Source organism: Somniosus microcephalus, chromosome 7 (assembly GCF_052327205.1).
Source record: "Somniosus microcephalus isolate GS21.2 chromosome 7, FLI_Smic_1.0, whole genome shotgun sequence".
NCBI classification, from domain to species: domain Eukaryota; kingdom Metazoa; phylum Chordata; class Chondrichthyes; order Squaliformes; family Somniosidae; genus Somniosus; species Somniosus microcephalus.
In genome coordinates this window covers 109,119,895-109,191,983 of record NC_140993.1, presented here as the reverse complement: position 1 = coordinate 109,191,983, position 72,089 = coordinate 109,119,895, and the positions used below count along the sequence as shown (strand labels likewise).

Genomic DNA, 72,089 nt, shown 5'->3' with positions numbered 1-72,089 from the left:
AAGGCAAACGAAGTAGCCGATGAGAAAAAGGCATCGGTACTACTAAACTTAATGGGCGCAAGAACGTACGGCCTATTGTGGAACCAGATCACTCCAGCCAAACTGATGGCGAAGAGTTTTAACAAAATTGTTGATATCCTACAGGAACACCTAAATCCTACACCGCTGCTGATAGCAGAAAGATTTAAATTCCACAGGAGAAATCAGCATAAAGATGAGAGCAATGCTGATTACCTTACGGAACTACGCAAGCTATCAAGGCACTGCCAGTTCGGAGCAGGACTGACAGACACTCTACGGGACAAATTTGTCTGTGGACTCCTGAGTGAAGGAACCCAGAAGAGGTTACTCTCAGAGAAAGAGCTGACGCTGGATAAGGCTTTCAGCTTGGCAGTATCGTACAAAGCAGCAGCAAGGGGAGCTGCGGAAATACAACAAAAGCCACAGGAATACGGCACCCATGAAATGACACGGGGATTTGAAAAATGTTATCGCTGCGGCAGAACAACCCATGACCAGAAGGACTGCTGGTCCAAGGACAAAATATGCAGGCAATGCGGAAAGATGGGACACATTGCACGAGTTTGCAGGTCTGGAAAGAAGACTAACGACAACAAAAAGGCTACTAAGGAACAGTACAGGAAAGTACAAAAGATGACGGACAGTAGTTCCAAAGACCAGAAGAGTGATAGTGAATCCGGGAACAAGAGACTAAGCTGTCTCAAACTTCACAACGTAATTGCGAAAGAGGATCACCGAACCATTTGGGTCACCCTCACGATAGCAGGGTCCCAAGTCAAAATGGAATTGGATACAGGATCAGCCCTGACCGTCATGAATCGACGAGACTACGAGCGGCTATTCTCACACATACCCTTGAAAGAGACATCCATTGTCTTGAAGACGTATACGGGGCAGAAAGTATACCCCAAAAATCTTAGCTAACGCTAAAGAGGTATTTCATCAAGAACTGGGAACTCTTAAAGGCGTAACCGCCTCAATAAAAATAGAAGAGAATGCAATCCCCAAGTTTTTCAAAGCAAGACCGGTACCGTATGCAATTCGCCCAGCTGTCGAGGCAGAGCTGGAGAATCTGGAGAATGCAGGCGTGTTAACTAAAGTAGACTGGAGCGAGTGGGCGACACCCATCATTCCTGTCATGAAAAAAGCGTTAAACAATAAGTCTGAGGAGCCAAGGAAGGTTCGCATCTGTGGGGACTTCAAGGTGACGGTGAACCCAGTCCTTCACACAGTACAGTATCCTCTTCCGAGGATAGAAGATATTTTCGCCTCACTATCTGGAGGGAAGCTTTTTACAAATATTGACCTAGCACAAGCATATTTGCAGATGGAGGTTGAAGAATCCTCTAGGAAGTATCTCACGATAAACACTCACAAAGGTCTTTACCAGTATAATCGACTGGTATTCGGAGTAGCATCAGCTCCGGCGATATGGCAAAGAGCGATGGAACAAGTCCTGCAAGGGATTCCGGGGACCCAGTGTTACTTGGACGACATCCTAGTGACAGGTGAAAATGACAGTGAACACCTTGCCAACCTAGAGTAGGTGCTCACTAGGCTAAGAGAACACGGGCTATGAGCCAATCACCCCAAGTGCGAGTTTTTTAAGAAACAGATATCGTATTTTGGCCACGTGATTGACGAAGAGGGGTTACATAAGTCCCCAGACAAAATTGAAGCGGTAGTTAAGGCTCCAGCGCCTGAAAATGTGTCGCAACTGAGCTCATTCCTAGGATTGGTGAATTGCTACCATAAGTTTTTGCCGAATTTGTCCACAATTCTGCACCCACTGAACGCCCTACTACAAACTGGAGTAGCTTGGAAATGGAGCGATGAATGTAAGCGGGCCTTTCAGAAGAGTAAAGACCTAATCACTTCGAGAGAAGTATTGGCTCACTACAATCCATCACTACCGATAAGACTGGCGTGTGATGCGTCTCCCTACGGCATTGGAACGGTACTGTCACATAAACTCCTTGATGGTTCAGAGAGGCCGATAGCTTTTGCGTCACGCTCGTTAACTTCAGCCGAGCGTAACTACACCCAGATTGACAGAGAGGCCCTCAGCCTGGTGTGGGGGGTGAAGAAGTTCAATCATTACCTGCACGGTCAGAAATTTACTCTACTAACTGATCATCAACCTCTTGTCTCCATTTTCAACCCTCAGAAGGGCGTCCCGATAATGACAGCACAACGGCTACAGAGGTGGTCCCTTTTCCTAGGGGCACACCAATATGACATCGAGTACAAAGGAACTAAACAGCATGGGAATGCTGATGGATTGTCGCGCCTACCGTTGCCGACGGTGGAAGAAGCACCTGCAGTGGATCCTGTGGAGATATTCCACTCGACCATAGTCGAATGTCTACCTGTGACGAATGCAAACATAGAAAAGGAAACACGAAATGACCCAACACTCTCCAGGGTCTATGATTTAACGGTGAAGGGATGGCCAGCACATGGCGAACCACTGTTGCCAGCATTCTCGCCGAGAAGAGAACAGCTGTCAGTGTGCAGAGGAACCTTGATGTGTGGATCCAGAGTAGTAATTCCAACCAAATTGAAGGATAGAGTGCTCAATGAGCTTCATGAGGGTCATCTGGGAGTGGTAAAAATGAAGAACTTAGCCAGAGCGTTTGTGTGGTGGCCGGGAATCGATAGAGAAATCGAAGAGATGACCAAGAGCTGTACAGGATGCCAGAAGGTCCAAAACGCCCCGCCACAAGTGTGGTAAACCACTTTTATCGTTACACTATAGTTATCACTGTTGTATTGTTATCACCGTTATCACTGTTGTATCACGATACGAGGTCGCCTCTTGTCGCGCTGTTATACCTGGGCTGACCACCTCCGACTCCGCCCATGGCTCCACCTACCTGCCCAGGTATAAAGGTAGTCGACTGGCTGGTATTCCTCCTTGTTGGACCCGATCACCCACGAGGGTGGGCTCTGTTATTTAGTCAATAAAAACCTTTAGTTACGTTCCTAACTCGTCGCTTTTTATTGGACGAATTGATAGGTATATCAATTTTATTGACTAAATTTTAAAGATGTCTACTACTGGCCAGCCAGAAGCCCTCCCAGAAGCACAGCCACACCAGCCGGCTTGGCTGCAAGCCCTCAAACCACCGTACCTGGATCTAAACCCACAGGCAGCAAACGCAGCCCTCAACTTCAAACACTGGCTGGACTGCTTCGAATCCTACCTGGAAGAATCCGGCGCCCCGCAGAGATCCAAACTAAGACTTCTGAACGCCCAAGTGAGCCCGAGAGTATACGCACTCATCCAGGACACGACTACGTACGAGGCCGCTATCAACCTACTGAAACAGCAGTACCGCAGCCCGGTAAATTACATGTACACCAGGCACCTCCTAAGATCCCGCCCGCAACAGCCAGGAGAGTCTGTAGCTGAATTTTTACGGGCGCTAAGAGCACTCGGCAGGAACTGTGACTTTAAAGCGGTGACGGCTGTTGAAAATACGGAAGATAATATCCGCGATGCCTTTGTGAAAGGCCTACGGTCCGACTACTCACGGCAAAGACTGCTTGAAGCTAAAGACCTCGACCTGGACAAAGCTGAAGCCCTCGCTCTCTCCCTGGAGGTGGCCCATCAGGACCAGGAGGCGTTTTCCAGGTACTGCTCGCGACCCTGGGACTCGGGCCCGACCCCTACCGCAATACCCTTCGCAGCGCCGCCCCCGGGACCTACCTCAGCGTCGGCGTCCCGGACCCGACCGGGCCCGCCACCCCCGGTACCGGCTCCGACATCGGGCACCCGCGATCGGGCCGCCGGCTGCTTCTTTTGCGGCCAGGAGAAGCACCCGAGGTCGCGCTGCCCAGCCAGGAACTCTACCTGCGCAACCTGCAGGAAGAAAGGCCACTTCTCTAAGGCCTGCAGGAGCGGATCTTCAGAGGCCAGCAGTGCCTCATGCGAACTGTGGGGGCGGCCATCTTCTTTGACGGCAACTGAGGCCAGTATCCCCACACGTGAGTCATGGGGGCGGCCATCTTTGATCAAGGCAACCGACCCCAATAGTGCCTCATGTGAGTTATGGGGGCAGCCATCTTCTCCGCCATTTTGTCCTACCTCGTGGGAGACGCCATTTTACCCACCACGCCCGACTGCCACCGGGCCCCCGGACCCGACGACCGCCTCGCCCGCAGACGACAACGACTCGCTTACCTACACGCTAGCCTCCGTCACTCTGGATCAAGCCCGCCCACACCACCTGTCCAAGTCGATGATGGACATCAAAGTAAACGGCCACGCCACGACCTGCCTGTTCGACAGCGGAAGCACGGAGAGCTTCATCCACCCAGACACGGTGAGCCACTACTCCCTCCCTGTCCTGCCAACGCGCAACCGAATCTCGATGGCATCGAGGTCCCACGCCACGGACATTAGCGGCTACTGTGCTGTGACCTTGTCGGTTAAGGGTACAGAGTATAAAAACTTTAAACTCCTCGTCCTCCCCCAGCTCTGCGCTGCCGTCCTACTAGGGCTGGACTTCCAATCCCACCTCCAAAGTGTAACCCTAGCATACGGTGGACCCCTCCCCCCACTCACAGTCGACAACCAGCGAAGGTTAAACCGCCCACCGCGTAACACCTGCAGCCTATCCACCCTCAAGGTGCCGCCACCTTCCCTGTTCGCTAACCTCACCCCCGACTGCAAACCCGTCGCTACCAAGAGCAGGCGGTACAGCGCTGGGGACAGAGCTTTCATTAGCTCTGAGGTGCAGCGTCTCCTGAAGGAGGGCATCATCGAGGGGAGCAACAGCCCCTGGCGTGCCCAGGTCATGGTCGTTAAGACCGGCGATAAAAATCGCCTGGTCATCGACTACAGCCAGACCATAAACAGATACACCCAGCTGGACGCATACCCCCTTCCCCGCATATCTGACATGGTCAATCAGATTGCACAATACCGCGTATTCTCGACCATCGACCTTAAGTCGGCCTACCACCAACTCCCTATCCACCCCGAGGACCGCCAGTACACCGCCTTCGAGGCGAATGGGCGCCTATACCACTTCCTTAGGGTCCCCTTCGGTGTCACCAACGGGGTCTCGGTCTTCCAAAGGGAGATGGACCGGATGGTTGACCAGAACGGACTGCAGGCCACATTCCCCTACCTAGATAACGTCACCATCTGCGGCCGTGACCGGCAGGACCACGACGTGAATCTGGAGAAATTCCTCCGTACAGCCCAACGGCTGAACCTCACCTACAATAAGGAGAAATGTGTGTTTAACACCTCGCGCCTTGCCATCCTTGGCTGTGTAGTAGAGAACGGACTCATCGGCCCCGACCCCGAAAGAATGCGCCCCCTCATGGAGCTACCCCTCCCCCACTGCCCTAAGGCACTTAAGAGAACCCTGGGGCTCTTCGCCTACTATGCCCAATGGGTGCCCAATTATGCGGACAAAGCCAGACCCCTCATGAAGTCCACATCCTTCCCCCTTACGGAGGAAGCGTGCGCAGCCTTCTCCCTCATTAAGGGAGACATTGCCAAGGCCACTATGCACGCAGTGGATGAGTCCATCCCCTTCCAAGTCGAGAGCGATGCATCCGACTTCGCCCTAGCCGCCACCCTTAACCAGGAGGGGAGACCGGTGGCCTTCTTCTCAAGGACCCTACAGGGCCCTGAGATCCGACACTCGTCGGTCGAGAAGGAGGCCCAGGCGATTGTGGAGGCGGTACGACGCTGGAGGCACTACCTGGCAGGCAAACGATTTACCCTCCTTACCGACCAACGTTCGGTCGCTTTTATGTTTAATAACAAGCTGAGGGGCAAAATCAAGAATGACAAGATCTTGAGGTGGAGAATCGAGCTCTCCACCTACGATTATGATATCTTGTACCGGCCAGGTAAGCTGAACGAACCCCCGATGCTCTGTCACGAATTACATGCGCCAGCGCGCAAAGTGATAGACTTCAGACCCTCCACAACGACCTCTGCCACCCCGGGGTCACCAGACTTTACCACTTCATTAAGGCCCGCAACCTGCCCTACTCCATCGAGGAGGTCAGGACCATAACCAGGAACTGCCAGACCTGTGCCGAGTGCAAACCGCACTTCTTTAGGCCAGACAGAGCAAGCCTGATCAAGGCCACCCGCCCCTTCGAGCGCCTGAGCATCGACTTTAAGGGGCCCCTCCCGTCCTCTGACCGTAACGTGTACTTCCTCAACATTGTTGATGAGTACTCCCGTTTCCCCTTTGCCTTCCCCTGCCCAGACATGACCAGTACCACGGTCATTAAATGCCTGAACGACCTCTTCGCCTTGTTCGGGTTCCCAAACTATATACATAGTGACCGGGGCTCCTCTTTCATGAGCGAGGAACTCCGTCAGTTCCTACTAGCGAGAGGTATTGCAGCAAGTAGGACCACCAGCTACAACCCCCGAGGGAACGGCCAGGTGGAAAGAGAGAACGCGACGGTATGGAAGGCCGTCCTCTTAGCCTTAAAGTCTAAGGGCCTCCCAACCTCCCGCTGGCAGGAAGTCCCCCCGACAGCGCTGCACTCCATCCGGTCACTACTTTGCACTGCCGTTAACGCCACCCCCCATGAACGAATGTTTGTTTTCCCCAGGAAGTCGACTACGGGAACCACTCTACCAACCTGGCTGACCTCTCCGGGGCCCGTCTTGCTGCGAAAGCACGTGAGGGCCCATAAAACAGACCCCCTGGTCGAGAGGGTGAACCTCCTGCACGCCAACCCCCAGTACGCCTACGTGGCTTACCCAGACGGGCGGGAGGACACTGTCTCCTTACGAGACCTCGCACCCTCGGGCACTCCGGAGACACCACCTTTACCCCCCCCCACCACCCCCCCAATTCCAGCCCAGGTAGACGGCATGCCGGAACCCCACGAGCCTTCGCCGACCACGCAGACACCAGCACTAACACCGGATAATGCAGCACCGCCGCTGCGACGATCGGAGAGGCTTACGAGGCCTCCGGACAGACTGACATACCAGAACTGGTAGTACACTTCACCCCGCCGGACTCAAATCTAAACAAGGGGTGAATGTGGTAAACCACTTTTATCGTTACACTATAGTTATCACTGTTGTATTGTTATCACCGTTATCACTGTTGTATCACGATACGAGGTCGCCTCTTGTCGCGCTGTTATACCTGGGCTGACCACCTCCGACTCCGCCCATGGCTCCACCTACCTGCCCAGGTATAAAGGTAGTCGACTGGCTGGTATTCCTCCTTGTTGGACCCGATCACCCACGAGGGTGGGCTCTGTTATTTAGTCAATAAAAACCTTTAGTTACGTTCCTAACTCGTCGCTTTTTATTGGACGAATTGATAGGTATATCAACAAGCCCCTCTACATCCATGGGAGTGGCCCTCATCTCCATGGCAAAGGGTGCACATTGATTTTGCTGGTCCATTTATGGACTTGATGTTTTTAATTGCGGTGGATGCACATTCAAAGTGGCCAGAGGTAATAAAAATGTCCTCAACCACCACAGAAAAAACTATCACAGTCTTACGAACCATATTCGCCAGAAATGGGCTGCCTGAACAGATTTGCTCCGACAATGGACCACAGTTTATGTCTGAAGAGTTCCGGAGGTTCTTAAAGAACAATGGTGTTAAGCATTACACATCCGCCCCATAACATCCAGCCACCAATGGATTGGCTGAGAGATTTGTTCAAACATTCAAGAAGGCTATCAAGGCAATGTGTAATGAAGACATACCCCTACAACACAAGGTGGATAACTTCTTGTTTGCCTACCGGAATGCGACACACGCGGTTACCAACCAAACTCCAGCCATGATGTTCTTCAATCGAAGACTAAGATGCCGCTTGGACTTGGTTAAGCCAAACATCAGAAGAGATGTGGAGAACAGGCAGTTTCAGAATATGAATGAAAGGCCAACCAGGAGTTTCAAGATTGGTCAACCAGTTTTGGCCCGGGACTACCGCACAGAGAAATGGCAGCCAGGAACGATCTGCACACGGCAAGGACCTCTAATGTATACCGTGGACGTTGGAGAGAGCATTGTAAGACGCCATGCTAACCAGATTCTAGAGTCACTGGAAAACGTCAATTCCACACCACGATCCGATACACCTGGTGATGAAACTGAAGTACCAATTGCATCTACTTCAGAATCGGTGATATTGGAAGCAGACGAACCAAACAACGACGTTGATCCCGAATCAACTTTGCCAGAAGAACCAGATACCCCAAAGAGGCGTTATCCAGACAGAATCAGGAAGCCTCCTCAAAGACTGAACTTATAATTGCTTAACTTCAGCTAATGTATCTTGCAACTGTAATTGTAAATATGTTATTTACTTATTAATCGAATGTTATGTACTGTTTAGCTAAAAGGGGAGGAATTGTAGTGTATGTACTTTGCAGAAGGAACTATATTCTGCAGCCCCTGTATACTGCAGTACCAGTAGTGACCACCCCTGTATATAAGCCTGTGTAGTAACTTTGCATAGTAGTTCCAGTTTTGTCTCCACTCAGTAAACACCTGTTGTAACCAGCTCCTGCAGTCCGTGTCTCAATTACACACGGACATAATAACTAAGATTCTAAAAATAAAGGTATACTGTACTTACTCTATAACTAGTGTTTGTGCGAAGCAGTTTCACTTTGTACCGATGTTGCAGTATAGTAAATGTAACCTCAATTGCTGTCAGGGCCTGACCTGACATCTGAGTGAAGCAGAGTGGGAATTCCTGGTAGAGAGAGTCCCATTTCACTTCACTTTAGTGTCAGTTTGGGCCTTAACACGCAATTTGCATTCCACAAGTTTAGCACCAGTGTAAATCCAAAACTGTGTCAGATTGATATTAAACTTGTAAGGGCCAATTTTCCTCACAGCAGCACTTACGAATGCTCAGCTTCAAAATGGCGACATTCCTAAGTGCCACCTCTTCCAGTGGGATCTCCAGGCTCTCTTCAGTGAACGGGGCAGTTCTTGAATATACTCCAGTCTCCTTCTTTCAACAGCAGTCAGCCTCCACCTAAACAAGATAGCCCTTTAAGAGCTGCTGCACTTCAGCTTTACCACCTATCCCAGGCGAATCACCAATTACCAGCACATATAAAAGTCATGAGGGGGTTTATTCTAATTATGGAAATAATTTGACACTACTGAATCCAACAGGGTTAGGCTTCCACTCAACCAGAATGTATGCAGTTGTGGCGTACCGATCACAGAAAGGACACAATCCGCTTTCCGGTCCGTAGACTATAAACCAGGCGTCATGCCTTTAAGAAGGATCACACCTTTAAGAAACTCGATCTGCAACATAGTTAAGCCCAGAGCAGGGGAGGAGCATTCGAAGCTGTGCACCGATGAAAGGCAGTCGTACTTTGTGTAGTCTCTGACTCCATTTTGTGTTCAGCATGCAGCCTCAACAATTAAACCTTTTCTGTTGAACCTCTCCGAGTTCAGTATTTTTTGCTAGGAGTACGTAGACTCCTACATTGGTGACCCCGACGCTCAGGACGACTCCTAAGCATAACCATGGCTGACACAAACGCAGTTTCTGTGAAGCTGCCGGAGTTCTAGGAGAAACTGGCCACCGCCTGGTTCCTTCAAGCCGAATCGCAATTCCGACTCCGCGGCATCACCGCCGACGCAACGATGTGCGACTACCTCCTCGCCTCCCCGGGCAGTCCACAATCACGAAAGCCTGGACAACACTACAAAACCCTTCGGAGGAAGGCAAGTACGCACATCTCAAGGCTGCGCTCATTAAAAAATTCACAGCCTCCCAATTCTTGCGCAACTGCCACCTCCTCGACCTCCCGGGCCTCGGTGACTCCACGCCATCAGACTTGCTCTCACACATGCTTGCTCTGACTGACGAGAAACCACCCGGCTCCCTCTTTCGCACGCTCTTTATCCGCCAACTACCTCCCAGCATCCGCCCGGCGATCGTGGCGTCCAGCCTCACGGACCTCGAGGCCCTGGCCGATGAAGCCGATAAGCTCCTGTCCGCCAGCTCCAACCACGCCATCACCCCCGACCTGGCCTCCGCAGCGTCGGCGCGCGCTCCACTCTCTATCGCGCGACCACACAGCTCGGCCACGAGGCCCCCCAGGCCCCCACGTCCCCCAAGCCCTCCGACCCAGGGCTACTGCTACTTCCATACCCGGTTCAGCACACGGGCACGCCACTGCAGCCATCCCTGCACGTTTCCTACCGCCCCCACACTGGCCTACACGATGGCCGTGGGGCAAGCAGGCGCGCTGCTGTACGTTACGGACAACGCCTCCGGACGCCGTTTCCTATGCGACACGGGCGCGCAGCGCAGCATCATCCCCGCGTCCGCCCTCGAGATCCAGCGAGGTGGCCGCGGCCCTGCGCTGGCTGCCGCCAATGGCACCGACATCCGGACGTACGGCATCCGCACCGTCACCATCGACCTTGCAGGCCGCCGCTACCACTGGGAGTTTATCACCGCCAAGGTACTCTCCCCGCTCCTCGGTGCGGATTTCCTGTGCGCCCACGGCCTGTTGGTCGACATGCCTCGGCGCCGCCTCGTGGACATGAACACCATGTCACCTATCCCGGGTGCCATGGCCCCCCCCAACCCGCCGAAATGGCGTGGCAGTGCCGCGCCCGCTCAACGGACGACTACTCAGCACTCCTGGCTGAGTTCCCAGCCCTCACCAACCCGACCTTCTCCGCAAAGGTTGCTAAGCACGGGATAGAACACTTCATCCCCACCACAGGCCCACTGGTGTATGCCCACGCCCGCAGGCTGGACCCGGCCAAGCTGGAGATCGCGCGGGCCGAGTTCACCACAATGGACCAGCTCGGCATCATCCGCCGCTCCAACAGCCCCTGGGCCTCCCCACTCCACATCGTCACCAAACCCGACGGGGGATGGCGCCCCTGCGGGGACTACCGGCGCCTAAACGACGCCACCACGCCGGATCGGTACCCCATACCGCACATTCAAGACTTCTCGGCTGGACTGGCCGGCCGCTCAGTCTTCTCCAAAGTCGACCTGGTGCGCGGTCACCATCAGGTGCCAGTCCACCCCACGGATGTTCCCAAGACGGCCATAATCACCCCTTTTGGGCTATTCGAGTTCCTCCGAATGCCCTTCGACCTCAAAAACACGGCCCAGGCCTTCCAGCGGCTCATGGACTCAGTCCTCCGGGACCTGAAGTTCCTCTTTGTCTACCTGGATGACATCCTGGTAGCTAGTTCCTCCAAGCAGGAACACATCGAGCACCTCCGCACCCTGTTCCAGCGGCTCAGTGAGCACGGGCTCATCATCAGCCCAGCCAAGTGCCAATTCGGCCTCAGCAGGATCAAATTCCTTGGCCACCACATCACGCAGGATGGAGCCATTCCCCTGCCCGCCAAGGTGCAAGCCGTCCAGCAGTTCCCCCGGCCTACCACCATCAAAGGCCTCCAGGAGTTCTTGGGGATGATCAACTTTTACAACCGCTTCATTCCCGGAGCGGCCTCCCTCATCCGGCCCCTATATGAAGCCCTCCGGGGTAAGAAAGACAGAATGGCGATCGAGTGGCCGGCGGACATGTTGACCGCTTTCGACTCGACCAAAAAGGCGCTCGCCGATGCCACTATGCTCGCTCACCCACAGCCCAACGCCAGGGTGGCCCTCACCACGGACGCCTCCGACCACGCGGTCGGCGCCATGTACGAACAGTGGGTCGACGGGGCCTGGCAACCGCTGGCCTTTTTCAGCCGCCAACTGCGCCCCCCGGAGGCCAAATACAGCGCCTTTGACCGCGAGCTCCTCGCACTGTACCTGGCAGTCCGCCATTTTAGATTTCTTCTGGAGGGCCGCCCCTTCACCGCGTTTGTCGACCACAAACCCCTGACATTCGCGATGGCGAAATCTGCGGACCTGTGGTCAGCCAGGCAACAACGCCAGCTCGCCGCGGTGTCCGAATTCACCACGGACATCCGGCACGTCTCCGGTCGAGACAACGTGGTGGCCAACTGACTATCCCGCCCCGCCGTCCACGGCGCCCACCTGGCAGTGGACTATGCTCAACTGGCAGCGGAGCAACGCACCGACCCCGATCTTCTCTCCACGCCCACAACCCTCCCAGGGCTGCGACTGACCGACGTCGCCTGCGGCCCGTCCGCCGTCACAGTCAAATGCGACACCTCCTTGGCGCAACCCCGCCCCGTAGTCTCGGCGTCCTGGCGAAAACGGGTGTTCGACATCGTCCACGGCCTCTCACACCCTGGTACCCGCGCGTCCATTGGACTGGTGGCCAACCGATTTGTCTGGCGCGGCCTGCGCAAAGATGTGCGCGTCTGGTCCAGATCCTGCATAGCTTGCCAGCGTGCCAAAATCCACCAGCACGTCAAAGCCCCACTCGAGGAGTTCACCATGCCAGAAAGAAGGTTTGACCACATCCACATCGACCTCGTCGGCCCCCTGCCGCCATCACAAGGTCACACGCACCTGCTGACAATCGTGGACCGTACCACCCGCTGGCCCGAGGCCATTCCACTGATGTCCACCACCACCGCCGACATCGCGAGGGCATTCATCGGTACCTGGGTCGCTCGGTTCGGCGTCCCCTCCGACATGACGTAGGATAGAGGCCCGCAGTTCACCTCTGATCTGTGGGCCGCCATCGCCCAAAACCTCGGGGTGGCCATTCACCACACCACAGCTTACCACCCCCAAGCCAACGGACTGTGCGAGCGATTCCACAGGTCCATGAAGGCATCCCTCCGTGCCAGTCTCGAGGGCGAGGCTTGGATCGACCACCTCCCGTGGGTGCTACTCGGCCTACGCTCCGCGGTCAAGGAAGACCCGCAAGCCTCGGCGGCGGAACTCGTGTATGGCCAGCCGCTGCGCGTACCCGGAGAGTTCCTGCCCACCGCCACGACCCCCTGGTCGGCTGACCAGCAACGCCGCGCTTTCGCCAACCGAGCACAACAGTTCGCTCTGGTACCCACCAGCCGGCACGACGAACCAGCAACCCGCGTACCACCTAGCCTGCACATGGCCAAATTTGTTTTCGTGCGCCATGACGCCCACCGAGGACCTCTACGGCCCCCATACGATGGACCCTACAAGGTACTCCAGACGGGGAACAAGTTCTTCCTCCTCGAAGTGGGCGGCAGAACTGACAAGGTGTCGGTCGACCGGCTCAAGCTGATGCACCTAGAGCTTGATGAACCCGTTCAAGTGGGCCAACCCCCACCGCAGGGCAGACCGCCTAAGAGCTCGACGCGTCCGACCGCCCCGCTCCCGACACCAACCGCCAAGAGCCGTTCCGGCCGTGCCATCAAGCCACCACGCCGGTTCGTACACTCCCTACTAGCGGATTCTGGGGGGAGCTGTGTGGCATACCGATCAAAGAAAGGACACAATCCGCTTTCCGGTCCGTAGACTATAAATCAGGCGTCATGCCTTTAAGAAGGATCACACCTTTAAGAAACTCGATCTGCAACATAGTTAAGCCCAGAGCGGGGGAGGAGCATTCGAAGCTGGGCACTGATGAAAGGCAGTTGTACTTTGTGTAGTCTCTGACTCCATTTTGTGTTCAGCATGCAGCCTCAACAATTAAACCTTTCCTGTTGAACCTCTCCGAGTTCAGTATTTTTTGCTAGGAGTACGTAGACTCCTACACAGTAAGGAATGGTGAGAGTGCAGCCACTTACCTCTCAACCTCGCATCATTCAGGGTGCACCTCATAGAAGTAGCAATAGATTTTGAGGCGCTAAGGGAATCAAGAGATATGGGGATGGGACGGGAAAGTAGATTTGATGTAGAAGTGGAGCCATGATCTTATTGAATGGTGGAGCAGGCTCATATGGCCGACTCCTACTCCTATTTCTTATGCTTTAAGTAATAGATTAGGAGTTGGAGCCAGTAAGGTAGCTGGCATAAAGGTAAGGAGTGACAAAATTACATGGAGACCTAGGACTCTTCCATTTATATGTAATGATGTGGGCGATTCCATAGAGCGGCAGGTTTTAAGGAGGAGAATGTTGGTGCCACTTTTTTGGGGGAGGGGTTGCAACAGTAGGCCATGACGCCCCATTTTACTAGCTTTAGTGCCCCAACACTGCCTGAAAATAGGTGGTATAAAGAAGGAAAGTCCAGCCCAATGTGTCACTTCTCTGTGAGCCTGAACCTGATTCACAGATTCAGATTGTAATACCCAATGTGAGGAAAGGGTTAATCAGACTGACTTGAAGTCTGTTTATGTAATAGTGCTATTGTTTTTCTTTATATTGTAGTAATGTTAACTTTTAGCCTTTGTTTGTTAAGCAGGGAAGTGAAGTATGATTCAATTTTAAAGTAGTGACCACTGAACATTTGAACTGAGACTGATACTACAGCTTTGGCAAGTTTCAGTGTGAAGTAATCACCTACTTAATGAGGACATGCAATTAAAGGTATGCAATTACTGGTTCCTAAATTTCAGAGAGCTGTAATCACTAATAATGGGTGCAAGGACAAAAGTTAGTTTGCCAAAGAAGAACATCTAGGTAAATATGATCTTTTTAATTTCTGTAGAATGGGGGAAATAGCTGGTATTGGATGGTACAGAATCAAAGACATGCTTATAATTAAAGGTTTCACTTGGTGGAATAGCAATTATATGTAACGAGAGCAAACATATTGATAAGATAACAAGATAAGGGAGTTATACTGATCTCGTTTTCCCAACAGGAAAAAAGAGCTCATGAGTAAAGAAACCGACCTATTAACTTAAGTTTATTGATAAGGCCAATTAGATTCTCCTTATATGGAATTATGTTTTAACTTTTGGTATAATCATGTAATGCAGAAAGGTGCAAATTGTCATGTAGTTGGGATGAGGTAAATGTGTAAAAAGTTGCAGTTTGTAATGAGTATTTGGATTTGTAGGGGTTTGAATGGCCTAAAATATTCCCATCTCTCCAAGACAACTCGTGCTGGAGTGTGGTTCCACAGCTGCCCTCTGGTATTCGCTCAAGGTGATATTGTCCATGTATGAACCTATACTAAATCAGGTGAACTAACAGTGAAAAAGTGTCAAAATTGGGCAGTGAGGCCTACTGCCACTTCACTGACCTGGATTTCACTCCCCCACATCTGCTGTGACCACTGCTGGCCGCCCCTTTCCCATCCACCACATGCAAATGTCAGTGGGGGAAAGGCAGCTGCACAGGTTCCTGGATAATTTACTTCCTGGTGCCACTGTTCCGTGGGAACAGCAGGTAAACCATGGCAATAGGCTTGAAATAGCAGTGGAAATTGCCCCACATTTATGGAAATGGAGGGAGAGGACCTCAGGGAGACCTCCTCCCCGTGCGGCAGTGAAGTCCACTCACGGTACTACAGATACTGCAATACCTGATGATTTGGAGCAATCGGAAATAAAACTATTTCTCTTCCTACCACACAGTGGCACCAGAGAGCCTTTGGAAACTTTTGACATCTTCAGGTACCTGCAACACACAAAAAAAAGTATTTCTTTCATTGGAAGCTATGAACTAAGCAAATGGATTCTCTTCTCACCACACACCTTCACCGTCAAGGTCCCCCAAGGTACAGGTTTGTTTGGTTAACAAAATGTATGGAGTACATTTACCTGTATTGTGTGTGTATATATGTAAGGCATTTTCTGCTAAAAATTAGTGCATGTGACTAAAATGGTGTCATCGTAGCCACACCTATGACTAGTCAGTGATTTCTCTTGAACAACACTGCTAAAACATATTTCATGTCCGCAGAACATCCCAAACTACTTCACAGCCGGTGAATATTTTGAAGTGTAGTCACTGTTTTGTAATCAAACACATCAGCCAATTTGCACACAGTGAGGTTTCATTTTTCACATGGTGCCATGGGATCTTTTACATTCACCTGAACAGGCAGACAGGGCTTACATCGAAAGGCTGTGCCTACAACAGTGCAGCACTCCCTCAGGACTGCTTGAACCCATGGGCCTTCTGACAGAGATGAGAGTGCTACCACCGAGTCAAGGCTTACACTGTATTGGAGTCTATCAGTCTCTCTGTTCATCCACACGCTTCAGTATCTTTTTATTGCGTTTATACTCCAACTCCCTGTTTTCCTCACATAATGCATTACCACACATTCTCCATATTATGTTGTAGCTGCCACATGTCTACCCATTCTGCTAACCTGTCCATGTCCTCCTGAGGTTTTTTACACTTCTCCTCAGTTTGCTAAACCCTGTACTTTTGTGTTGTCAGCAAATGTCGATGCTGTGCTCCCTAAATCCAAGTCCAAAAAAGTTACATATACCCAGAAGAAAAGTGGTCCCAACACTGACCCCTTGATTGCACCACTTCTAACGCTTCTCGAATCTCAGTAATGTCTGGTCATGTTTTTGCATTTTTATGCGAGAGATTTTCTCCGGTTGAGCATCACTGGTCACTCCTGTAAGTGAATTCTGTGCACCTTACAATCTGAAGTTCACCTTTTTTTGACAGATCTAGGTAAACGATAGCATGAGCCAGGGATTGGAACAGTCAACCCTTTACTCTATACATCGGTTACTGGAATGTATCATGTACAGTCATGAGATATTCTTCTCTTTGAACCGCAGGTGGGGTACACACTCTCATTAAGCCAAGATGCAGGTTTTGAACCAACAAATGGTTTTATTTACATATAAGATAGATGAGTGAATAGTAAACAGCATAACTCAGTGAAATAGACATTTCTCTGCCTTCCATCCATAAATGCATTAAAAAATAAGTCTGCCACACTTACTATAAACTTAATTTAACCAGGCAAGACTGCCACTGATTATAAAAACAAATAGACCTGCAGCTCTTAGGTGATACTAAGATGGGAGGGAAAGTAGGGAGTGAGGAGGACATAAAAAACCTGCAAGGGGACATCGACAGGCTAAGTAAGTGGGCAGAGATTTGGCAGATGGAATACAATACTGGAAAGTGTGAGGTTATGCACTTTGGCAGGAAAAATCGTAGAGCAAGTTATTATCTTAATGGCAAGAAACTGGAAAGTACTGAAGTACAAAGGGATCTGGGGGTCCTGGTGCACGAAACTCAAAAGGTTAGTATGCAGGTGCAGCAAGTGATTAAGAAGGCCAATGGAATGTTGGCTTTCATTGCTAGGGGGATAGAATATAAAAATAGGGAGGTATTGCTTCAGTTGTACAAGGTATTGGTGAGACCGCACCTGGAATACTGCGTACAGTTTTGGTGTCCATACTTAAGAAAGGACATACTTGCTCTCGAGTCAGTACAAAGAAGGTTCACTCGGTTAATCCCGGGGATGAGGGGATGGACATATGAGGAGAGGTTGAGTAGATTGGGACTCTACTCATTGGAGTTCAGAAGAATGAAAGGCGATCTTATTGAAACATATAAGATTGTGAAGGGGTTGGATCGGGTGGATGCGGGGAGGATGTTCCTGATGATGGGTGAAACTAGAACTAGGGGGCATAGTCTTAGAATAAGGGGCTGCTCTTTCAAAACTGAGATGAGGAGGAACTACTTCACTCAGAGGGTGGTAGGTCCATGGAATATGCTGCCCCAAAAAGCTGTAGAAGCTACATCATTACATAAATTTAAAACAGAAATAGACAGTTTCCTAGAAGTAAAGGGAATTAAAGGTTACGGGGAGCGGGCAGGAATTTGGACATGAGTCTAGGTTCGGATCGGTCATGGCCCTGTGGGTAGTGGAGCGGGCCCAGGGGCCTTGTAGCCTGATCCTGCTCCTATTTCGTGTGTCTAATTCTGTTAGATTCAGGAGATGGTTCTGTGATAGTGGATTGGCGGTTAGGATCAGATCAGCCATGATCTTATTGAATGGCGGAGCAGGCTCGAGGGGCCGATTGGCCTATTCCTGCTCCTATTTCTTATGTTCTTATGTTAAATTCACAGTCTGTGGACTCCCAATATAATTCTGGTAAGAGGCAGTCTCTGATCGCAACCTGTCCATCACTGACAACCCCAGCCAATTAATGGCCCTGTCCCATGCTCAAAAGATCTGAGAAACAGTTGTCAAATAATGTCACAGCCCTAGGCTGGGGCCTATCCTTTTATTGGTGATGAGATGACTTGTGGAAACCCCTGCAGAATCCTGAAACAAAGCCAGCAAAAAGCTACAGCTGTCATAATTTGATTCGAACAAATTGTCAGTCATCAATAAATAATGAAGGCAACCTCTGACAATGACAAGATTGTTTATCATTCAATGTATTCGCCCCAGGTTGATTACACAATTATTACTTCAGACAAACATGGTTTGGGCTATAGAAAATTTTCATCTCGTTGAGTACTGAACAACTAGTCAGCTCTGAATTGATGGTTTCCTGCTGACAAGCTGCTTTTGTGTGATCTTGGGTGTTGACCTCTTACATGCTGTTTCAAGCCGTATAAAATATAAGTTAAGAAATTCAATTCAGACAAAAAGGTAGATTTTAGTCACACACCCATTAACACTAATCCTTTGTTTCCTATTTGTTAGTGAATTTTCTATCCATGTTGCTACATTTCCTCTTATACCACAGGCCTGATTTTTTGCAACAAGCCTCCTGTGAGACACTTTATTGAACAGCTTCTGAAAATGAATGTGTGTGATATCTACAGCATGTCCTTTATATTTCCAATCAGTCATTTCTTCAAATAAAACTCTACTAAATTTGTCAAACACAACTTGTCTTTAACAAATCCATGGTGGCTATGATTAATCCATACATCTCCAAATGCTCACTATTGTGATTTTGAATTATGTAATCTAAGAGTTTGCCCACAACTAACATTAGACTAACTAGAATATAGTTACCCAATTTATCATTCTCTCCCTTCCTGACCAGAGATGTTACATTGGCTAGTCTACAGTCCTACACCACAATATTTAAGGAGGATTGAAAAATTGTGGTCATAGACTCTGCTCTCTCCTCTCTGACTTCCTTCAACAGTCTGGAGTGAATGCCATCAGGACCCAATGACATCCATCTTAAGTTCTCTAACAATTGTTCCACATCCTCTTCTATTACATCTACATTCTCACTTCCATCATCATTAGGAAAAACTGATGCAAAATATTTGTTTAATATCTCTCCCATATCTTCATCCTCCACAGTAAGATTTCCCTCTTCATCTCTCATTGGTCCTACACTCTATTTAACTATTTTAATTTTAATATGCTTATAAAAACCCTTTCCATTTTTTTAATATGATCTGGTGGCCTGCTTTAAAGTTGCATTTAGCCCTTCTAATCTTCCTGTTCAACTCTGGCTACACTTTCTGTATTCCTCATGACTTTCTGTAGTGTTGTTAGCCCTAGTTTTATTATATACTTACCTTTTTAGTTTCGGTTAAGTTTTGATCTCTCTATTTATCCATGGGACTCTACCCCTAGATGTATCCCCTTTTTATCTCAGATGAACATATTTTGTAGTGCCCTTCCTGGCAACTCTCTCAGACTGAACTAAAGCATTCACAATTTTGATGTCCTATACAACCCAGAGATGAGTCTTGGATTGTACATCCTTTCCATCACAAAGGCTGCTTATTTCCACCTCCACAACATTGCTCACCTCTGCTCTACCTGCATCCCTCCATCACTTAAACTCATACATACCACTGTTGCCTCCAGACTCAACTATTGTAATGCACCCCTTGCTGGCCCTCCAACCTCCACCGTCTGTAAATTTCAACCTGTTCCACACTAAATGCTGGTCACCCATCACTCCCATCCTCACTGATCTAAACTGGCTCCACATCCTCTAGAGCATTCAATTAAATTTTTTTATCTTCATCTATAAATTCCTCCATAGCCTTGCCCCATCCTATCTCTGCTATCCCTTTCAGCCCTATATCCCCTTCAGAATGCTCCATTGTTTTGACTTTGACTTTCTGTGTCTCTCGTCCTCCCTTCATCCCACCCTTGATGATAGAACCTTCAACCACTTCAGTCCTATTCTTTGGAACTACCTCCCTAAACTTATTCACCTCTCTTTCCACCATAACAAACCTCCTCAAAACCCATTTATCTGACCTAAGTTTTGATCCTAATCTCTTGTGTCCGGTTTTGGTGTTTGTTTTCAAAACACTTATAAAAATAGAAGTTGTTCTATGAAAGCTAAGAAATGTATTGTGATTTATTCTTGTTTCTGTATAATTTCACTTACAATAAAAATGAGTTTGGAATTTAGCCTGAACTGTATGATAGGTAAGCATGATGTTTTATCGGGGAGAGCTTAGATTTTTAAGGGAAAAGCGGGTGGCGAGATCGTCTGCCGCCTCCTCGCCCTGATCTTAATTTACCTCAATCAGCCCTTGCCACGTGATTCTAGTGGCAAGGCAAGGCCTGGGCTCCCGGTCCATTTGCCTCCCATATACTACTCTTTCCTCTACTTCTTTGGATCACTGGAATAGTGGTGAGAAGGCCCTGAAGTCTCCGGATGGAAGGAAAGGGTATAGTTGCAGTTTCTCCCTTAATTTCAGCCTAATCCCTTATTTGCTGAAAGCCATGGTCTCAGCTGAAGCCTTCAATAGAAGATTTACTGTAGTCAGGCTCTTGTACCATTTTAAGTGGCCTCCTGCCTCTTCTGCTGCTGGAGTGACAGTCACCACCTGGATTTTCCTCAGCAGGAACATAGGAACAGGAGTCGGCCAATCAGCCCCTGTGTCCATTCTGCCATTCAATTAGATCATGGCTGATCTGTACCTCAACTCCATTTACCCACCTTTGATCCATAATCCTTGATATCCTCACCAAATAAAAATCTGTTGATCTGAGTCTTCAATTGACCCAGCATCCACAATGGGCCAGTAATTCCTGTCCCAACGCGTGAGTACGGTCGGGGTACTCACGCGTCTGGCCGAAGGAATTGCCGGTTTTCAGCATGCACAGCGCATGCGGGGAAAACTGGCATTTCCTGTCCTCTGAACGAAGGGGTTCAGAGGCAGAACGTGCGCGACTGCACAGGCAGTGCGTGCGCAGTAAAATTCCTTTTTTTTTTTCAAAGTTGCGCGCGTGTAAAGGCCTCCGGTCTTTACGCGTGGAAAAACAAGACGTAAGTATTTAGTTTTTCAGGTAAGTGGGCTTTTAGTACAGTGTAGAAATTTTTTTTCCACAGGTTTGTTATTTTTAAAGAATTTACAGGATGGTAAGTTTAGTTTTAGACAATATTTAAAAAAAAAAAAAAAATTTTCAAAAAATTGATTAATTGTTTAAAACATTTAAAAAAACTTATTTATAGTTATTATAATCAGTGGGATGTTTTTTAAAATTTTATTTAAAGTTAAAGTAGTGTTTTGGCAGCCCATACTTTTCATGAGTTTGACAGCTCTTACTGTTCCCCTCCCCTGATTGGCTGCACAGTGCTCACCTGATCCCAGCCGGCACATCGCACTAACTACGCCGCTGGATCAGGTAAGCACATCGCGCCGACATCTGAACCGGGCCTGTGACAGGAAATGCAAGCAGGCCCGGGCTTCAGATGTCAGCGCGCAGGGTGAGTGCAGATCGGGGGCTTGCACGCGCGGCAAGCCCCCGATCTAATTTCAGGGCCAATATTTTAGGGGAGGGAATTCCAGATTTCTACTACCCTTTGTGTCAAAAAGTGCTTCCTGATTTCACTCCAGAATGACCTTGTTCTAATTTTAAGATTGTGCCCCCTTGTTCTAGATTCCACCACCAGGGAAATAATTTATCTGTATTTACCCTATCAAATTCTTTTATCATTTTAAACACCTCAATTAAATCAGCCCTCAGCCTTCTAAACTCAAGGGAATACAAACCAAGTTTATGCAACATGTCTTCATAATTTAACCCTTTAAGCCCTGGTATCATTCTAGTGAATGATACCAGGCTTCCACTTGCTGGTGGGAATCATAATGCGGACAGAGTGGCAGGTGGAAGTCCTAATCCAATCCAATAGGAGCTGATGGATAATAGACCAGCAGGGAAAGGGTTAATCAGGGCAGCAGCAGAGATCCTGTGGATAACTTGATTGAGCTAGTTTAGCATTGTGATGCTTTGTTTTATATGTGTAAATTTTGGTTTTAATTTCTCAAACATGATAATATGACCCTTAAGCTACTATATCTTAAAGTAATTAATCAGTACCTAATTACTGTTCTGCAGTTGTGTGTAAGGAAATGGTTTAAATAAATTAAGAAAATATAGTTCATTTAAAATCAAGATTAAAAGATTATTTAATCTTTTTTTAAACATCAAAAGAACTTAAACAGATGGTTTTTAAGTGAATGAATGAATAAGGAGGTGGAATTTGTGGCTGGGGATGATAAGAATGTTGAGGTTGGAAAAACAAGTAGGGATTTTACCTTATCAAAATCCTTAATAATTTTGAACACCTCTTTATTTTCTGCAGTGTCTGGACTCCATGGAAGTGTCAAGAGTCAAGAAATGTTATATTATTTTTACAAATTAATTGAAAAGTGTGCGTGTGGCGGGGGCGGTGGTGGGATGGAATGAGTCACATTGAGTTTTTGAATGCACTGGCCATCTGGCAATCCAGCACTGCCTGCCCATTCTCTAATTGAATGCAATTTGTCATTTTTATTTGGTCTCAGTATTGTTTTGCTATGAAATATTGCACGACAGGATAAAACAGACAGACATGAAAGTTGACAGGTTCCAATGAATGAGAGTTAACCTGAATAATGGTGACTAGATCCATATGGTTGAACAACAATTGGCTGCAGGTAGAATACACAGTGCTGTAGGGCACTTACTGATACAAATTGCAAAGTTACCAGGGTGTTCATTCTGCAAAAGTGAACCACTTCCTTCAATATGACACCCTTACTTCATATAATTAAGTTTATGGAAAGCCTAGAAGACAAAGGGAAGTTGCTGATGGGTGTTATGAACAGTGACAAGAAAAGGTATAAAGAGAGAGGCTCTTCATCTAGACTGGGAGCTGCAGTGAATCCTCCACAAAAGAAAGAATTTGGCTGGCTATGCTCCCAAGACAGAGATAATCACTGTGTCCTGATAGTGAGGGTTGCCTCATAGCAGAATACAATGTAATGTCATCTTACTACTTTGGGCAATGTTACATGCTTTGTTAGTGTACATGAAGTCCATCATAAATGATGGTTAAATTGATATTTACAATAAATAAATATATATAAACAGCAGCAACAACAACTACTTGAATTTATATAGCGCCTTTAATGTAGTAAAATGTCCCAGGGTGCTTCACGGGAGCATTATCAAACAATATTTGACACGAGCCACATAAGGAGATACTGTATTAGGGCAGATGACCAAAAGCTTGGTCAAAGAGATAGGTTTTAAGGAGCGTCTTAAAGGAGGAGAGAGAGGTGGAGAGGCAGAAAAGTTTAGGGAGGGAATTCCAGAGCTTTGGGCCTAGGCATGGCCACCAATGGTGGAGCAATTAAAATTGGGAATGCACAAGAGGTCAGAATTGGAGGAGCGCAGAAATCTCGGAGGGTTGTAAGGCTGGAGGAGGTTACATTAGATAGGGAGAGACGAGGCCGTGGAGGGATTTGAAAACAAGGATGAGCTTGTTAAAATTGAGGCTATGCTGGACCTGGAGCCAATGTAGGTAAGCAAGCACAGGGGTTATGGGTGAACGGGACTTGGTGTGAGTTAGGATATAGGCAACGGAGTTTTGGATGAGCTCAAGTTTATGGAGGGTGGAAGATGGGAGGCCATCCAGGAGAACATTTAGCGGCAACCAAGGTTTCAGCAGTAGATGAGCTGAGCCGGGGTGGGGTGGTAGAGGAGCGATGTTACGGAGGGGGAAGTAGGCAGTCTTGGAGATGGAGCGGATATGTGGTCGGAAGCTAATCTCGGGGTCAAATGCGACACCAAGGTTGCGAACGGACTGGTTCAGCCTCAGACAGTGGTCAGGGAGAGGGATGGAGTTGGTGGCTAGGGAACAGAGTTTGTGGTAGGGTCCGAAGACAATGGCTTTGGTCTTCCCAATATTTAGTTTGAGGAAACTTCTGCTCATCGAGTACTGGATGTCGGACAAGCAGAGTGACAAATCAGAGACAGTGGAGGGTCAAGAGAGGTGGTGGTGAGGTAGAGCTGCGTGTCATCAGCGTACATGTGGAACCTGACATTGTGTTTTTGGATGATGTCACCAAGGGGCAGCATGTAGATGAGAAATAGGAGTGGGCCAAGGATAAATCCTTGGGGGACCCCAGAGGTAACAGTGCGGGAGCAGGAAGAGTAGCCATTGCAGGTGATTCTCTGGCTACGACTGGATAAATAAGAATGGAACCAGGTAAGGGAAGTCACACCCAGTTGGACAACGGAGGAGGCGTATTGGAGGAGGATGGTGTGGCCTGATTCGACAGGCCTGAACCCAGATTATATTTAAAGACACGGTGCAGGATTATCTAACAGAGCGAATAAGGAAATCCAGTTCCACATATATACAATGATGATACCCTGTACTATTTCTTCTGCAATCTCAGAGCTCATTGTTCACCCTGCAGTCTACTATTCCAGATATTTTCTGCATACAGTCAAATTTCATTTCATAAGAAGCATGGGCTTGCCTATGAAATCTGACTTTTGTGGAGGTCAAAATAAGGTCTTTTTGAAGTAGCCCAAAATCTCTTAGTAGATGAAACTGTAACACACTGAATTCTATAGAGTTGTGACAATAGCTTTTGCTGTCAACACTAACCCTTAAACCTCAATGCATCCACAGTTGAATTCTCCTTTCCATACCAGCAATTGGAAGATACCATCAGGACTCAGGAGAGAGGAATCCCTCCACGTATTGGCAGAATAATATTTTTGGTGCATTGAAAAACATTTTTGGCTTCCGTTAATGCAGAATGTATCTGCAGTGGAAGTAAGACCAAATGCAACTGGGATTTATCTCTACACGAAGCTAATTTTAAGTTCAAAAATAAAAAATGAATTTCTTAGAGAATCACAGAATTTTACAACTCCAACTTTCTGGTAAGTCATTCTATGTCCTATCAACCCTCAGTGTAAAAATATTTCTCCTAATCTCCCCTTTTGTTCTTTTGGTGAAGATATGAAATTTTTGTCCAATTCACTGACCAATGGAAATAGTTGTTTCCTACTTACCTTATCCAAATTCCTCATAATTTTGAACAAGTCTTTATTTAATTCAGCGTCTGGACTCCATGAAACTGTAATGTGTCAAGAAATGTTATATTAAGTTTACAAATTAGGGGTGGAGGGAGGGTGGAAGGAATGAGTCCCATGGAGTTTTTGAGTTCACTGGCCGTCTGGTAATCCAGCAGTGACTGCAGCGATGTCCTGGGGCTGTGATGATTGGCCTCCAACAACCACAACCATCTTCCTTTGTGTTCGGTATGACTCCATCCAGTGAAGAGTTTTCCCCCTGGTTCCCATTGACTTCAATTTTACTAGGGCTCCTTGATGCCACACTTGGTCAAATGCTGCCTTGATGTCAACAACAGTCACTCTCACCTCACCTCTGGAATTCAGCTCTTTTGTCTATATTTGGACCAAGGCTGTACTGAAGTCTGGAGCCGAGTAGTCCTGGCAGAAACCAAACTGAGCAACAGTGAGCAGGTTATTGGTGAGTAAGTGCCACTTGATAGCACTGTCGACGGCACCTTCCATCACTTTGCTGATGATTGAGAGTCGGCTGATGGGGCGGTAATTGGCCGGATTGGATTTTTCCTGCTTTTTGTGGACAGGACAAACCTGGGCAGTTTTCCACATTGTCAGGTAGATGCCAGTGTTGTAGCTGTACTGGAACAGCTTGGCTGGAGGTGCAGCTAGTTCTGGAACACAAGTCTTCAGCACGACAGCCGGGATGTAGTCGGGGCCCATAGCCTTTGCTGTATCCAGTATGCTCAGCCATTTCTTGATATCACGTGGAATGAATCAAATTGGCTGAAGACTGGCTTCTGTGATGGTGGGAACCTCAGGAGGAGGCTGAGATGGATCATCCACTTGGCACTTCTGACTGAAGATGGTTGCAAACAGTTCAGCCTTACCTTTTGCACTTGTGTGCTGGGCTCCGCCATCATTGAGGATCAGGATGTTCATGGAGCCTCCTCCTCCCATTAGTTGTTTAACTGTCCACCACCATTCACGACTGATGTGGCTGGACTGCAGAGCTTTGATCTGAACTGTTGGTTGTGGGATTGCTTAGCTCTGTCTATAGCATGATGCTTCCACTATTTAGCATGCATGTAGTCCTGTGTTGCAGCTTCACCAGATTGGCATCTCATTTTTAGGTACACCTGGTGATGTAAGAAAACTACTAGGCACTTGGTCTGAGTATTAACCAAGGCTTTAATCAACTGTTTTTCAACATGGAGATCTAGTTGTGTCCTTCGCTAGTTCCTGTTAAAGAATGTCCTGAGCAAGCTGGGCCCATGCCCGAGTATTTATACTCTCCCTGGACAGCGCCACCAGCAGGCCGCCCAGTATCATTTCATAAGTCATTTCCACATGAATGACAAGATTCATGTCACCTGGTGCTGCTCCTGGCATGCACTTCTACACTCCTCATTAAACCAGGGTTGGTCCCCTGGCTTGATGATGATGGTAGAGTGAGGGATATGCCAGGTCATGAGGTTACAGATTCTGGTGGAATACAATTCTGCTGCTGCTGATGGCCCACAGCGCCTCATGGATGCTCAGTTTTGAGCTGCTAGACTTGTTCTGTATCTATCCCATTTAGCACAGTGGTAGTGCCACACAACATGATGGAGGGTGTCCTCAGTGTGAAGACGGGACTTCACCTCCACAAGGTCTGTGCCATGGTCACTGCTAACGAGGTCAAATAGGTTTTCCCCTCGTATTGGTTCTCTCACCACCTGCCGCAGGCCCAGTCTGGCAGCTATATCCTTCAGGACTCGGCCAACTTGGTCAGTAGTGCTACCGAGCCACTCTTGGTGATGAACATTGATGACCCCACACAGAGTACATTTTGTGCCCTTGCTACCCCCAGTGCTTCTTCCAACTGGTGTCCAACACGGAGGAGTATGGATTCATTAGCTGAGGGAAGGCAGTAGGTGGTAATCAGCAGGAGGTTTCCTTGCCCATGCTTGACCTGAAGCCATGAGATTTTATGGGATCCGGAGTCATTGTTGTGAACTCCCAGGGCCACTCCCTCCCAACTGTATACCGCCGTGCCACCAGCTCTGGTGGGTCTGTCCTGCCGATGAGACAGGACATACCCAGGGATGGTGATGGCGGAGTCTGTGATGTTGGTTGAAAGGTATGATTCTGTTAAGCTGTTGCTTGACTAATCTTTGGAACAGCTCTCCCAATTTTGGTACAAGGCCACAGATGTTAGTGAGGAGGACTTTGCAGGGTCGACAGGGCTGGGTCTTTTTTGTGTACAAAGCTGGTGCCTAGGTCAATGCCAAGTGCTCCGTCCAGTCTTAATCTTATTATTGTTTCTCGTAGCGGCTTTGTACAAATGAGTTGCTTGCTAGACCATTTCAGAGGGCAGTTAAGAGTCAACCACATTGTTGTGGGTATGGAGTCATGTACAGGCCAGACCAGGTAAGGATTACAGATTTCCTTCCCTAAAGGACATTAGTGAACCAGATGGGTTTTTACGACAATCCGGCAGTTTCAGGGTCACCATTACTGATACTAGCTTTTTATTCCAGATTTATTTAATTAACTGAATTTAAATTTCCCAGCGGCCATGGTGGGATTTGAACTCACTATTTCATTTCAGTATTACGTACGACAAGGTTGCCAGAGTCAATTAGGGCTGCATTTCCCTCGTCCCTCCGAAGGTGGGTCATGACAGGGGGAAGAAAATCCAAGTCAGGGTGAGGATGCAGTGGCTGGCGTTGCCACTCAATTTCCCTTGATTTTCTTTTGATTTTCCTCCAATACATCACCTGATTTCAGGTGGTAAAGTAGAGGGAAAAAGTCCTTACTTATTCCAACAGTAGAAGTCCCCGAGATTCACTAGTTGCTGAGGAAAAGGCATTCGGCTAGATAGCAATGAAATCCTAGCAGAGGTGCTCTAGGAGATTTGGAAGTTAAATCTTCCATTTTACTTTTTACATGGAACTTCAGAAGATGCAGGTAATACATTCATTGGACCACATAGTTTACAAACAGCACCAGAGTGAATGAAATCTCCACACACCATCCATCTGGCATAGGGACAAACAGATTAGAGGTTTAAATGTGTGGCTCAAAGAGTGGTGTGGGAGGAAGGTGTTTCAGTTCATGGGGCACTGGCACCAGTACTGGGCAAAGAGGGAGCTGTTCCGTTAGGACGGGCTCCACTTAAACCGGCTGGGACCAGTATCCTGGCGAACTGAATAACGAGGGCAGTAGACAGGGCTTTAAAATAATAAAGGTGGGGTGGGAGGATTCAGGAAAGAGTAAATTTAAAAGCAGTGAGAGAAATGTCAAGGCTCTAGAACAGAGTAGAGTTTTGGGTAAAAATAAGCAGAGTGGGTCAGGAAGGGACAGAGAGAGTAACAAAGGTAATAGGGCATTAGTGACTAATGTGACATCAGGGAAAAATAGAAATAAGTCAAAGCTAAAGGCACTATATCTGAATGCGCTATTAATGTTGCGAATGCTTCGCGCAGATAGAAATGAACAGGTTTGATCTAATAGCCATAACGGAGACGTGGTTGCAAAGTGGCCAAGATTGGGAACTAAATATTCCAGAAGAGATAGACAAAATGGAAAAGGAGGAGGGGAAGCCCTGATAATAAAGGATGGGATAAAGACAGTAGAGAGAAAGGATCTTAGCTCTGAAAATCAAGAAGTAGAATCAGTTTGGATGGAACTAAGAAACAGCAAGGGGCAGAAAACATTGGTGGGATTTGTTTATAGGCCCTCAAACAGTAGTTGTAATGTAGGGCAGAGTATAAATCAGGAAATTAGAGGCGCATGTAACAAGGGTAATACAGTAATCATGGGGGACTTTAATCTACATATAGACTGGACAAACCACATTTGCAGTAATAGTGTGGAGGACGAATTCATGGAATGTATGCAAGATAGTTTTCTAGATCAGTATGTTGAGGAACCAACTAGGGAACAGGCTATTTTAGATCTAGTATTATGCAATGAGAAAGGGTTAATTAATAACCTTGTAGTAAAGGGCCTTTAGGGAAGAGTAACCATAATATGATAGAATTTTATATTGAGTTTGAAAGTGATTTTGTTAAATTCGAAACTAGGGTCTTAAATCTAAACAAAGCAAACTACATAGGTATGAGGGGTAAGAGCTATGGTAGATTGGGAAACTACATTAAAAGGTATGATGGTAGATAAGCAATGGCTAGCATTTAAAGAATTAATACATAATTTACAACAAATATACATTCCTTTAAGGCACAAAAACCCCACAGGAAAAGTGGTCCAACCGTGGCTAACAAGAGCAGTTGAAGATAGTATTAGATCAAAGGAAGTGTTGCCAAAAAGAATAGTAAGCCTGAGGACTGGGAGGATATTAGAATTCAGCAAAGCAGGACCAAGAAATTGATAAAGAAAGGGAAAATAGAATATGAGAGTAAACTAGCAAGAGACATAAAAACAGACTGTAAAAGCTTCTATAGGTATGCAAAAAGGAAAAGATTAGCAAGAGTAAATGTGGGTCCCTTACAAGCCGAAACAGGAGAAATTATAATGGGGAATAAGGAAATGGCTGAGAAATTAAACTAAACAAATACTGTTTGACTTCATGGAAGAAGACGCAGAAAACTTCCCGGAAATAGTGGAGAACCAAGGGTCTAGCGAGAATGAGGAATTGAAAGAAATTAGTATTAGTAAAAAAATAGCACTGGAGAAATTAATGGGACTGAAAGCTGATAAATCCCCTGGACCTGATGGCCTACATCCTAAGGTTTTGAAAGAGGTGGCTATAGAGATAGTGGATGCATTGGTTGTCATTCTCCAAAATTCCATAGATTCTGGAATGTTCCCGTGGATTGGAAGGTAGTGAATGTAATCCCACTATTTAAGAAAGGAGGGAGAGAGAAAACAGGGAACTACAGACCAGTTAGCCTGACATCAGTAGTAGGGAAAATGCTAGAATCTATTGGCCCAGAAATTCCAGAACGGGGCTTGCAGCGCGTGCAAGCCCCATATTTACACTTACCCCGCGCTACTGCCGATCAGCTCCAGGGACGCCTGGAATTGGTGTTTCCAGAAGAAGAATCCCGGGCAGCGTATGACGTCACGCCGCCCAGGAGTGCAGCCAGCGCGAAGTCAGGAGCGTGCAGTGCAAGTGAGACACGCCCCTTGAGGTCTCAGTTTCACTGGACACGCCCCCAATGTTTCTGTCAAGCTGCTAACCATTTTTACATGCAAAGCAGCAGTTTAAATAGGTTTTTGGAAGTTTTTTGAAGATTTTGGTAACTTTCATAAACTTTTTAAAATGTTTACATTATTTTGAGTAATCTGAAGTAGTTTTAAAGAGAATTAAAGCAATTTAAAGACTTTTAAAAGCCCTAAAAGAATTTTTTTAATTCCATTTATTTATTTAGCAATGTCGTCGTCATACGTGTCTTCACACTGTTCCCTTTGGGGAACTGTATGAAGTGGTGGAAGGATTTATGGCCATGATTAATGCTCATTCCGTGACCGTAACCATCTTTGAACCAGCCATTAGGGCGGTTAGTCCTATGGCGGGAGGGTTTTACGGGCTCCCACAAGCTATACAAGGAGGGGGGGCCACCCACACCCACAGACGCAAATATCCCACTGGATGTCAACCCAGAATTTAGAGCCGGAGCTCCGACTCCACTTGCCGGGACTGTCTGGAGCGGGGTTCGAAACCCTACCCTGATCTGGCCCAGCGGCGGGGATCCTACTGCTATGACAAAGGCCCAATCCAATTAGCAACGTGAAATGGCAGCATAGGGCTCCAGTCACGGGGAGGGAAAAGGCGCAGGAAACGTATGGGTGTCACCTTTTGTGCGGAGTGGGCCTTTTGCGTAGCAGTAAGCATCCCCGCCACTGGGCCAGAAGGAGTAGGGTTTTGAACCCTACTCCAGACAGTCCCGGCAAGTGGAGTCGGAGCTCCAACTTTAAATTCTGGGTGGACATCCAGCGGGATGCTTGTGTCCGTGGGTGTTGGTGGCCCCCCCCCCCTCAGATGGGTTGTGGGAGCCCGTAAAACCCGCCCGCCATAGGACTAACCACCCTAATGGCTGGTTCAAAGATGGTTACGGTCACGGAATGAACGTTAATCACGGCCATAAATCCTTCCACCACTTCATACAGTTCCCCAAAGGGAACAGTGTGAGGATATGTACGATGATGACCTCTTGCGCAATGCACCTCCTTGGACCCTCAGTCGCAGATGCGAGGGGGCAAGTTGTGCAATTGTTAAATTTTTTATTTTATTGACATGTAAAATGTTGGCCCAGTAATTCCCTTCCAAATGCGCTAGTACGGTCGGGGTACTTACGCATCTGGCCGGATGAAATGCCGGTTTTCAGCATGCACAGTGCATGTGGGGAAAACCGGCATTTCCTGTCCTCTGAACGAAGGGGTTCAGAGGCAGAACGCGTGCAACTGCACAGGCAGCGCGTGCGCAGTATAATTCGCCGCTTTCATTAATGCTTTCAGTGAGGTCCAGTCATTACAACTTACACATGAAAAAAGCATGGGTACAGTTGCTCCAGAGGCTGCGGAGGAAGATATTTCTTATCGTGGAGCTTCTGAAAGTATGTATGTCTGTATATATTCCTTTGCGTGTTATGTATATATTCCTTTACTTATGTGTATGAATGTATTATTTAATTATGACTTTCAGAGAAAGTAACTTATTGGAAAATCATAATTAAAAATATACATTCATACACATTAGTAAAGGAATATAAAACATACATACATATACGTAAAGGAATATATGTGGACATACATACATAACTCATTCTCACATTCCATTCACACAGCCACAATTGCTCCTTCTACCTACCGTTCTGAAAACCCGTTTATAAAAAAAAAAAAATTAAAGTTTAAAACTTAGTTAAAATTTCTTAAAATAACTTCCCTCCCTTTCCCAAACCTAAATATTGCATTTCATAAGCTCCTCCATAAAATATATCTCCTTCCCCAGCCAATGAACAACTTTACACTTGCTTTTTTTAAGTGCAAGTTCTAGGGACTTACCCTCACTGAATCCATCAGTGAAATCTACAAAGTTCACTGCGCAAGCGCTGCCTGTGCAGTCGCACGCGCTGTGAATAGACCTCGGGTCTGGAAATGCCGGCGTTCCCCGCATGCGCTGTTCCTGCTGAACGCCGGCATTTCCAACGGCCAGATGCGTGAGTAACCCGACCGTACTCACGCTTCTGGCCTGGAATTTCTGGCCCATTATTAAGGATGTGGTAACAGGGCACTTAGAAAATCATAATAGGATTGGGCAGAGTCAACACGGATTTATGAAATGGAAATTGTGTTTGACAAATCTGTTAGAGTTTTTTGAGGTTGTTACTAGCAGAATAGATAAGGGGCATCCAGTGGTTATGTGTATTTGGATTTTCCGAAGGCATTTGATAAGGTGCCACACAAGAGGGTATTAAAAAAAATTAGGGCTCATGAGATTGGGGGTAATATAATAGCATGGATTGAGGACTGGGTAATGGACAGAAAACAGAGAGTAGGAATAAACGGGTCATTTTCGGGTTGGCAGGCTGTAATTAGAGGGGTACCGCAAAGATCAGTGCTTGGGCCTCAGCTATTCACAATCTACATCAATGATTTGGATGAGGGGACCAAATGTAATATATCCAAGTTTGCTGATGATACAAAGCTGGGTGGGAATGTAAGTTGTGAGGAGGATGCAAAGAGGCTTCAAGAGGATATAGACAAGCTAAGTGAGTGGGCAAGAACATGGCAAATGGAATGTAATGTGGAGAAATGGGAAGTTATCCACTTTGGTAGGAAAAATAGAAAAGCAGAGTATTTTTTTAAATGGTGAGAGATTGGGAAATGTTGGTGTTCAGAGGGACCTGGGTGTCCTTGTACATGAATCACTGAAAGTTAACATGCAGGTACAGCAAGCAATTAGGAAAGCAAATGGTATGTTGGCCTTCATTACAAGAGGATTTGAGTATAAGAGTAAAGAAGTCTTACTGCAATTATAGAGGGTCCTGGTGAGACCACACCTGGACTATTGTGTACTGTTCTGATCTCCTTACCTAAGGAAGGATATACTTGCAATGAAGGTTCACCAGACTGATTCCTGGGATGGGGGGATTGTCCTATGAGGAGAGATTGAGTAGACTAGGCCTATATTCTCTAGAGTTTAGAAGAATGAGAGGTGATCTCATTGAAACATACAAAATTCTTACAGGGCTTGACAGGGTATATGCAGAGAGGATATTTCCCCTGGCTGGGAAGTCTAGAACCAAGGGTCACAATCTCAGAATAAGGGGTCGGCCATTTAAGACTGAGATGAGGAGAAACCTCCACTCAGAGGGTGGTGAATCTTTGGAATTCTCTACCCCAGAGGGCTGTGGAGGCTCAGTCGTTGAGATCGATAGATTTTTGAATATTAAGGGAATCAAGGGATATGGGGATAGTGCAGGAAAGTGGAGATGAGGTAGAAGATCAGCCATGATCTTACTGAATAGTGGAGCAGGCTCAAAGGGCCAAATGGCCTACTCTTGCTCCTATTTCTTAGGTTCTTATGTATCTTTGGACCTCCACTTTTTCTAGCTTTTCACCATTTAGAAAGTACTCTTCTATGCTTTTTAGGTCCAAAGTGGATGACTTTACTTTTTCCTACATTGAAATTCATTTGCCACAATTTTGCCTATTCAGTTAATCTATTAATATCTCTTTGTAATTTTATGCTTCCATCTGCACATTGTGCTTCCATTTACACGGCTGACAATGCTGCCTACCTTTGTGTCGTCATCAAACTTGGATATGTGGCTTTCTATCCCATCGCCTAAATCGTTAATAAATATCGGGCCGTAATTTGCGGTCTCTACGGGTGTGTACAAGGTGTGTACGTGCCCATAGGGGCCCCACAAGTTCCAGGTTTAGGCATGCGCTGAAACCTGGAAGTTGCGATCTGTCAAGAATTTTCTCCAACGAATGTCCGTGAAATTCTTACGCCTGGTAAAAGCAGGTAAAAAAACAGAAAAATAAAATGTTATCTATAATTTATACATTTAAAATCTTGTTAAATAAGGTAAGCTTATTTTTAGCCCCTTTAAAACTTCTACATTTATTTTTCAAAAAATTACATTTTTGTTTTAAATATTTAATTGAATGCCAAAAATTTATTTGGTGTCTAGGTGTACTTTTTGGGGTATTCCCATTCATACTTACAGGCATTCCGTGCATACGGAATCCCGATAAGTATGAATGGGGATTCCCCTCTGTCATTCGTTGGTCTGGCCCACGTGATCCATGGGGCACTCGTGAATGGCATGCGCTCCTGCGATACGTGAGCCTCTACCCGCGGGTACCCGGGGAGCCCCAGTTACACGTGCATTTTATTTGCAACTATCTTCAGCCAGGAGTGCCGAGTGGATAATCCATATTGGCCTGCTCCTGAGGTCCCCACCATCACAGAAGCCAGTCTTCAGCCAATTCAATTCACTCCACATGATATCAAGTAACGGCTGAGTGCACTGGATAGAGCAAAGGCTATGGGCCCCGACAACATCCCGGCTGTCATGCGGAAGACTTGTGCTCCAGAACTGGCCACACCTCTAGCCAAGCTGTTCCAGTACAGCTACAGCACGGGCATCTATCCGACAATGTGGAAAACTGCCCAGGTATGTCCTGTCCACAAAAGGCAGGACAAATCCAACCCGGCCAATTACCGCCCCATCAATCTACTCTCAATCATCAGCAAAGTGATGGAAGGTGTCATCGAAAGTGCTATCAAGCGGCACTTGCTCACCAATAACCTGCTCACAGATGCCCAGTTTGGGTTCCGCCAAGACCACTCTGCTCCCGACCTCATTACAACCTTGGTCCAAACATAGACAAAGGAGCTGAATTCCAGAGGTAAGGTGAGAGTGACTGCCCTTGACATCAAGGCAGCATTTGACCGAGTGTGGCATCAAGGAGCCCTAGTAAATCTGAAGTCAATGGGAATCGGAGGGGGGGGGAACGCTCCACTGCCTGGAGTCATACCTAGCACAAAGGAAGATGGTTGTGGTGGTTGAAGGTCAATCATCACAGCCCCAGGACATTGCTGCAGGAGTTCCTCAGGGCAGTGTCCAAGACCCAACCATCTTCAGCTGCTTCATCAATGACCTTCCTTCCAACATAAGGTCAGAAATGGGGATATTTGCTGATGACTGCAGTGTTCAGCGCCATTCACAACTCCTCAGATAATGAAGCAGTCCATGCCCGCATGCAACAAGACCTGGACGACGTTCAGGCTTGGGCTGATAAGTGACAGGTAACATTCGTGCCACAGAAGTGCCAGGCAATGACTATCTCCAACAAGCGAGAGTCTAACCACCTCCCCTTGACATTCAACGGTATTACCATCGTCAAAACCCCCACCAACAACATCCTGGGGGGGGTCACCATTGGCCACAAACTTAACTGGACCAGCCACATAAATACTAGGGCCTAGAAATTCGGTTGAGGCGCCAAAGTGGTGCCAAGTTCTCCTGGGCGCTGATTTTTGCGCAGCGTTCGGAGTAATACCGATCGCCAGAAATTCAGTTTCAGCACCCCTCGAGGGAGACAGGGCGAGGCTCGAGGCGCTCCGCATCCCTCTTAGGGCGTTGAAACTGAATATCGCAGCGCAACGTGCCGCAGCGCCACACGCTGCGGCACAGCGCGCTGCGGTACTGCAGGCCTTCCTCCCATTGTTAAGGGGGAGGGGCCTGCAACAGCACGATCCCCGATCGTGACTGCCGGCAAAAGAGCCCGGCACCGAGGAGAAGTGCCGGGCTCTCGGGAAACAGCCGGCAATGCCGCGGGGGGGGGGGGATCAGGAGGCCGGGGATGGAGGTGCTGGCAGGCGGCCGCCGAAAAAAGCGGCCGCCCTGCACCTCCACCTTAACTTGCGCCACTGCCGGCACAGCAAGGCCCCGTGAACCGGGCGCGGGTAGCGAACGGCGCTACAGCGGCGTTCGCGACCAAATATCGTGATCGGGGCGCTAATGGGGCGCTGCGCACACCGATGACGTCATCGGTGGCGGCGCAGCGCAACAGGCTAACGCCACCATTAGCGCCCCCGCTGAATATCGCGGGAGGCGCAGCCAGTGGCGCTGCAGCCACTGACTGCCCTCTTTAGGCGCTAACAGGTGGCGCTACATACCCAATTTCTCCCCCTAGGTATTCTGCGGTGACTCTCTCACCTCCTGACTCCCCAAAACCTTTCCACCATCTACAAGGCACAAGTAAGGAGCGTGATGGAATACTCTCCACTTGCCTGGATGAGTGCAGCTCCAACAACACTCACAAAGCTCAACACCACCCAGGACAAAGCAGCCTGCTTGATTGGCACCCTATCCACCACCTTAAACATTCACTCACTTCACCACCGGCGCACCATAGCTACAGTGTGTACCATCTACAAAATGCACTGCAGCAACTCACCAAGGCTTCTTTGGCAGCACCTCCCAAACCCGCGACTTCTTCCACCTAGAAGGACAAGGGCAGCAGGCGCATGGGAACACCACCACTTCCAAGTTCCCCTCCAAGTCACACACCATCCTGACTTAGAAGTATACCGCCGATCCTTCATCGTCGCATGGTCAAAATCCTGGAATTCCCTCCCTAACAGCACTGTGGGAGTACCTTCACCACACGGGCTGCAGCGGTTCAAGAAGGCGGCTCACCACCACCTTCTCAAGGACAATTAGGGGTGGGCAATAATTGCTGGCCTTGCCACTGACGCCCACATCCCATAAAAACGAATTAAAAAAAAAAAAGCCGAGTGTAAATAAGAGTGTACATATGTTCAGCATTCGCCTTGCCCACATGCATAACTATGTACTTTTCTAAGTTAAACATCATTTGCCTGCCATGAGCCCAACGTATTCAGATCTACTTCGTTACACAAGGTACTTTGATACCTAAAATTTTGTAATACTTTTCTCTACATCATAGATCCTGTGCTGAGTTTGACTCATGAACAAGTTTTGATCTTGAATATTTGTTTAAAGTTTCTTTTATTATTCAGGCTATTTCAGTCGAGTCATTTAATCGCACCATAGCTCTCAGGGATATTCTGTTGGGCTACATTTTCGCCCACAAAACAGGAACAACATTGAAATGGACAATGTTATATTTTTTATTTATGTGTATGGTCTCTGAAAGTGAAAGATTATAGCCTTGTCATTTTTTGGTAATGGACAGTAACATTTCTTTTTGTTTTCCTGTGATTTACCATATCCAAAGGATTGGTTACTGCAGCAGAATGCAAAGCTGGCTGGTAAAAACAGAAGACTCCAGGGAAAATGAACTGTCGTGGCAACCATCCATCAGGCTGAATCAGAATCACATTTCATTTACAATGTGGCACATGGCCAAGCTGCAGTCAAAGACTGATCAGCATTCTTTATCATCAGAAAACCTGAAGAATGCACTGTGTCTAAATTAGATAAATTGACTTCCTAGACAGTGTACCATTAAGATAATGCACATACCACTTAATTACATGATTATACAATGTTATGGAATAGAAAAATAGTTTTCTGCATTTTCAATACAATTGGGGAGCAGTAGGTTTTAATCCAACATGTTCACTGAGGAGCCATTTTTACAGTAAAGCAAAGCGTACTTCACAAATCTCTCGTCAATGTCATTCTTAATATGATATTATTACTAGGTGATTTCTGCAGGCAAAATTCATAATAGTTGCTGAAATTTCACACATCCCACATCAAATTTGAACTAGCTTTAATAGATCAGAACATAGGGCCCGATGCAAAATTTTTCAGTGTGTGCAGCAAATTAGGGCAGGAGTAATTTCCACCGTAAAAGGAAATCTCCAAATTTCCAAAAATGATTTGGCCCTTCCCACTATCTGCCTGCTGAATCCCCAGCCACCTAATTTAAAATATTTTTAAATCTGAGCCAGTGGCACTGCATTTCTGAACTTCCTGGTTTTACACTCGCAATACACTTGGGGGGCGGGTCCATTTATTAACTTACAGCTGGAGCATATAATTGATGGTCAGGCACCCGTTATAGAAACCCTGTGATTTTCTGTTCTATTTACTTCAATGGAAAGGAGAATGGGCCAGTTTCTATAACAGGCATCCAATCCGCAACACTGGTTTATGCTCCAGCGGTAAGTTGAAAATTATGTCCAGAAGTAAGTTTGAATACGAAATATAAGATGGATCTGTTGTCACAGTCAGTGGAAGTGAAAGGCTTTAGAGCCTGAGAGTACTGAATGTTTCAGAAGTGATTACTGCAACTGGAAAGAACATTTTAGAATGATTTTTTTTGGCCTTCTTAGGCTTGTTTCTTACTGTCTGTGAAAATGTGAGATCACCAGGAGCTTTTGATCTCCCCACCCACAGTGAGGGCTTCTCCGGTGCAGGTATGTCATTCCCTATGAGCATTTCTTTGGATGCTATTATCATGGCGGCAGAGGAGAGAATGGAGGAATGGAGAGTGAGGCTGCATTCAAGGAGAATTCAAAGGATAATAATAGGCAATGCAGGAGCTATGAGGACATTTGTGAAATTATGTGTATTCCCAAAAAGACAATAGGAGACCTGTGACAGCTACTGCCTGCAGCCACGATCATCTGTCCACATTTCTCTGTCTGATGAACATACTCAGCCTTTATGACACTGGGTCATTTCAGGCAGCCATGTGGGTTCTGGTAATATTGGCCAGAGTTTAGTACTCATGTATTCATCAGGTGATTTATGCATTTTTCAGGAGAGCTGGGGAATTCATCACCTTTAACATCACAGCAGGGCATGAGGTGGGGCCATCCATTTTTACAGGGTTTATGACTTTTCCAAAGTCCAGGGTGCAATAAATGACACCAAAGTTGCTTTGTGAGTGATACGCTTATCAATTACTTCATAAAAGGTGATGAGTCGAAGAAGAGATGATGAGTCGAAAGAAGAGATGAATAAGGCTTTTATTAGCTAAGAAGAGACCATGCTTCTTCGTGAGTGACTGAACAAGTCTGAACGAAACCCACACAGTGGTGGGTGGAGTCAGCTGAGGCATGCCTCCATACACAGCGCCACCCAGAGGTGGCAATATACAATACAGTGGTTTACCACATTCACCCCTTGTTTAATGTGAAGTCCGGCGGGGTGAAGGGTACTACAAGTTAAGTCTATCAGGAGGCCTTGTCTGACGTCCTGATCGTCGTGGTGGCGGCGGTGGTGTTGCAGCATCCGACGTCGGGTCTGGTGTCTGGGTGGTTGGCGAAGATTCCTGGGGCTTTGGCATGCCGTCTGCAGGGGTTGGGTTGGGAGGGGTGGTGGGGGATAACAGTGGTAAGGGGGATAACGGTGGTAAGGGGGATAACGGTGGTAATTCAGGGGTACCCGAGGGTGCGAGATCTCGTATGGAGACCGTGTCCTCCCGCCCGTCTGGGTATGTCACCCAGGCATACTGGGGGTTGGCGTGTAGGAGGTGCACCCGCTCAACCAGGGGGTCCGTTTTATGCGTCCGCACGTGCCTCCGCAGTAGGACGGGCCCAGGAGAAGTCAACCATGCCGGTAGCGAGGTTCCCGATGTAGACTTCCGGGGGAAAACGAACATTTTCTCATGAGGGGTCGCATTAGTGGCAGTACAAAGCAGTGACCGAATGGAGTGAAGCGCTGCAGGGAGGACCTCCTGCCAGCGGGAGGTCGGAAGGCCCTTAGATTTTAGTGCTAAGAGGACTGCCTTCCAAACCGTCGCGTTCTCCCTTTCCACCTGGCCGTTCCCCCGGGGGTTGTAACTGGTGGTCCTGCTCGTGGCGATACCTCTTGTTAGCAGGTACTGCCGAAGTTCGTCGCTCATGAACGATGAGCCCCTGTCGCTATGTATATAGCTGGGGAACCCGAACAGAGCGAAGATGTCATTCAGACACTTGATGACCGTGGTACTGGTCATGTCTGGGCAAGGGATGGCAAAGGGGAAACGGGAGTACTCATCAACTATGTTGAGGAAGTACACATTGCGGTCAGCGGAGGGGAGGGGCCCTTTAAAATCGACGCTCAGGCGTTCGAAGGGGCGGGTGGCCTTGATCAGGCTTGCTCTGTCCGGCCTATAGAAGTGCGGTTTGCACTCGGCGCAGATTTGGCAGCTCTTGGTCATGGTCCTGACCTCCTCGATGGAGTAGGGCAGGTTACGGGATTTGATAAAATGGAAAAACCTGGTGACCCCCGGGTGGCAGAGGTCATTGTGGAGGGACTGCAGCCTATCACTCTGCGCGTTGGCACATGTACCACGTGATAGGGCATCTGGGGGCTCATTGAGTTTCCCTGGCCGATACAAGATATCATAATTGTAGGTGAAGAGTTCGATTCTCCACCTCAAGATCTTGTCGTTCTTGACTTTACCCCTCTGCTTATTATTAAACATAAAAGCTACTGAACGCTGGTCAGTGAGCAGGGTAAATCGTTTCCCGGCCAGGTAATGCCTCCAGTGACGCACCGCTTCTACAATAGCCTGGGCCTCCTTTTCGACGGAGGAGTGTCTCGTCTCGGGGCCCTGGAGGGTCCTTGAGAAAAAGGCCACGGGTCTGCCCGCCTGGTTAAGGGTCGCGGCTAGGGCGAAGTCGGAGGCATCGCTCTCCACTTGGAAGGGGATGGACTCATCCACCGCGTGCATTGCGGCCTTCGCGATATCGTTCTTGATAAGAGTGAAGGCTGCACACGCCTCTGGTGTCAGGGGGAAGGAGGTGGCTTTGATGAGGGGCCTGGCTTTGTCTGCATAGAGGGGCACCCACTGGGCGTAGTAGGAGAAAAACCCCAGGCATCTCTTCAGTGCTTTTTGGCAGTGGGGAAGGGGTAGCTCCATTAGGGGGCGCATTCTGTCGGGGTCGGGCCCGATGACTCCGTTCTCCACCACGCAGCCGAGGATGGCCAGGCGCTTGGTGTGAAACATACATTTTTCCTTATTGTACGTTAGGTTCAGCCGTTGGGCCGTACGGAGGAAATTTGCTAGATTAACGTCGTGGTCCTGCTGGTCGTGGCCGCAGATGGTGACGTTATCCAAATAGGGGAAGGTTGCCCGCAGCGCGTTCTGGTCAACCATTCGGTCCATCTCCCTTTGGAAGACCGAAACCCCGTTGGTGACGCCGAAGGGGACCCTAAGGAAGTGGTAGAGGCGGCCGTTTGCCTCGAAGGCAGTATACTGGCGGTCCTCATGGCGGATGGGCAGCTGGTGGTACGCTGACTTAAGGTCGATGGTGGAGAATACTTTGTATTGCGCAATCTGATTGACCATATCAGATATGCGAGGGAGGGGGTACGCGTCCAGCTGGGTGTACCGGTTTATGGTTTGGCTGTAGTCGATTACCATGCGGCGTTTTGCAGTGGTTTTAACGACTACAACCTGGGCTCGCCAGGGGCTAGTGCTACCTTCGATAATGCCCTCCTTCAAGAGCCGCTCCACCTCAGAGCTGATAAAAGCTCTGTCCCCGGCACTGTACCGCCTGCTTTTGGTAGCGATGGGTTTACAGTCGCGGGTGAGGTTAGCGAACAGGGGAGGGGGGGGGACTTTTAATGTGGAAAGGCTGCAGGTGGTTTGCAGCGGGCGATTTAAAAGTTGTTGGTTGCAGACTGTGAGTGGGGGGAGGGGTCCACCGTATGCTAGTGTGACACTCTTAAGGTGGCACTGAAAATCCAACCCTAGCAGGACGGCAGCGCAAAGACGGGGCAGGACTAGCAGTTTAAATTTTTGATATTCAGTGCCCCCTACTGACAGGGTCACCACACAGTAGCCGCTGATGTCCATTGACTGGGACTTGGACGCCATAGAAATGCGATGGTGCGTTGGCAGAATCGTGAGGGAGTGGCTACGTACCGTGTCGGGGTGGACGAAACTCTCTGTGCTCCCGCTGTCGATCAGGCAACTGGTGGCGCGGCCGTTTACCGCGATATCCATCATGGAGCTGGATAGATGGTGAGGGTGGCCTTGATCCAGCGTCACGGAGGCCAGTATGTGGCTTAGTGAGTCACTATAGTCATCCGCCGAGACGGTGGTCGGTTCCGGTGACGAAATGGCGGTTGAGTGCGTTGGATACGATGGCGGCGGATGCCATGCGGCCGGGGGTACACAAAATGGCGGATAAGATGGCTGCTCCCACGGCCCGCACGCTGCGCTGCTGGCTGGCTTCCCCTTGCAGGCGTTAGCGTAATGGCCTTTCTTCCCGCAGCCCGAGCAGGTAGCTGTCTTAGCTGGGCAGTGCGCTCTGGGATGTTTTAACTGGCCACAGAAATAGCATTTTTGGGCCTGGTTACTGGGCATCGAAGCAGTTCTTACCGGAGGCTGCTGTCTCGGTTGGGTCGCTGCAGCGGTTGGTGCCGGGGGCGGCGGTCCCGTGTCCCACGGTTTTGATTGCCATGTCTCGGCGCCGTTACGGGGGTATGCCTCGAGGTTTCGGTGGGCCTCCTCTAACGAGAGCGCAAGGGCAATGGCCGTCTTCAGGTCGGGTTCCTTGCTTTCTAGCAGTCTCTGCCGGGTGTGGTCTGACTGGAGGCCCCTGACGAAGGCATCACAGGCGAGTCCCTGCGCGTGCTCCACAGCCGTTACCGCTTTACAATCGCAGTCTCTGCAGAGTGCCAGTAGCGCCCGTGCAAATGCCCCTACCGATTCTCCCGGTTGCTGCCTGCGGGATCCCAAGAGGTGTCGGGCGTAAATTGTGTTCACTGGGCGCGTATATTGCCCTTTTAGTAGCTCGAGGGCCGCCACGTACGTATTAGAGTCCCGGATTAGCATATATACTTGATGGCTCACCTGGGCGGTTAAAATTTTCAGTTTGTGATCCTCCTCTGTAACCTGTGAGATTGCGAGGAAGGATTCAAAGCAGCTCAGCCAGTGTTCAAACTTGGCTGATGCACCCACATCTTGAGGGTCGAGGTCCAGGCGTGGTGGTCTGAGGGCTCTCAGCAATGTCTGCTGTATCCGTTGCTGTTGTTGCTCCTCAGGTGTCGCCATTTAACTTTTAGCTAATAAAATTGATACGCTTATCAATTACTTCATAAAAGGTGATGAGTCGAAGAAGAGATGATGAGTCGAAAGAAGAGATGAATAAGGCTTTTATTAGCTAAGAAGAGACCATGCTTCTTCGTGAGTGACTGAACAAGTCTGAACGAAACCCACACAGTGGTGGGTGGAGTCAGCTGAGGCATGCCTCCATACACAGCGCCACCCAGAGGTGGCAATATACAATACAGTGGTTTACCACAGTGAGTTCCTATAGTCAAACCCCTCAACTTCCTCAGCAGAAAGGGTTTCCACTCCCTGAAACATGCAAAGGATCCTGCAAGTCACTGGGGAGTGGAAGTAAATGGAAAAGAGCATCATGATGATCATCATTCAAAGACCTCCTCAGTGACTGCTGCACGGGGCATCAGAGCACAACTGATAATTGAAGTCTGCTGTTCTATTTAACATAGTCTACCTATGATACCAGTGCCTTTATTTCTTCTCCCACTTTCAAATAAAGAACCAATTCCTCAATCCAGTATCAATCCTAGAACATTGCAATACATCTTTGTCCCTACATGACTAAAGAAATGATAATCACCTGATTTAATAAGTAAGCACAAAACAAGTATCACTCTAACACCATGAATAGCAAAACACTACATAAATACATATTCTATTTTAATACAAAGTCCAAAGTAAACACCTGTGAACCTATTATTTCCTAACACCGTGTACTTTGGGCTGGTTAATATGCCTTTCTTTCCTTTATTGCAGTGCTTCTCCTAAGTTCAACCTGAAGGCCAGTATTACAAGATGTGGTATGCTGCTTTTGTAACTGAGTTGGGTGTCCTATCATGGCATCTTGCTCCTAGGAGGGAGCTACTGCTGGCTGTATCTCTGGAGTTTGTGCCTGGACAGCCTGGTGTTACCTCCTATGCATCTATTATTGGTGTGGTACTCTGAGGGGGAAGGTTAGCTACCTGGCTTGCACTAATGTCCTGAGTCAAGTAGGTTGCCTCGACCCACCATCATTCCACTGGGGCCTGGATCTCTGTCCTCAATAATCAGTGGGGTGGCTGCTCTGGTGACAGATATCAGATCCTGAAAGCCTGAGAGATAGTGGCCTGCATTCTGGCCCCCAGGGTCTGGAAGCTTATATGCATAGCGTTGTCTAATCTTTCCCCTACTGCCACCAAAACAGCAAGAGCAGAGTGCCTCTCCAACACCTCCATGGCCAACTCCTCATAGGGGTGAGCTCCTTAATGTCATCGATGCCCCTACCAGTGCCCATTCTGTAGTGGGCATTGTGTACAAGTTTCTCCTGCAACAAGATTGAGTAACTTAGGTGATGGTTAGTTATTGAGGACTGTCTCCCAGGTAACATCAGACAGCTGATGTAAGAGATCACCATGTTAAAGTAGAGGAAGGGGTTTCAAGGTTCTGCTTGCAAGCACGTGCTGTTAGGGGAAATGGCAACACAGCCTGTAAAATCCTCTTTTAACTAGTGTAAAGCTATTAGTTGTAAAGCTCTTAATTTTAAAGAGTGTGCTGAGGTCCAGTGTGTCCAAGTAAGAAAATGGAGAATGGCTGATGTGTTCACTTGCTTGGCCTGGTCAGGTCACTGAACCTCTTGTGGCATTGGACTGCAGTTTGCCCTCCAGTAAATTCTATTTCAGCTTCAGAATTTAAAAAAAATATACTGGCCTGGAAAATCAGTGAACTGTGATTCCAGCGGTTGGCAGGGCCAGTGGGAGAGCACCTCAATTGCATACGGCCAGAGGGCTCCAGCATCACTACGGGAACATCTCTGGTACCTGCCATTCCCATGCAGACAAAACTCTGATGATGCTGATCTTTGGGGCAGGATATGTCCAAGTATCTCCACTCCCCCAAAGACACCTTTAAGGCTCCTTGTATAAGAGGCACAATTCAATTTTTTCTTAAAAAAAGACCGTTTCTTTGCTTCCCTAACCTAGACTTCTCCAGTGGGATCCAATCAACCTTTTCTGGAGTCCAACATGCATCAACTTTCTCAGTGCACCAACCTCCAGTGTAAAACTGGCTCTTACTGGGCTGGATTTTCATCCACAATTATGTTGCTTTGGTGGTGTTAATGGGATGGGCAGGAACAGAAAATTGCCGGGAGAACCATTCACCAACTCCCTGCCGATCACTGCGACTTCTGGGATTCTTTGCTGGAAGTGGCAGCGGACAGTGAATAAACCCACCCAAATATAGGTAGGCATAGTTAAAGGAGGTGCCAATGGCAAAGTGACTTTGTACATCATATCTGTCATTACCACCACTAGCAACATGCATGGCAGTAACATCAGCATTATACTGACATTTAGCCTGTTAAAGGCCGGTAGAAGGCCTTTCAAAATTTAAATCCCCATGCAGGCATTGAGTCAATTGCGGGACGAGCAATTCACTTCATGACCTATGGAATTTAATTATATTTTTAAATGGGCTCCTCTAGCAAAACTGGCTCATGTGTAGTCATCCCTACTTCACTGCTGCAGGCACTTTGGTTAAGGAAATCACAGTGGTAATTTCAAAGAAAAAAGGCTTAAAATATATATTAATGATCTAGACGAGGGAACTAGATGTAATATCTCCAAGTTTGCAGACGACACAAAGCTGGGTGTGCGTGTGTGCTGTCAGGAGGATGCAGAGAAACTCCAGTATGATTTGGACAGGTTGGGTGATTGGGCAGATGCATGGCAGATACAGTATAATATGGATAAATGCGAGGTTATCCACTTTGGTGGCAAAAACAGGAAGGCAGATTATTATCTGAATGACAATAGAGTGGGAAAAGGGGAAGTGCAACAAGGCCTGGGTGTCCTTGTGCACCAGTCGCTGAAGGTAAGCATGCAGGTGCAGCAGGCGGTTAAGAAGGTAAATGTTGGCCTTCATAGCGAGAGGATTCGAGTACAGGAGCAAGGATGTCTTGCTGCAGTTGTACAGGGCCTTGGTGACACCACACCTTGAGTATTGTGTGCAGTTTTGGTCGCCTTATCTGAGGAAGGATGTTCTTGCCATGGAGGGAGTGCAGCGAAGATTCACCAGACTGATACTTGGGATGGCAGGAATGACGTATGAAGAGAGATTGGGTTGATTGGGCTTGTATTGCTAGAGTTTAGAAGAATGAGAGGGGATCTCATTGAAACTTATAAAATTCTAACAGGACTAGACAGACTAGATGCAGGAAGGATGTTCCCGATGGCGGGGAGTCCAGAACCAGGGGTCACAGTCTAAGGATAAGGGTAAGCCATTTAGGACTGAGATGAGGAGGAATTTCTTCACCCAGAGAGTGGTGAACCTGTAGAATTTTCTACCACAGAAGGCAGTTGAGGCCAATTCATTAAATATATTCAAGAAGGCGTTAGATATATTTCTTAAGGCTAAAGGGATCCAGGGATATGGGGAGAAAGCAGGGACAGGGTACTAAATTTGGATGATCAGCCATGATCTCATTAAATGGCGGAACAGGCTCGATGGGCCGAATGGCCTATTCCTGCTCCTATCTTCTATGTTTCTATGTTTCTAAAATGTTTTTGAATCTCCAGACAGTGGTGTAGATGGGCCTGGTGCCAGCCCTACATATGTAAATGGCTCTGACCTCAGCAAATAGGCCAGAATAAGGGGTGCAGGCAAGGAGCAGGCCCATGCAAAATGGCACAATGACAGATTTTAAAATTAGTTGGCAATAGCAAAGAAAAACAAAAATAAAAAAGCTTCAGACTTGTGCTCCAGAAGTAACCAAGCCTCTAGCCAAGCTGTTCCAGTACAGCTACAACACTGGCATCCTTCTGACAATGTGGAAAACTGCCCAGGTATGTCCTGTCCACAAAAAGCAGGACAAATCCAATCCGGCCAATTACCGCCCCATCAGTCTACTCTCAATCATCAGCACAGCGATGCAAGGTGTCATCGACAGTGCTATCAAGCGACACTCACCAATAACCTGCTCACTGATGCCCAGTTTGGGTTCCACCAAGACCACTTGGCTCCCGGCCTCATTACAGCCTTGGTCCAAACATGGATAAAGGAGCTGAATTCCAGAAGTGAGGTGAGAGTGACTGTCCTTGACATCAAGGCAACATTTGAGCGAGTGTGGCATCAAAGAGCCCTAGTAAAACTGAAGTCAATGGGAATCAGGGGAAAAATATTCCACTGGCTGGAGTCATACCTAGCACAAAGGAAGATGGTTGCGGTGGTTGAAGGTCAATCATCACAGCCCCAGGACATCGCTGCAGGAGTTCCTCAGGGCAGTGTCCTAGGCCCAACCATCTTCAGCTGCTTCATCAATGACCTTCCCTCCAACATAAGGTCAGACATGGGGATGTTGGCTGATGACTGCACAGTGTTCAGTGCCATTCACAACTCCTCAGATAATGAAGCAGTCCACGCCCGCATGCAACAAGACCTGGATGACGTTCAGGCTTGGGCTGATAAGTGGCAGGTAATATTCGTGCCACAGAAATGCCAGGCAATGACTATCTCCAACAAGCGAGAGTCTAACCACTGCCCCTTAACATTCAACAGCATTACCAACGCTGAATCCCCCACCATCAACATCCTAGGGGTCACCATTGACCAGAAACTTAACTGGACCAGCCACATAAATACTGTGGGAACAAGAGCAGTTCAGAGGCTAGGTATTCTGCAGCGAGTGTCTCACCTCCAGACTCCCCAAAGCCTTTCCACCATCTACAAGGCACAAGTAAGGAGTGTGATGGAATACTCTCCACTTGCCTGGATGAGTGCAGCTCCAACAGCACTCAAGAAGCTCGACACTATCCAGGAGTAAGCAGTCCATTTGACTGGCACCCCATCCACCACCTTAAACATTCGCTCCCTCCATCACCAGTGTACCGTGGCTGCAGTGTGTACCATCTACAAGATCCACTGCAGCAACTCGCCAAGGCTTCTTCGGCAGCGCCTCCCAAACCCATGACCTCTTCCACCTAGAAGGACAAGGGAAGCAGGCGCATGGGAACACCACCACCTCCAAGTTCCCCTTCAAGTCACACACCATCCTGACTTAGAAGTATATCGCCGATCCTTCATCGTCGCTGGGTCAAAATCCTGGAACTCCCTACCTAACAGCACTGTGGGAGTACCTTCAACACACGGACTGCAGTGGTTGAAGGCGGCGGCTCACCACCACCTTCTCAAGGGCAACTAGGGATGAGCAATAAGTGCTGGCCTTGCCAGCGACACCCAGATCCCATAAGCGAATAAAAAAAAAGAAAATGAGTTAGAAATAAGCTTTAAACTAGGGTGTCCAACACTCCCGGATTGCCCGGGAGTCTCCAGGAATGAAAGATTAATCTCTCGGGTACTGCTGCTAGTAACCCAGAAGAAAAATAAAGTTCGCACTTTCCGGCTAACGTCAGTGATTTGCGCCTGTGTACTTTCTTTGCCTGCTTGCCGGCTATTTTCCGGTCATCAAATACCATCGTACCGACCTCCATGAGGTTCGAGGATCTGCATACAAGCGCAATTTACAGATGTCTGTCTTCTGTTGACAGAATCCTAGCCATTCTTTGCCTCCCATTTCAAGAAATGGCCTGAAATTTACTTGTAGCTGGTCGCACCTCGCCACTGTTACTTCCTCAGAAGTGCAGTTCTGCCACCACTCCGGTGGGAGAGTGGGACCAGCTACGAGGAAATTCTTGACCACACAAGGCAATTCTAAAAGTATCATTTTAGCATTCAATGTGTATTCAGTGTGTATACAAATTTATAGGACAGTTAAAAATTCTAGTGTCCAAAATCAATTTTGTGTAATTCTACCCTGTTGCTGTTTTAGGGAAAGCTAAGATGTCTCAAAGAATACAGTTACTACACAACATGTTTTTGTACAGAATAGCTGTGGCTGGCTAAGGATGAACCAGTCAACACAAGCTCTTTAAATCGTCCAATAAATAGGTGACCAATCAACACCCTATAAACCACGAGACTCTTCTGTTGATGAAGTGCAGCTCTCTTTCCCCTTTCAACTTGTTTGGTTGTAGTGCGGCTCTTCATGCTAACCCCTCCATCATTGGCTAGTGGTGGCTTGAACAGCTCCAGCAGTCACAGGTGCTGCTCACTGACTGGCATCAAGAGCAGGAAGCGTAGAGACAGGAATGGTAATCAAACTAATGAGTCCAACATAATTTAAGTACATTGATTGTTTACTTGAGCTAAATTTCCAAATTACCACTTAAATTACTGTCATAGAGTTTTAATTTGACAGGCCATCTGTTTTTTTTTATTATTAATGGTGCTCTCATTTTGGGGGAGTGGTGGTGTTTGGAGTTGTTCTATTACTACCCTATTTGGCTGCAGCAAAACAGGATACTATGAAGTAAAACCTCAATATATTTAAATTTTGGTCTTCTCTACGTAGATTCTAGGTTTGGTGATTTGCTAATAAGTTGCTAACATTTATTACTGGTACAGAATAAGACTTTTATTCCAGAACCCTTTGCAACATCATTGATTTTCGGGCTTCTGTTCTTACTTCAGTGTTTATTGTTTTCCGCTCCCAAACTGTAAGTCATAAGAGTTTGGTCTCTTACGCTCCTTACTCCCCATCCCAAATGTCACGTGATCAAATGCCCCATGATGAAACATTGCTGCTGGACTTATCTGGAGGAAGGTGGGTTGGGGGCGGGCAGGCTCCGATGCAGTCAGGAAACCTGGGAGGCCGGGTTTCCTGCAGGCCCTGTCGACTTTAATGGCAGGGCCTGATTTGCATCCGAGGCCTCAGTTTCCCGCCCGCAGCCAGCCAGATTGAGAGGCTGGCTGGCTGCAGGTGGGTAGGCCTGCGGCCATATGGAGGAGAGAGGGTTCACGTGAGGGCCGGGCTGTTAAATGGATTTGAGGAGGGGGTGAAGAGAAGACCGGGGATCGTGGCCGGGCAGTGGATCAGGGTGGGGGAGAGAGGATCAGGGATTGGGCCCAGGCAGTGTATCGGGGTGGGGGAGAGAGGACCGGGGATCGGGGTCGGGCCGTGGATCGGGGTGGGGGAGAGAGGACCGATGATCGTGGCCGGGCAGTGGATCGTGGTGGGGGAGAGAGGACCGGGGATCGGGGCCGGGCCGTGGATCGGGATGGGGAGAGAGGAGCGGGGATCGGGGCCGGGCAATGAATCGGGGTGGAGAAGGGATCTGGGATCGGGGCCAGGCAGTGGATCGGAGTGGGAAGAGAGGACCGGTGATCGTGGCCAGGCAGTGGATTGTGGTTGGGGAGAGAGGACCGGGGATTGGGGCCGGGCTGTGGATCGGAGTGGGGAGAGAGGACCGGGGATCGGGATCGGGGCCGGGCAATGAATCGGGGTGGAGAGGGGATCTGGGATCGGGGCCAGGCAGTGGATCGGAGTGGGGAGAGAGGACTGGGGATCGGGGCCAGGCAGTGGATCGGAGTGGGGAGAGAGGACCGGGGATCAGGGCCAGGCAGTGGATCGGTGTGAGGGAGAGAGGAGCAGGGGTCGGGGTCAGGCAGTGGATCGGGATGGGGAGAGAGGACCGGGGATCGGGGCCAGGCAATGGATCGGGATGGGAAGAGCAGACTGGGGATCGGAGCTGGGCAGTGGATCTGAGAGGGGGTGGGGGCAGGGGGGGAAGGGAGGACTGCAGATCGGGGCCGGGGAAAGGATTGGGGGGAAGGGAGGAGCAAGGACCGGGGTTCGGGGGCCGGGGCAACGATCGGGCGTGGGGGGTGTGGTGGGGGGAGCCATGACCGGGGATCAGGAGCCGGGAGAGGGCTCGGAGGTGATCAGAGGCCTCATGAGGGGGTCTCCGAACGTGGCGGGTGGGCTAAGCAGGGAGGTTAAAACCACTTTACCTCCTGGATCCAGCAGTCCCCGCCTTGCTTTAACTGCCAGTTTTCATGAAATGTGTTAAACCTGTCCACATGCAGTTAAAAACAAAATGGAGGTTAAAAAAGAGGCTTCCAGCCTCATTATAATATTAAAATTGACGTTCTGCCCCCTGGGAGATGGTTGGTCGCCCGCCCCCGTCACCTCCGTTAAAACCGGAGGTGGATGGGTTGGAAGCGGGTTCAGGTCGGGAAACCCGTTTCTAACAATTTAACTACCCCAACACTCCAAACCCACCCTTTTTTTTAGGTTAAAATTCCCCCCTGCATGATAAAATGTCATGTGACCAAACATCACATGAGCAAACCTCCAGGAAGCCATCCAACCAGAGTTGGCAACCCAACTTTAAACTGATGCTAACAAACTTGTGCTCATTACATTCTCTTCGGCCTGTGCTCCAGCACCTAGCAAACCTGGATACCTGTTTTATACAGATGAGAAAAGGGAGCAGTGCAAACGAAACAAAGATGGAGCATATAATGCCATTTGGATACCCAGAAAGTTGGAATAATGGTGGAAGATTTCCTCTGTGTGCTATATGTAACAATATGATGAACCTATTCTTCAGAAATGGGTTTTATTACACATAGTACACTGAGGAAATCTTTCCCCACAAGAGTACTTGGCTGGAAAACTCCCCTTTTCTTCAAATCGCTCTGCACAAGTTTTTGTGAGCACAGTAGATTTCCTCATGAACCACCATCCCAGCTGAACCAAGCATCATACATCAAACATATTAACATCTAATTTCTCAACACTTCCTCTGAGCTCAAGTTCTGAATTTTAATATTTTATATTTCCCAAGGTATTATATTTAAAATGCAGGAAATTTTTGCTCTTTTAAGTTGAAAAGTTTTCAGAAAGTATTTTTCTAGCTATAAACAGCTGCCAATCAAAATGATGGATAGTAGCGATATTTCTTCTGTTGAATTCATAAAAAACAAGTAGATAGTGGGGAACAGCAGAAAACCAGCCAATCATGCCACCTGTAATAATGATGGTTTCACACTGCCTGTTAAAGAGTATAAATGTGGAAAGTGTGGATTCTGCTCTGCAGTGTGATCCATGGCAATAGTGCAGTGGGTGACTTTGCACATGGCCGACTAAGCTGCCACTGACTCCAGCAAGGTTTCTGTTATCATCCTTATTTTAATTTTCACAGCAAGCTCCAACCAGGATTCCCACCTTTGGGAGGAGACGGGAGAATGGGGTGAGTTGTTACTGGGAGACAGGAAATGGCCACTGCAACAGGGGCTGGCAGCTGTGAAGATTTTTTTCCCTCAGGCAACAATGAATTGGCAAAATCTACTGCTGTAGAGTTACCAATCCATTGTACCTAAGTCCATTATATTGTTCTGCCTTAAATTCATATTGCAATTCTGCCTCCCGTAGCAACATTGGGTGCCTTATAAACATAGCCATAAGTAACATCCAATGTTACAAAGGCAATAATGACAGAAAATGTGATGTATGATGCCATTCCATTGTTATGAGATCGTGGTAAACTATGCCTCCTTGTCCTCTTGACCTGTCTGCAGCCTTTGACACGGTTGACCACTCCATCCTCCTGCAACACCTCGCCTTCGTCACCCAGCTGGATGGGACTGCCCTCACCTGGTTCCATTCTTACCTATCCAGTTGTAGACAGAGAATCACCTACAAAGACTTCTCTTCCCACTCCCACACTGTTACCTCTGGAGACCCCCAAGGATCTATCCTTGGCCCCCTTCTATTTCTCATCTACACGCTGCCCTTCGGTGACATCATCAGAAAACACAATGTCAGGTTCCATATGTACACTGACGACACCCAGCTCTACCTCACCACCACTTCTCTCGATCCCTCCACTGTCTCTGATTTGTCACTCTGCTTGTCCGATATCCAGTGCTGGATAAGCAGAAATTTCCTCCAACTAATTATTGGGAAGACTGAAGCCATTGCCTTCAGTCCCTGCCACAAACTGTTCCCTAGCCACCAACTCCATCCTTCTCCCTGGCAACTGTCTGAAGCTGAATCAGACCATTCGCAACCATGGTGTCATATTTGACCCAGAGATGAGCTTCTGACCACATATCCATTCCATGACCAATCTGCCTACAACCACCTTCATAACATTGCCCGACTCCGCCCCTGCTTCTGCTCATTTGCCACTGAAACCCTCATCCATGCTTTTGTTATCGCTAGACTTGACTATTCTAATGCTCCCCTGGCCGGCCTCCCATCTTCCACCCTTCATAAACTTAAGTTCACCCAAAACTCTGCTGCCCGTATCCTAAGTCGTACCAAGCCCTGTTCATGTTGTGTCCGTGTATAATAAGACACAGACTGCAGGAGAAACGGTACAACAGGTGTTTACTCAACGTGGCTCACACGGGAACTGATCTGTACAGATTACTACTCAGTGCTATATACAGGTGTGGTCACTGCCGGTACTGCAGTATACATGAGCTGTAAAAGATAGTTCCCCCCTTAAAGGTATATACATTACAATTCCTCCCCTTTTAGATTAACAGTACCATAACACTCATTTAACAATTAAATATCAAACTAATTACAATTAACACTTTTAACATGCAACATTAGCTGAAAATAGTCTATTTATATATTCAGTCTTTGGGGAGGCTTCCTGATCCTTTCTGGATAGTGCCTTTCCCGAGTGTCTTGCACTTGGTGCGGAGGCGATTCTGGCCCCCTGTCGTCGGTTGGTTCATCAGCTTCCGATGCTACTGTTTCTGGGGTAGATGCGACCTGTACGTCAGGTTCATCACCAGGTACGTATGGGTGAGGCATGGGGTTGACTTGTTCCTGTGACTCTAGGATCTGGTCAGCATGGCGTCTCACGATGCTCTCCCCAACGTCCACTGTGTACATTAGTGGGCCCTGCCGTGTGCATATCGTTCCTGGCTGCCATTTTTCTGTTCGGTAGTCGCGGGCCAAGACTGGTTGCCCTGCATTGAAGCTCCTTGTTGGCTTCTCATGGATGTGCTGGAATTGCTTACTCTCAACATCTCTTCGTACGTTTGGTCTGAGCAAATCCAGGCGAGACCTTAACCTTCGGTTAAAGAACATCATGGCTGGGGCCTGGTTGGTGACTGCATGTGTCGCATTCCAGTAGGCGAACAGGAAATTGTCCACCTTGTGCTGCAGCGGAATGTTGTCATTGTACATAGCTTTTATTGCCTTCTTAAAGGTTTGTATGAACCTCTCAGCCAATCCATTTGTGGCTGGATGATACGGGGCGGATGTGTAATGCCTTACCCCATTCTTTTTCAAGAACCTCCGGAACTCTTCGGACACAAACTGTGGTCCGTTGTCGGAGCAAATCTGTTCTGGCAAGCTATTCCTGGCAAAAATGGTCCGTAGGACTGCAATAGTTTTCTCCGTGGTGGTGGAGGACATTTTGATGACCTCAGGCAATTTCGAGTGCACATCCACGGCTATTAAAAACATTGAGTCCATGAATGGACCAGCAAAATCAATGTGCACCCGTTGCCATGGAGATGAGGGCCACTCCCATGGGTGTAGAGGTGCCTGTGGTGGTGCATTTTGGACTTTCTGGCATCCTGAGCAGCTCTTGGTCAGGTCCTCGATTTGTTTATCGATTCCCGGCCACCACACATAAGCCCTGGCCAGGTTTTTCATTTTTACCCCTCCCAGATGACCCTCATGAAGCACATTGAGCACTCTATCCCTTAACTTGGGTGGAATTACCACTCGGGATCCACACATCAAGGTCCCCCGGCACACTGACAGCTGTTCTCTCCTTGTCGAGAATGCTGGCAACAGTGAGTCGCCATGTGCTGGCCATCCCTTCACCGTCAAATCATATACCCGAGACAGTGTCGGGTCATTTCAGGTTTCCTTTTCGATACAAGCGTTAGTTACCGGTAGGTATTCAACTATAGTCGAATGGAATATTTCGACAGGATCCACTGCTGGTGCTTCCTCCGCAGTAGGCAGTGGCAGGCGTGATAGCCCATCAGCATTTCCATGCTGTTTCGTGCCCTTATATTCAATCTCATAGTGGTGCGCCCCTAGAAAAAGTGACCGTCTTTGTAGTTGTTGCGCAGTCATCACCGGAACACCCTTCTTCGGATTAAAAATGGAGACAAGAGGCTGGTGATCAGTCAGCAAGGTGAATTTCTGCCCGTGCAGATAGTGATTGAACTTTTTCACTCCCCACACTAGGCTGAGGGCCTCCCTGTCAATCTGGGCATAGTTACGCTCGGCTGAGGTTAGTGATCGTGACGCAAAGGCTATTGGCCTCTCTGAGCCGTCCGAGAATTTGTGCGACAGCACCGCTCCAATGCCGTAGGGTGACGCATCACATGCCAACCGAATTGGTAATGCCGGGTTGTAATGGGCCAATACCTCTTTTGATGTGATTAGTGTTTTGCTCTTCTGGAAAGCTCGTCTACATTCGTCACTCCACTTCCATGGCACCCCAGTTTGCAGTAGGGTGTTCAGTGGGTGTAGTATTGGAGACAAATTTGGCAAGAACTTATGGTAGTAGTTTACCAGCCCGAGGAACAACCTCAGTTGTGACACATTTTCCGGTGCTGGAGCCTTGACTACTGCCTCAATCTTCTCTGGGGACTTATGTAACCCCTCTTTATCGATAACGTGGCCACAATACGAGATCTGTTTTCTAAAAAACTCGCATTTGGGGCGGTTAGCTCGGAGCCCATATTCCTGCAATCTAGTGAGCATCTGCTCCAGTTTGGCAAGGTGATCACTGTCATTTTCGCCCGTGACCAGGATGTCGTCCAAATAACACTGGGTCCCTGGGATCCCTTGCAGGACTTGTTCCATTGCCCTCTGCCAAATAGCCGGAGCTGATGCTACCCCGAATACCAGCCGGTTGTATTGGTAGAGACCTTTATGGGTGTTGATTGTGAGGTATTTTTTTGATGCTTCTTCTACCTCCATTTGCAGATACGCCTGGGCCAGATCAATCTTAGTGAAGCGTTTCCCTCCAGATAGCGAGGCGAAAATATCTTCAATCCGCGGAAGTGGATATTGTACGGTGTGAAGGACCGGGTTCACTGTTACCTTAAAGTCCCCACAGATGCGAACCTTCCTTGGTTCTCCAGGCGTGCTGCTCAACGACTTTTTCATCACAGGGACGATGGGTGTAGCCCACTCGCTCCAGTCTACCTTGGACAGTACACCTGAACGTTCCAGACTCTCCAGCTCTGCTTCGACGGCTGGGCGGATCGCATAAGGTACCGGTCTGGCCTTAAAAAATTTTGGGCTTGCGTTTTCTTCAATTTTAATCATCGCTGTCATGCCTTTTAGTGTTCCGAGTCCTTGCTGGAACACTTCTTTCGCGTCAGTTAGGATCTTTGACAGTCGCCCAGGTGTGACGTCGTCATCCTTTTTGTCAGCCACAGTCAGTGCCTGTATGGAATGCCAATCCAGTTGTATTTTCCGGATCCATTCACATCCCAGTAATAGTGGTCCTCCATCTTGCAATACATACATGTCCAGTTTTGGTGTTTCCTTACCGTTATATATAACGGTCACCCTTATTTTTCCTTTGGGGTAGACTTTTTGCCCCATGTATGTCTTCAAAATAATTTTTGTGTCTCTCAAGTGTATGTGTGAGAATAGCCACTCGTAGTCCCGTTTTCATCACTGTTAGGGCTGATCCTGTGTCCTATTCCATCTTTACCTGGACTCCTGCTATCTTGAGAGTGACCCAAATGGTTCGGTGATCCTCCGTTGTGATCACATTATGTAGTTTCAGACAACTCAGTTCCCTGCTTTCGGAGTCGTTATCACTCATTTGTTCGTCTGAACTATTCTCCGTCATCTTATGTACCTTCTTGTACTTTTCTTTGGTAGGTTTCTTATTGCTGGTTTTCTTTCCCGACCTGCAGACTCGTGCTATGTGTCCTACTTTTCCACACTGTCTGCACACTTCGTCTTTGAACCAGCAATCATTCTGGTCGTGTGTTGTTCTGCCGCAGCGATAGCACGTCTCTGTTCTATATGACGTTTCGTTTGTGCCATATTCTTGCGGTCTCTGTTGTATCTCTGCAGCGCCCCGTGCTGCTGCTTCATATGATACCGCAATGCTGAAAGCCTTTTCCAGCGTAAGGTCCTTTTCAGATAAAAGCCGTTTCTGGGTTCCTTCACTTTGAAGCCCACACACAAACTTGTCCCTTAAGCTGTTCGCAATATATATTAATGATCTGGATGAGGGAATTGGATGTAATATCTCCAAATTTGCAGATGACACAAAGCTGGGTGGGAGGGTATGCTGTGAGGAGGATGTCATGAAACTCCAGTACGATTTGGACAGGTTAGATGATTGGGCAGAAACATGGCAAATGCACTATAATGTGGATAAATGTGAGGTTATCCACTTTGGTGGCAAAAACAGGAAGGCAGATTATTATTTGAATGGCAATAGATTGGGAGAAGGTGAAGTGCAAAGAGACCTGGGTGTTCTTGTGCACCAGTCGCTGAAGGTAAGCATGCTGGTGCAGCAGGCGGTTAAGAAGGCAAATGGTATGTTGGCCTTCGTAGCAAGAGGGTTCGAGTACAGCAACAAGGATGTCTTGCTACAGTTATACAGGGCCTTGGTGAGACCACACCTTGAGTATTGTGTGCAGTTTTGGTCGCTTTATCTGAGGAAGGACGTTCTTGCCATGGAAGGAGTGCAGCGAAGATTCACCAGGCTGATACCTGGGATGGCAGGAATGACGTATGAGGAGAGATTGCGTCGATTGGGCTTATACTCACTGGAGTTTAGAAGATTGAGAGGGGATCTCATCGAAACCTATAAAATTCTGTCAGGCCTGGACAGACTAGATGCTGGAAGGATGTTCCCGATGGTCGGGGAGTCCAGAACCAGGGGTCATAGTCTAAGGATAAGGGGTAGGACATTTAGGACTGAAATGAGGAGGAATTTCTTCACCCAAAGAGTGGTGAACCTGTGGAATTCTCTGCCACAGAGGGTGGTGGAGGCCAGTTCATTAAATATATTCAAGAAAGAGTTGGATATATTTCTTAAGGCTAAAGGGATCAAGGGATATGGGGAGAAGGCAGGGACAGGGTACTGAATTTGATTGATCAGCCATGATCTCATTGAATGGCAGAGCAGGCTCGAAGGGCCGAATGGCCTACTCCTGCTCCTATCTTCTATGTTTCTATGTTTTTATGTATCTGCCAGTCCCGCTCCAAACTGGCAGTGTTTCGATAGTTTGCGCAGTTCTGTTAAATAATCAGCATTGCTTTCACCCTTATGCTGGTTCCGTTTGTGAAACTTGAATCTTTCTGCTATCAGCAGCGGTGTGGGGTTTAAATGTTCCTGTAGTATCATTACTATGTCTTCAAAACTCTTTTCCATTGGCTTCGTTGGGGTTACTAGATTTCGTAATAACCCATACGTCTTTGCACCCATTAAATTTAACAATACCGACGCTTTCTTGTCATCTGACACCTCATTTGCCTTGCAGTATACCTCTATTCATTCGACATATGTAGTCCAATCTTCGACTTCACTGTCAAATGCGGTGATACTGCCACTCTTCGGCATTTTGGGTGTGGTTTAAAATGGCATCTCCCAATGGCTTAAAATGGCATCTCCCGTAATTTCCTTCCTCCCCCGCTGCTGCCAACGCCGCTCCCGGCGGTTCTCGTGGCAATGGCGGCGCCCTGTAGGTTTCGCGCGCTTCTCCTGCGCTGCTGCAAACGCCACTCTCGGCGGTCCTTGTGGCAATGGCGGCGCCCTGTAGGTTTCACGCGCTTCTCCTGCGCTGCTGCCAACGCCGCTCTCGGCAGTCCTCGTGGCAATGGTGTCACCTCGCAGGTTTCTGCGCGTCTCTCTCTCCCTCTCTTCGACGCTGCTTGGCCCCTGAACACCGGCTGCGCCATGTGCGCTCTGCCCTCTCTCTCTCTCCCCCGTCGACGCTGCTCGGCCCTTTGCTGTGCCGCTCGGTCGGGCTCTAGCCCACCGCTGTCCGGGAAGGGTCTGCGCACTACCTGTTGCCAGTCCATTTCGCTGGACCACCTCAACTGGAAAGCCAAGCCTGGCTCTCGACAGCCTCCCCTGCAATTCTCGAGTCTCTGCTGGATGACTGGGCGGTTGCCCGTGGTCGACGCCCGAGTCTCTGGCCTTGACCTCCAATCCACTGATCTCTAGGAATGAATCCCCGGGAGGTGATGCAGAGTTGCAGGTAGGTTCGAACTTGCCTTGTCGCCAATGTTGTGTCCGTGTATAATAAGACACAGACTGCGGAGAACGGTACAACAGGCGTTTACTCAACGTGGCTCACACGGGAACTGAACAGATTACTACTCAGTGCTATATACAGGTGTGGTCACTGCCGGTACTGCAGTATACATGAGCTGTAAAAGATAGTTCCCCCCTTAAAGGTATATACATTACAGTTCAACCATCAGCCCTATGCTCGCTGACCTACATTGGCTCCCGGTCTGGCAAATCCTTGATTTTAAAATTCTCATACTTGTTTTCAAATCCCTCCATGGCCTCACCCCTCTCTATCTCTGTAACCTCCTCCATCCCTACAACCCTCTGAGACCTCTGCGCTCCTCCAATACTGGCCTCTTGAGCATCCCCGATTTTAATCTCTCCACCATTGGCGGCCGTGCCTTCAGCTGCCTAGGCGCTAAGCTCTGGATTTCTCTCCCTAAACCTTTCTGCCTCTCTACCTCTCTCTCCTCCTTTAAGATGCTGCTTAAAACCTACCCCTTTGACCAAGCTGTTCTAATATCTCCTTATGTAGCTCGGTTTGATAATCGCTCCTGTGAACGGCCTAGGGACATTTTACTATGTTAAAGGCACTAAATAAATGCAAGTTGTTGTTATCATTATGTCAAAATGCCCGTCTGAATTAAGGTGGTCGTTTCCAGTATCTGGTGGAAATAACACTCCAGGAACCGTACGACAATACAAATCATAAGGAATCTGGAGGAATGGGCCCCTGCCCAATTTTCCGTAACTGTCCAGAAATCCAACGTAACTCAGGGCAAAATTATGCCTCCAGGTTTTGTCTTTATGGCTGTCTGCTGCATTCAAGAAGGCTGCTTTGCAGAGCAGGACATGAAGGAGATAGTCGATAGAATCACTGAGACAATTTTTTTTACAATTTAAATCGCTTTATTGGCATGATAAGTTACATCTTATGTTGCCAAAGCATCAAAATACATTTATGGTTTAGCACATAAACGCAGTTCTATTCATACAGTGTATAAACAGGTATATCCCTGAGTGTATAAATATACATTCGCATTGTTTATATATATTTTTTTCTTAGTTTACTGGTTGTCCTCTGTACTCGCACTGACAGGTGAATGAATAACACTCCTGTGTTCAGATGGAGATGAAGGTTTTATATATATACAGATACTTTTAAGTATTTGATAATAAAGCAATTTTTATCAACAAATTTTTGCAAGTATTTACAAATGCAGCTGAATAGGAGTCCCGCTGCAGCTCGCCAGCTTCGGGCCAGCACAATATCAGGTGGCTCAGACTCTGGCTTGCAGATAGGGCCTGGGGTGCGGAGGGGAGGCAAGGCCAAGGGGAACAAGCCCAGGCCAGCAGCAAAAATACTCTACAAAATGCTCTACCAAAATATTACTTGGAAAATGTTCTGGAGCCTTTTTTGGCGCTGTCATCAGTGGTCCCTTTAAGGACCGCTCTTAGGCTGCTCGATGTCAGGATGCGTGGCGCGAGCTCCTCCTATCTGTCCCTAAAATTTGAAATTGGGGAGGTCTCTTTAAAAATGTCGGTGGCTGCAGCGTCAGTTTTAAGTCTACCAACCTCATTTTGAGGTTTTTACCACCCCAGTAATGCTGATTTTGGCTAGTTAAAACCAGCCCATGGTAATTCCTGCTCACTGCCTGCCATTTGCCTTATGAGGGGCGACTGGAAAACCTGGCACAAAAACATCGGAACAGGAGTAGGCCATTCAGCCCCTTGAGCCTGTTCTGCCATTCTGTTAGATCATGGGTGATCTATAGAATAATTGACTGACGAAGTCCTGTAGGCCAATAAAGAGAACAATGCTGAAGTATAATTACCAGAGATACTAATGTTGGGAACAGTTGTATTTTCAATTTTACTCAGAAGAAGATTTACCAGTAATTTATTCTGCATTAAAATTGAAAAATGAAGATTCTCATTAAAAATGCAAACTTTACTATTATTACCTCAATTCAATATTCTCACACAGTGCTCAGAAAATTATAAAGTGCTTAAACTGAATTCAATTTTCTAATATGTAAGCATTTAATAGTTTACACTGCCGCTGACATCTATTTGGTTCAATATTGTATTCATTGTTCCTTTACGATGCTTATTACAGGCCGCTGCATTAAACAAATTAATTATATTGCATTTATAAGTTTGTGATTGAAAAATTCTGCAATTAATAATGAAGAATTGAAATAAATTCTCTAAAATTATATGACATGATACCTGAAATTACAAAAATGCTTCCAAAAAAATGTACGATAGAGGGCACCAGAGATCAGCGAAACCAATGCCTGTACACTGGAATAGACACCCAGCAGAAAATGCTGGAACAATGAACATGGTAATGTAATATTACGGCCCACGGTGCATGGAATTGTGCATTTACTGTAGGATCACCATACCCCCAGCTCAGCAAAAACTGTGAAATCCACACTTCCCGTTCACTTCAACCAGAAATTCCGAACACAAATATGGCGAGTAAGAATTCCACTCACTGCTCATCAAAAGACGGGGGAAGAAAGGATACAATCAGAAATGGGAATGAAATGAGAGCACACTATCATTACCACTGAAGGAAATGGGAATTGAATCCCTGCAAACCGAAATGTACTATGGGGTGCAACATGCTGGAGCAGAAAATGGGAGTGAGAAGAAAAGACATACAAGGCAGCAGAGCTCACTTCCTCCCTTATCAAACTCCCTTATTTCATTATTAGAGTGTACTTTTCTGTGGGTTAGGCTTCCATATACAAAATGCAATATATTATATTCTCTGCTAACACAACATCAAAATCTAATTTTATGTGCATTATATCTAAAAGAAAATCTACATATGCTCCAATTGCAGTACTTAAAATGTCAAGCTGTGTGTCTGATGGAAGCGTGTAGTACCAAACAGAATTAAAGGCAGAATTCAAACATCTTTCATTTTGTAGATCAATAAATATTTGCAGTGGAACCATATCATTACAGCCCATGGAGTTCTGGGTACCTGAACACTCCAGTGTAATGGCCATCTTGCAAAATGTTACATCTCATGGGATCTCGTATATGTACATTAAAATGTAAATCTCATGGCATTTCGTTCCATGGGGCAGCATTGCAAATACACTCGCTGGCATTTTGTTGATCTGAGTTCTTGGAACACAACTAAAATTTGATGTTAGCAAAAAAACCTCGCTCTTACGCAAAACGGGTGAAACAACATTTAAATAGCAGTTAAACCCACAACTTAAGCTTTTGCTCAGTGCAGTAACCAGGATCCTGTTGCAACTGTCTAGTACAGTACATTGCAGGATTGAAAACAATATTTTAATGAATAGTACCTAAAAGAGTGCCGTCATGTAGTACTGTAACTAGATTTTAGACTGCACAACTGAAGTAAAGGACTCCATTACGCCAATGTATTTAATTCAGTGCTTGATGTAACATGAGCATGTACTGTATTATGTTTTTTTGAAATTGGGCATGTACTGTCCATGAAATCATATTGTTTTACAGAAATAAGAGTGTTTTAAATTATTTTCTTCACTTCGGTGTTCCTGTCATTGATTTGTTTTAGTCTGTGAATGAAATTACTTTTTTTTATTAAACCCTTCATTAAAAAAATTAAGTACAATAAACAGCATTCCAGGAAAAATCATTCTGAGCAGTTACCATACATAGGCCTGAGTTACTCTTCCAGTTTGATGTGCATCAATTCTGCCTGGTGTCACATAATATGGAGGGAACAAATCATTTTGCAAGAGTTGGCACTGGTTCTGTACTGTGATTATGACTTCCTCTACTCACATTGAGTGGAACATCTGTCATATTTTATGTGCAACCCTTAGATACCCATTTCCTAAAGTAAAAAAATAGTGTTTTTAAATCTCATTCGAGTGTACATAAAAACAATCCATAAGCAAATTCTTCACATTATCTAGATATATGCAAATTTCAGCCAGTCCCAGATTCAGATTTTATGTAGGCAATAGGAATGAAAACAAAATGCTGATTGTAAATGAATGCTTAGACCTGTGTTACTGGGAAGCTGAACACTCTGATGATCCTACTGCTCCGGGAGAACATTTTCCTCCTGCTCCAATTTAATTTCTTTCTGGAACATGTTGGGTATAGTTCAACGGGCACCGGCTGCCATCCAGCACCTTACCCATGTGGCCATTCTTCATGTGTGAGCCCAACAATGAGTGTTGGTAGCCTATCTGACCGTGGAGACCAACACACCTGAGCTCCTGTGTCCCCATCTGAAGTCCATTGAGCACACTTTCTGACAGGCGTCAAGGGGCAATAATCTGGAGCAGGAGAACCTGACTGAATGATCATTTCCTGGAGCAGGAACACCGAGGCCAATTTTAGTCCCACAGCTGTGACCCTCTTCTCTCTTAGACTGAAATCAGCTAACTAGGGAATTAGACTTGGGATCTTCCTGATTTGTATTGTTCAGTTTCACATTGGGCAGTACATTTGCCAACTGAACAGGGGCAAAAACAATAAAAAATAATAAAACAATGACAGTTTGAAACTCCTTAACTATCTTAGTCAATTCTAAACTTAACCCTCTGACAGATAAGGTATTATCTCAGGTGGTGAGGACGGGTGTAACTCCCCTGTGTCAGAGCTAGTAGATACACAGCCTGTTTTAAGATGTAGTAATTTTGTGATTAGCATCAACAGTGTGGTGTCAAATTTTTCCACACGCTCCTAAACGTGCTCTGGGAGTAAACTAGCTTAATGCATGTTAGAAATTATAGAGGATGTGCAAATTTTCTTATGGTTGCCTTTAAACACACATTGGCCAGAAATGTCAATGTTGGTGGGCTGTAAAATGGGCAATATCAGATCAGCTACATGATATATGCTCCACCCGATTTTTCTTTCCATTGAAGTCAATGGACAGGAAAATCAGGTGGGGTTTATCAAGTGCAGCCGATCCAATATCGGCAGTTTTACACCCCGCCGAAGTTAAAAGTTCCACCCATTGTTTTAAGTATGGCAGCACAAAAGTTGGCATTAATGCAGTGGTACAGAACAGAGCAGTCCACACTGCAACATGGGTTTACCAGAAGCTTCAGTTTGCTGGACATGTTAGAGGAGGGAAGAAGGAGGGTCAGGGAAATCAGAGGCCATTGAAGAAGGACCACAAGGACCATTGCCCCAGTCAATGTGACTGTCACATCTAATAGAGCTACCTAAATCTGACTGAGCAAGCTACACATCAACAACGAAACCATATGTGAATTGTGCCAACTCCCAGAACTAGGCTGCAGCCAAGGAGCAACATCAGCTCTGAATTACCAGTAACAGTAAAAATGGTGCACTCAAATGTTTTGCCACAGGGTCCTTTCAGAGAGCAGCAGGACTGTTATCAAGGAGAGCTTGGATTTTACCTGTGCCTTATCAGATACCCCGGCTTCGATTTTCATTGTGCCGTGAGGCAGGCTTTTAGGCGTGCGGGGGATTAAAATCGCAAAACCTAGGGATCACGACCCCCCCCCGCCTGGTTCCCGCCTCCACGCCATTTTAACCTAGGTGTGTCTGATTGACCCGAATCAGTCCCGCCTGCAACAGGTGGGACTGGTCTTTAGGGCCCTTAAACAGCACTGGTTGGCCTTTATAATCCCATTTTAACAGGCCCTTGCCTGTTTAACCCTTTTCCCATGTAAAACGCGCCTGGTGGGAATGACGCCTGTGAAACCTGGCATGAACACTATTGGCTTGCTGACTATCAGCTGCAGGTCCAACATTAAAGAGGATATTTGATCAGTCATCATTTGCAGGTGGCAGGACTTTGTTGTCTCAGGTCTGGGGGAACTTTTAGAAGGCATAACCACAGCTGTGGAAGTTTAGAGCCTGACACCCATCTCCAGTGTGACCTCCTACGAGACCCCTCTTGCCACCCTCACTCAGCGCTTCCTCAACTGAGGCACCTACCAGAAGCATGGGAGGCCTTTTTTTCCTTCCCCTCTTGGCATTAGAGGACCTCCAGCCCCATTCGCAAAATGACACACGCCACAACTGCAGAAGTTGCCATCAGAATTTTTAGAAAAACACACAACTGATGGCAATTCCACAAAATACACAGCATTTCACCCAAGTGACTACCCTTGTGACTATTTGTGCTTTATTTTCCTCTTACACATGCTCCTACGTAGTGGTTCCCCTGTGGCTTCAGCAGATGTGGAGACCCCTTGCTCACTTTCCTGCTGCTCCTGTCTCGACACCTTTGGCGGGCGTCCTCTGGGGTGGCAAGCCTGTTAGGGCTCGTCAGCAGTCTGCTGCTCCTGCGGCTGTGCAGGGGTTGAGACCTCTATCTCCGTTGGGTGTGGACTTCGGCGGGGCTCTGACCGAGGGCTCTACAGTGGCATGGAAGTGTGAGCGCTTGGAGAGGAGCCCCCACTTCCTTGAGGTCTGCCACCAACCTCCCTCTCATGGGTCAGTTCCCCCTCAGTGCCTGCAATTGGCTTGAGAGCACCTTACTGCACATCAGGGGGGCCAAGGGAACATATGTCTGCAATGGCAGTCCTACTCAGAAGGACTTCCATGAAGGTCTGGTTTCTCTGTTCAATAGATGCCCATCGCTCCTCAAGAGATGTCATTCTATTCTGAACACTCACCATGATTTCCGTACCCTGGCGACTAACCTGCTCCATGGCCGTAGCCCTCCTCTCCTCTACCGTAGCCAACCTTACCACGGAGGCAGCAATCATTTCCACGTAGGTAACCATCCTTTCCGTGTTGATGTGTTCATGCGCCAATGACTCCACAAAGGCTCTGCTCATGTTCGCAATGGACTCCTCCATTCGCTCCACACTCGCAGCGACCCTAGAGACAAAACCTGCCAGAGACTCCTGCATCTGTGCCTGGAGCTCCATCACCTCTGATCTTACGGATGGACCCAGAGGCAAAGGGTCGACATGCAGCTGAGCCAAGCTGGCAGAGTCCTGCGCCCTCCGACGAGGACTCTCCACTGCTGTCCCTGTCTCCACAATCTGCTGATGCTCACTTGTGAGCTGTGATACACCAGGTGACAACTCTACTCTATGTCCCGAAGGTCCCACCGAGGTGTGAGTGTCTGCGCTGGTGCTGGGTGCACTTATTTCTGATGACGCTGCGCCCTCAGAGGTTGCAGATTCCTCTGAGGAGTCCGGCTGCTCAGGCTCTTTCTCCTGTACCATGGGGACGGGGGCTCTCGATGGTCCTGTGGGGGAGTCAAGGAAAAAGTTAGAGATGTGATGCCAAGGTTACATGCACATTGCATTTTGCAGATGATCATAAGTCCATATGATGTAGCTTCAGAATCATTATCAGCAACTCATGCAATCCCAATGAGAGAGATGGAAAACTATTCTGTCACCAGCTTGCGGGGATGCACCTGTCTCTCCTTTCCCAACTTCCGCATCTATGTCAGCCCCGACAATCTCCAGGACGCCTTCCTCCTGGGGGGTGAGCTGGGTGATGTGCCTCAATAATTCCGAGACTCGAAGTTAGCAGAACAAAAACAAGGCTTTTATTAACTTAGAAAGTAACACGTAAGAGAGAGAGATGTCTTCCTTCTGGAGACTGAGGCCAGACTGAAGCTAGCTTACAAACGGGGCCAGGTATGGGCGGAGCCCTACACACAGCACATTCCAGCACATTCCAGTATACAATACAGCACATTCCAGTACACAATACAATGAGGTCTGGGGGAAGGGAAATGACACTGAAACCGATCTCAGTCACAGGCAGTGGTGAATGGAATATTTCATCACATTCACCCCTTCTATAGATTTAGTCTGTTCGGGGGTTTGATAGTCCTCTGCGACTGACGTGGCTGTTGCGGTGCCGTGGGTGTCGGCTGGGTGTCCCCGGTAGCCTCCTGGGTCTCTGCCGGGGGTGCCGCCAGGGTTGTTGGAGGGGTAGTTGGTGGGGGTGCCGTTGGTCGGTGTTCTTCCGGGGGTGATGAAAGAGTAGTGGGTGGGTAAGAGTTGCTGTGATCGTCGTTGCCGCTATTGCCGTGGTTGTTGTCGATGCCGGCTGGGGCGACGTCTTTTATGGACACGGTGTCCTCCCTTCCGTCGGTGTGCCGGACATATGCGTATTGGGGGTTGGCGTGGAGTAGGTGTACTGGCTCCACGAGAGGGTCCGTCTTGTGGCCCCTCATATGCCTTCGCACGAGTACCGGACCTGGGGTGGAGAGCCATGACGGCATGGATACGCCTGAGTTGGATTTCCGGGGAAAGACAAACATTCGTTCATGAGGCGTGGTATTAGTGGCCGTACACAATAGCGACCGTATCAAATGGAGCACATCCGAGAGGACTTCCTGCCAGCGGGAGATAGGGAGGCCCTTGGTCCTTAGAGCTAGAGTGACTGCTTTCCATACTGTCCCGTTCTCTCGCTCTACTTGGCCGTTACCCCGGGGGTTGTAGCTGGTGGTACGGCTCGTGGCGATCCCCTTGGACAGCATGTACTGGCGTAGCTCTTCACTCATGAAGGACGCCCCCCTATCCGTATGGATGTAGCTCGGCATACCGAACAGGCAGAACAGGCTGTTGAGGCATTTAATGACCGTGGCGCTGGTCATGTCTGGGCAGGGGAAGGCGAATGGGAACCGGGAGTATTCGTCCACAATGTTCAGGAAGTAAACATTGCGGTCGACGGACGGGAGGGGGCCCTTTGAGGGGCGGCTGGGACCCACCGTACTTGAGCGTGATGCTTTGGTGGTTGCACTGGAAATCCAGGCCCAAGATTACGCTCGCACATAGGTTCTTCATGATTAATACTTTAAAATTATCATATACAGTTCCGTTAACGCACAATTGTACCGTGCACTAACCCAGAATGGTCGATGTCTGGGTTTTATCAGCCATAGAGATGGTACCCTGAGTAGGGACCACCTTTAGGGAGAGCTGTTGTGCCAGTTCTGGGTGGATAAAGCTCTCCGTGCTTCCACTGTCAATTAAGCATTTAACCCGGCACCCGTTTACCTCAATGTCCACCATTGATCTGGATAGCGGGTGCGGCCTGGTCTGGTCCACTGTGACCGATGCCACTGTAGGGCCCTGATCGATACAAGATGGCGTCCACGCTGTCTGCTCACAAGATGGCGGACCCCACGAGGTCGGGCAAGATGGCGTCCAAGATGGCCGCTCCCACGGCGCACACGCGGCGGTGGCGGGTTTTCCGGCGGTTGGTTTTCCAGCGGGGTTCCCTCTGCACACCTTCCCGAAGTGCCCCTTCTTACCGCACTTAAAGCAGGTGGTGCCTTTCGCCGGGCACAGGTTTCTGGTGTGCTTTGGCTGCCCGCAGAAGTAGCAGTTGGGTCCCTGACGCGTCGCGGCTGTCGTAGGGCTTCTGGGGGGAGAGCGGGGCCCAGCCGGTGTCGAGCTGTCGGGCGGGGAAGATGCCTTCCAAGATGGCGGCGCTCTCGGTGCACACGTGGCGGCGTGGACAGTGCGGGCTGAAGAGTAGGCGTCCGAGTTTCTCTGGGCCACATCCAGGGATCGCGCGGTGTCCGCAGCCTGTTTCAGGTCCAACCCCGTTTTTTCCAGCAGTCTTTGCCGGATGTAAGTGGAGCTGAGGCCTGTGATGAAGGCATCGCGAACAAGCTCGTCAGTGTACACTGCGGCTTTTACATCTCGGCACTTGCAGTCTTTGCCAAGCATTTTCAGGGTGCTTAGGAACTCCTCCACCGATTCCCCAGGTCGCTGTGCGCGGGTAGCGAGCAGGTGCCTAGCATACACCTCATTCGTAGGCTGCTGGTAATGCGCCTTTAAGATGTCGCAGGCGGCCAGGTACATCTCGGCGTCTTGGATGAGGGAGTAAACCCGGTGGCTTACCCAATTCCGCAGAATTCCGAGTCTCATCCTCGCAGCGTCCGTAGCGTCTTTGACGGCTGCGGAATTGTCCAGGAAGAATTCCATACACTCAAACCAGTGTCCGAAACGTGCTGATGCGTCCGGAGCATGTTGATCCAAATCCAAACGTTCGGGTTTCAGGAGTTGATCCATAGTGTTGAAAAATAAGTTAATAAAATTGATGTGCCTCAATAATTCCGAGACTCGAAGTTAGCAGAACAAAAACAAGGCTTTTATTAACTTAGAAAGTAACACGTAAGAGAGAGAGATGTCTTCCTTCTGGAGACTGAGGCCAGACTGAAGCTAGCTTACAAACGGGGCCAGGTATGGGTGGAGCCCTACACACAGCACATTCCAGCACATTCCAGTATACAATACAGCACATTCCAGTACACAATACAATGAGGTCTGGGGGAAGGGAAATGACACTGAAACCGATCTCAGTCACAGGCAGTGGTGAATGGAATATTTCATCACACTGGGCTAATGAGGGCGGCCCTCCTCCTGTCCTGGCTCGCTCTCTCCTGTTGTGAGCTCTCTTTTCCTGCAATGAGGGAGACAAGTGGAGGTTGAGTGAGAATGAAGGAGTGAGTGCAGAGATTGCATAGCATAGATACTTAGAAGGAGACAAAGATGGAGTGAGGTTGCAAGACCAAGGGCCCTCCCTGTGTGTTGTCAGTTGTGTTCAAAGCATCATAGTGAGAGGGAGTGTGAGGGCTGCATGGTGGCATAGTTCTATGAATGTGAGCATAGAGAGAGAGGGAATGGGTAAGGGTGCATAGATATGAGTGTCTAGTGGGATGTGCAGGAAGAGATTACTGAAGCTGAGTGCTGCTGAGGAAAGGCAATGGGGATCAGATTGAGGGTGATGGAAACATCTTACAGTACTTACTTTTCCAGTGCGAAGAAGGTCATGGAATCTTTTCCTGCACTGCAACCACGTTCTTCGTGTGAGCCCCAAGCAGTTGACTTGACCTGCCACCTCTAGCCACACAGCCTTGGTCTGGTTGGGAGGCCTCTTCCTCCCTGAAGATGGGTAAGAGGACCTCCCTGTGGGCCCTAGCACCATCCAGTAATGCCTGTAGTGAAGCCTCATCAAACTTGGGCGCAGATCTGGCCCTCCCGCTGGCCGTTCCTCCTGCAGGCTCCTGTGCCATCTTAATGTTGAAGGTTGGAAGCCTGCAGAGGAAGCAAGGCTTGCTGTGAACCTTAAGACCAGCAGCAATGATGACGTCATATTCTGCGACTTTCTGACTGGAAATACTCAATTGCCAAGGCTTTCCACACGCTGGAAATCAATTGGCCAATTGTGTTAAATTTGTATTAATCTCACAGACCCATTTACAATCGTGTCGGAATCACTAAATTCGGGGAAACCGCCAATTCCCCGCACCTGAACTAAAATCGATCCCCCCATTTCAGCATGCTGGTGACTACATGAAATTCAGCACTGTAGCAGGAGAAGCTGACCGTGAATTATGAAGGATGTGGCATTCCAGGTTGCAGGTGCCATCAACTACCTTCTTGTGGCCATTCTAGCATTCATATGACATCCCATAGCTACCATCGACGTTCAATGAATGCCCAAAAATAGTGTATGACCACTACCTAACACCGATGTCGTAACACAATCCTTACCTATTCCATGTTGAACAATTGGCTCCTCAGAGATATGGTGACCCACTCAAAATGTGGTTAACCTTCAGCCAAGAAGCAGGAAACGCATCAATCAGAGATTTAGCATGCTGAAACAATGGGGTCAATTTTAACCCTACTTGCCCAGCAGAAACATCAGAATCATTGGGGTGGATTATAACTCGGAGTGGGTTTCCAGCGGGAAATACCTCCAGCAAGTTGATTTCCCGCCCGACAGAGGCAGCAGAAGGCAGTGATGCCACCGGTCCACTTCCAGCCCAGAACAGCCACAAAAGAGCTGCCATCAGGCAACGATCGGCTGGCCTTTGGCTGGCTTCCAGGTAAGTGGCAGAGCGGGGTTTCAGGACAGTCTCATAGGAGGCTCCTCCTGGCCCCATAAAGGAATGATTTCATAGAATCATACAGCACAGGAGGTGTAGTGTATGTACCTTTAAGAGGAACTATGTTTTTGAAGCCCCTGTATACTGTAGTACCAGTAGTGACCACTCGGGTATATAAGCCTGTGTAGCGTCTTGTGTTGTTAGTTCACCTCCAGACTTTGTTCAGTAAACACTTGTTAAATCAACTCCTGCATTCCGTGTCTCCATTAACACACGGATCTAACAGGAGCCCATTCGGCCATCGTGCCAGCGCTGGTTCTTTGAAAGTGCTATCCAGTTAGTCTCGCTCTCCTGCTCTTTCCTCATTGCCCTGCAAATTTTTCCTTTAAGTATTTATCCAACTCCCTTTTGAAAGTTACTATTGAATCTGCTTCCACCACTCTTTCGGGTAATGCATTCCAGATCGTAACAACACACTGTGTTAAAAAAATTATTTTCATTTCCGCCCTGGATTTTTTTCCCAGACATATTAAAGGGCTCTTCTGTCTTCAAACTAAGTGCAGATCTGCTTCTGCCTAGCGGGAAAGCTGTGACAGCTTCCTGACTCAGGCCCTGGTTAGAACTGCATTGGGGTCCTATTGTCATAATAAGACCCAAATTTGCATAAATTTATGAGGCTCCGCCTTGCTTTAGGTGGATGCCTCGTCAGCCTGCATAACCCTGCAGGTTAACATCGCAGACGTCGGGATCTGAGCGGGTAAGTAATCGGCTCATTTTTAAGTGCCCAACTGTTCGATTTCCATCTGGAAATTGGGTTAAAATGGACCATGACATCTTACCGGGGATGACCTACAGTATGCCCCAGAGTTAGCAGATTGGTGGTGGTGTGGTCACTTGTAGTACAATATAATTGTTGAAAAAGGCCTGTTTGTGGATAAGGAGCAGCAACAAATTATGACACAAGAGATGGAGTAGGAACATAAAGCAGAAACAGCACGGTTTCACTAGGATCAGATTGAGGAATTATTTTCTTGAGATCTGCCTTTATGTTTAATTTTATGTTATTTTCTCATTTCTTTTCTGGAAAAAATTAATTGAAAAAAACCCCAAACTTTTCAATGTTAAAGGTGTGT

At 47.9% G+C, this 72,089-nt stretch overlaps 1 long non-coding RNA gene across 1 annotated transcript; it reads left to right on the top strand.

The window, feature by feature from the left end:
* The first annotated feature begins 13,565 nt into the window (after window positions 1-13,565).
* Window positions 13,566-37,682, top strand: LOC147114839 (uncharacterized). Its single transcript, XR_015078921.1, has 5 exons — window positions 13,566-13,662; window positions 14,299-14,423; window positions 15,419-15,561; window positions 24,680-24,936; window positions 37,312-37,682. It is a non-coding gene; the product is annotated as an uncharacterized LOC147114839 (long non-coding RNA).
* The last annotated feature ends 34,407 nt before the right edge of the window (window positions 37,683-72,089 follow it).